Raw genomic sequence first — 60,948 nt, 5'->3', positions numbered from 1 at the left:
TTATAAATAGCCTTTTTATTTTCACTATATTCGTCACACTGATAGCTTATTGATAAAGTACACTGCTCGACATAATACCGTTTTACAATACGCGAAAAGGGCGGTAAAGAGTTTGTTCACCCTTCCCTTATTGGAAAATTCTTACTACATGTATACTATTTAAACAGAAACAGGCCATTCTAAGTGTTGAAATAATAACTGCAAAGGAATGTGGTCCGGCCATAAATGGACCTCCAGATGAGGAATCGGTGATACTAATCTGCGGTAGATCAATAAACCAATATCGCACTTATTTATCAAAGATTGCTTTGAAATTATTTTTTCTACAAGTTTTTTTATATAAAAGTAAAAAACAAACAAAATGGACATAATAATATCCTATTCTTGAACGGAAAAAAGTGCATTTGAAAATACAGTATATATATATATATATTTCCGTCATTTTCCGTACAGGTATGAAATGTAGCGTAATATACCGTTCGGAAAAAGGTAAAATGATCGTAAATTTTCGTGAGAAAATTACCAGTCAAAATATGATGCCGAATAGAACCTATACCGAAAAGTTCCAAATAAGGCTGCATAGTACCTTTAATATACCCAGGAGCAGTAGCAATCGGATAATACGAAATACGTTAAATTGATGGTTTAAAGATACCCATCAGAAAACTCCTTCTTGTTTCAATGTCGGTTATTAAGGGTCACCAAATAAAAGATTAAAGAGGACCAATTTCTTAATATCATATAAACATGATAAAAACAACATATGAAAGAAGATATATTTTCCCCATCTGACTCACAGGGGAGGGAGATAGAGATAAATTGCAAAACTAAGCCCGTTTGTATAATTTTCTACTATACATATCCATTGAAGTAAAAAAAAAAAATATGTAGCGCGAATGTGGATTCTGCACTGTCACAAAAGTTGGACTTGTAGCATTTTATGTGCGCTAATTTGACGGGTGTTTACCAAAAACTAATGCTGATACACCTATATGAACATTGAAAGCTGATAGTCATAACTGTGTGGAGGAACATCATAACTTATGGCTGTCATCCTAGGAGGCAGTGGCAGTCAGAGATGGTGATACTGTCACCTATGGCTGTCATACGTAATGTACGGCCATTCGCTTTAATAAAGAAAATAATAAGTGTTGTTTTTTTTCATTTGCTAAAAGCTTTGCTTTTACCGTCACGATTAATGCTACGATTGACCACGTGTGATGCTTGAAAGATCGTGATTTCATTGTACTAGTATTTCAAATTCAATGAGTTTTTGTTGTGCCTTCTTTTCATTCCGACGTCTGTATTTAATCTTTTTTATATTAAAGAGATACACCATTTACTAATAGTGCGCTAAATACAAAAATGGTTAAATCATGTCAATGTCACATTAGCCTATATAGTCACAAAATAGGGCTATAACTTAAACCCGGACCACTGTACCATTGTCCCGTAGTAACCACATACTCATTTTACGTTTAAGACGGACTACTTCATATATTTATTTCATGGTTTGTAAATTGCACGTTTTTTACGGATTTTTTTTATTACGAAATAAAGTGTAGCAAATGATTAGGAGCGTTAAAACTAAGATACTACAAACGGTTGGAACCCTTCTACAAGTGTTGATATATGCTCAAATATTGTCCACGATTTTGAAAAACGATTCAGCAAAAGGCTGAATCGTGATTGACAGTATCACGTAATGCTATCAATGTATTCAATAAAGGTTAAAGTCTTTTTTTTCTTCATCGTAGTACAGCCATGTGTTTATACTTAAATGGTAAATTTTGCTGCATTTTCGGTGGCAAAGAGTAAAATAATTGTAATGTTAGTGTTTAAGTTTAATCATATTGTATTGTTCATTTGTGTTAGCATCAAGAAATACAAATTAAACAACAAATGGGTTCTGCAACAAGTTATAAAAACATAAGTTTCAGCCCGTCACAGAATAATACAAGTGTTTACAGTTGAATTGATTAAAACCATGAGCGAGTCCATTCTAAGATGTTATTATGTTAAATGCCGTTTGGTTTGAATTAATTTGTTAGTAAACACATTTTCTTTTCACAATAAACCATTAATTAAGTTTAAGTAAGTGCTTTTATAGCCGAGCATTGCCTGCCGTTCACCTGTCCATTGTGACTAGTCTTACTCATGCCGTACTCATTCTGTTCTCATGCTGTACACGAAAGGTATAAAATGGATTAAACTTCTATAACATACATTACATTTGCATGTTCTATATTTATATATGAATATTTAAACATACCTCACTGGCTCCGGATCTTCAAACTCAATCATTTTTTTTTTCATTTTTTTTTTTTAAAAATAAAAAAAATATCTTATAATTCCCACCTAAATATTATAAAACCAAAAATGTGGGAAAAAATGATTTTCTTTTATGACTATGCATTTTGTAGTGTTTATTATATTAACCATCGGCCACGGTAGAGTTTGTATGCTCCATTTAAAGGCATGGCTCCTTTCATTCAAATTTACTATTGTGTTCCAAAATGAAAATATAATTTCTATAAATTCTGACAAAATAAAAAAGAACACCCAGACATTTGTTGTTTTTTTCCCATAAATTACGAAACATTTGCACAATATATATACGTATATAGAACGACGTCAAAACGTTCATAAGAGTTATTGACGTCATATTCCAAAATCTAAACAGTGTGAAGCTTTCAAATTGCCTATCTCAAATAGTTCTAATATTTTGTATTCGAAATGTCCGAATAATAAGAGATTGGGGATTGTTTGAGTGTACATATTTGACATGCGTTTTGTATCGATAAGTCATTATCACGGCTTTTCATACAGAACATATGTATAAACATATGTCAATGCTTTTTATAGGTCTGACATTTTGTAATTATTTGACCTTTATGTACATTAATTACGTCTGTTGTTTTTGTTGTTGTGTTTGTGTTATTGCTGTTGTTTGTGTTATTGTTTTTGTTTGTGTTGTTGTTGTTGATGTTTGTGTTGTTGTTGTTGTTGTTGTTGATGTTGTTGTTGTTGTTGTTGTTGTTGTTGTTTGTGTTATTGTTGTTGTTTGTGTTGTTATTGTTTGTTTGTTTGTTTATGTTGTTGTTGTTTTTGTGTGTTGTTATTGTTGTTGTTTGTGTTGTTGTTGTTTGTGCTGTTATTGTTGTTGCTTTTGTTGTCCCTATCATTGTTGTGACTGTTATTGACGTTGTTGTTGCTGTTGTTGCATTATACTACATTAGTGATGCTATTGTTGTCCCTGTTATTGTTGATACTGTTATTGTTGGTGTTGTTGTAGTTGCTGTTGTTGTTTTTGTCGTTGCATCATACTATGCACATGACTGATGCGGTATACATTTCTCATCGACATAATCTCCAAAAGCCCCACCACTGACACACTATATCGTGAACGTTGTTCACGTTAAACGTGTAATTGTACCGAGGCGTGACGTTAGCACCGGTGCCCGTCACTTTACGTCTTTCGTCGTTCCGCGCACCTATCAACGTTACACTGTCCGTCAGAAATAGTCGCTTGTCAAGTTACCTCTGCACGCACACACAGGACTAATAACTAATTATGGATAAAATATATTTTCTGTTACTCTTAGTAATTGCAGGTAAACATTTTTCATTTATTTTTGACAAATACCACACTGTCGTATTTAATTTATAATACGTGCTTTATAAATATACTTTTAAAAATCTGATAGCAGCAAATCATAGAAAACAATGCCGATTTTAAGGTCGAATTCTGATTGAAAACCAATCTTTTTTAGTCGTAGAAACGTCACCGTATGAATAATGCATACACGTTTTCCTAGTACATGTTTTAATAGAATAGTTAAATATGTTACCATTCTATTTGAATGGGACTTCTTTCGCGATTGTGCGTTTCAAATATAAAAATAAAAAGTAAGAAAATAAAAGTATACATTTATTGATATCATGCAGTTGAGAAATACCAAATGTTATGGGGAAATTTCTTTGTCATGATATTGTTATTCTTATCAAGAATACTTATTTTAATGGGACTACTTTTGCGTTTTTGTTTTTCAAATATTCAAATGATAACGAAGAAATTAAATGTATAACTGAAATCATGAAGTTGAGAAATGCTAAATGTTTATATGGCAAAATATCGTTGCCATGAGTTTGCCATTCAAACCACGAATTTGTGTTGCCCGTGTATTTTGAACCTTTAACTCTATAAATAATAAATTTGTTTAAATAACAACAGATTTGTTTATTTTTAAATATTTCATGATGGAATTAGATAAACGATGTAAAATTCCGTCAATTTAAGATGTTTGGCGACCTCATGTTATTTAAGTATTATTTGAAAGGGGTTTAAGGAGTACAGAAACAATAAGAAACAATGTTACATATTTTTTATTACGAAAACTCGTTTAATTTTGGCTTTGAAAAATTAGGTCATTTTGCGTCCAATTTCAATTTGTAAAAAAGAACACAAATAGAAACTGCAATTGTTTTATCTATAATTCCCAAAGGTGACTGTCACATATATAATGCTTGGACACAAAATGTGGCCCTTCCGTCCTTTGATATTGTTTTAAAAAATAATATAATTACATTTCAATATAATTCTTAGAGTTTTACCTAATACGTATACTGATACTTTTTTAATTAAAATTCTAAGAATTGAATTGAAATGTCATATTGTTTACTTTTAAAACATAATCAAAGGACGGAAGGGCCACATTTTAGTTACCAACTTTTATATATGGGACGATCACCTTTGCAGTGTGTGCATACCACGTGATAAATTGCGTCATAAATGCTACGTCAGAAGGCAATATTTTGCTTCGAATGAAGACTTTAAACAAAGATAACTTCACTGTTTCTTCACCATTTTAATTTTTAAATGAAACTTAGCACTGTCTATGCCGCTTACGGAGCACTGCCTTCGGTCTTTTACCAGAGTTTGATTGAGAGTTTAGTTTCTTAAAACACTTCGACAAACCTTTTCACAAAAAGGCCGTCTTACGGAGCACTTTCAAAACATTATTTTGGAAACAGGTTTGTGGAAGTGTTTGATGAAACTAATCACCATATCAAACTTCGGTAAGAAAACGCAGGCGGGGCTCTTTAAGCGGCATAGACTGCCCTTTGTTTTATTTAAATGGTGAAGTAAAAGTTATCTTTGATTGAAGTCTTCATTTTAAGCAAAATGTTGCCTTCCGACGTAGCATAAATGAAGCAATTTATCAAGTGGTATACACACACTGCTTTGATAATCTTGCTGTGTTTTTTCGATCATTAAGCATGTAAACATGTTAGTCATGAGTAAGCAATAACCTGTCATATAATACAAAACTCATGATGGGTCACCAGGTATCACGATTTACATAATCACCAATGCTTTATTGCAATGAGATATCGGATACCTTAAAAAACTCACTTGTTATGAAACGTTTTAAAGTGTTACATAAACCTTTCTGAATTGAATTGAATTTATCGCAATGCATGTATACAACGTATTTTATAAGTTTGAGATTTTAATTTGTTTTAATCAATCTGTTAAAAACTTTTTGAGATATGCAATTTTAAAGCAACACAGTCTTCTAAAAGTTGGTTAGACGACGCCATAAACGTTTTTGAAATAATTTGACGTCATTACCCATGCAGGTTAATGTGCGTAGAGTTCCGAATTCGGTGTCCTAACCGGACACTAAAAACATTCGATTTTTAAGACAACAATGATTTTTACGCTACATGTATTTATGCCATCGTAACAACTTGGCCATCCCCGGCAAACTCCGGCATAGTCAAGTCTGTTGTATAATGGCCGAGGTGTTCCGATTGGTTTCACAGATCATTCGGAACTCCTCGGCCATTTTTATCGAAAAAAACCTCGGATGTATTTGGACGGTAAACATACTCAAAAAGTGGCATGTTTAAGTCCGCTGCAAGTAGATCGCGTAGTAATTTTATTTAGCAGTTAAACTTTATGACTTTACCCGTGGGGAATCTAAATGATTTTTGCAATAATTCACTTCACTGGCAATCAATTTAAACTAAGATCATTAAATACAACTCTAAAACAATACATTTAATTAACGATATAATTCAAAATTGTACGAACTACTTCAACTGATGTACCGACGTACATCCGAGGTTGTTTTCGATAAAAATGGCCGAGGAGCTCCGAATGATCACAGAATGGACCATTACGGTCTTGTTTTTGAGTGTGGGTCTAACCTCAACAAATATAACATTATTACTATCTTAATATGTACATTGAAGTATAAAATAATTATTCAAATATATTTGTATTCCGATCATCCGTAGCCTTTCTTTTTTCTTTCGCTAATTAAAAAATCGACTAATTTATGAATATGCAAAACGTAATAAAGCAGGTTTTAATTATCAACCATGTTCTTTCATTGACAGAAACGCTGAACAAAGCCTCTTATGTTTTAACAAAATTATAAAATCCAAATCAATTATTCAGTTATTCACTTTTACGACAATATTGGCAAGAATGTACATTATGATAAGTAACTCTTATCAAATAGTTATCTGAGCGTTCAGTTTTGAATTTCCTTCGTTTTAAAAGAGACAGGTATTTTAATTTAACTGTTTAATGTAGTTAAAACATGGCTGAATCTGTCACATTTTTCTATATATAAATTCCACATAAACGTTTTCTGACAGATTAATATGCCGCTGTAGTCACGCCAAATATATCCGAATTTTATCACTCATAATTTGTCTCGCTGCAGAAACTTGAAACATTAAAACCCACACATTTTCGACCATGTACGATGCCCCTTGACAAAGACTGTTCATACAAGTCTAGTTTAGATGTTAATGCAGCTACATTTGACAGTTTTCGCTGCAAAGCTAGTTTATATTAAGGTACTTTATCCAGAACATTTTGATATGCGAACGAACATGCTAATACGAATGTAAATGCTGTAATATTTTAAAGATATCTAGTTCCTCATCCTTATGTGATTAAATTTATATTATAGTGTACTTCCATCCGTCAGTGCGCGCACAGGAGCGCCCGCGGACGGTGACTCGACGCGGCAAGCGGCCACCTGGCATGCCTTTCTCAATCCGTCGCGGAGCCGGTCGTCCCCCGCCGCCACCTCAGCCGCTATATGGACCGAATACGCGAAGAAACCCGTTCGCTGATTTCGCCCAAGTAGACAACGGGTACCTGCCCGCGCAATACCATCCTCCCATACTCACACGTGGGAATGAAGGCAGTGATATTCCAAAATCCCGGAAGTGGAAACCCACTGAACCCCCAACTGTTCCTCCAACTCCACCGCCCACTAAACCTCCTACTACTACCACTACAACAACAACAACAACAACAACAACAACAACACCACCAACAACCACGACAACAACAACAACGACAACACCTGCGCCTACCAAGCCGCCATCGATACCAATCAGAACACATACACGTAAATGGCAGCCGAATAACCAACCAGCTTATAGGCCACGTGATCCATATGAAACAAGGTTTGCATCAAATAATATTCCAACCACAACAAAGAAGCCATTACCTGTTGTTTCTATATACGACGAATACGGTGCACCTGTGCCCCAACCAGACCCACAGCCTACGATCCAATCCGCGCAGAAAGCTCAACTGCCTTCGGGCATACAATACCCACAACCAGTTCCCGCTCAGACTCAGGCCCCTGTCCCAGCCTTCAATGTACCATCACAGTCCTTCCGGCCGCCACCACCGCCCCCACTTCCTGAAACCCAGAGTCAGACCGCGTACCAAGTCTCTTCCGGTCAGGTTTCCTATTCGGTATCTGGTGGCGTCCCCGTTACATCCAACAACGTTGCTTCTTCCGCCAATCAGTATCAGTCGGGGCTTCCGGCGTCGTCCCAGGGTGCCCTTTCTTCCGCAAATCAATATCAAGCGGGTCCTTCTGCGTCCTCTCAGGGTGGGTCTAAACAACTAGCCTTTCTGCAGGATTTTAAAGAGCAGTTGGATTTATTTGCAAAGCAGCTTGGCGTCCTACCTTCGAGCAGTGGTAAAACAAAGGACATATCGGCTGGACAATCAAACCCATCCACGTACCAAGCTGGCCAGAACATTATTAGCGCTGATCGTCCGTCGTCTGTAAATGCATATCCCCAACAAAGTGTTCCACAGAATCAATGGCAATCGCAGCAGGCAAACCCTGCTTCTACACAAGTAACACAAGGCCAAGAGTACCCACTTCCGGCAAGGAATGACATTCAATACAGGACAAATACCCAACAGGTCGCTCAGAATCCAAATGACAATCGGTACATGGCGAAACCGAAGATTTCCGATATTCCATATGTTGTGGGACAAACAGAATCAAGTGCATCTATAGAATACAACCAATACAACCAACCAGGGAATGCCAATAGACAAGGCTCAAACCCATCTCGTAAGGACCCCGTTTTGTATAAGCCATCTGATGGAAACGATGTTCGCAGTGGCCCTGGTGCTTCGCAGGGCTGGCCCTTGGCTCAAGGACAAACTTCTTACATAGGACAGGTGCCAGTACCAGTGTTGAATGGCACTGTCAAAGAATATAGTTACGCGAGTGGTTCTTTAAGTAAGTCTAGAACACCTGACAGAAGTGTTTCTGGCAGTGAATATGCTAGCAAGCCTTCTTCGTACACGAATCGTTACGATCCATCTGCAATAGAAAGTAACAGTCGACCCACACAATACGACCGTGAACAAGTTGATAGCACCGTTCAGGAAAGTGTCTTAAACAATTATAATCAAAACAATGGGAATTTAAGACAAGATAGTGAACGTTTGGCACGATTACAAGCTAGAAAACAATATGATCAGTTGTCGACAACACACAACGCTAAACGACCGACAGCTGATAAAGCCGGCTGGGGGACCGTTGGAAAAGGGAATGAAAAAGGTTTGGGGCTTCCAGCTTATAGTAATTCACGAGCTGGTGTTAATATGTATCCTGATCAACCAGGAAGGACTCCATCCTTATCTTCTAGTGGTGCCAGACAAAATGTTGATAAAAGCCTCGTAAATGAGTACGGTTCTTGGAGAGAGGACCCCAGAGTTGGTTACAAATCTTCAAATGTAGGCAGTGCTGGTCGGGACTTATTCACGCAATACGCCGATGGACTTGATGCTTCGAAGGCATCTGCTAAAAGCAATACGTTTGGATCACCAAATGTAAACAAGCGGACTGGGAACAGGGATGATTTTGTAAGGTCAGAAAGCCGCTTGCTTAATGCTCAAAAAAGCTCGGACATGTACGCGATGGAAAATGGAATACCCTCGAAGGGCTCGCAAAAAGAGGGCCCATCCGTTGTGTACGATGATCAGTACAACAGAAATAACTTCGCAAGTGCACAAACCAAAGGCAATACTAGAGAAGGTCGCATTGATGTGTCTGAATCCAATAGGAGGCGAAACCGCGGAGAATATCCATCAGGTCAGCCTGAAGAGCCATCTATGGCTTACGTTGACAACGGAAGCAGGCACTCATTATCCAAACCTACATCTCAGTCATCTAGTGTTAAATCCCAAACCGCTACACACGATGGTAAGAGGACATTAACTCGTGATGAAATTATAGCCCTTCTTAAACGCCGCGGTCTTATGGTCGGGGATAATACGCCAACCACGGCCAGTCCTTCAACAAAGAAATCGCCGGGTTCAAGAGGAACTATAGGCCAGGAAACATACCGGTCAGATGTGTATTCTGCCCAGTCCGAAGGATCGTATGACAGAAAATCATCGCCGAAGTTTTCTTCAGCGTTCGACAGAGGTCTCCCGGATCCGAGATCAGGTAACGGACGCAGCGACGTGTCCCTTCCAGATTCGAAATACGGCGGTATTGATTACTCAAATACAGCAATTTCCGGTGGTCAATATGGAATGGACTCACCAGACAGCCCGAAAACCAATGGTCGCGTTGACAATTCTTTCGGCAACGTTCGAAGCCAGACAGGCAGGGACATCCCGGATGCTCTCAAATCAAATGGTCGGAATGAAATCGGGTCTGGTGGAAACGGCAGGGATAAACCGGAGTCACGGGGCGCAAACAGCCGCGGTGAATATTCGCCCAATGAGTTTGCAAGGCAATCGTCAGAAGGCTCATCATCCCAATATGGTTTGTTAGGACCGAGTTTCAATAAAGGTGAACGAATACACACAAACGTCGCAGCTAGAACTAAACCGAAGGTGACCTTCGAGGAACCAAGTGCGATGTCCGACCAGAAACGTCGAGGTTCCCCCTCCAAAGGAATTGCTTCAAGTGTAGACGTCAACGAATATGCTTCAAGTTCAAAAGCAAATGAGTATGGGAACAGCGATGTGTCCGCACCTGTGGGAAGCCTGCTTGGTGGTTCCGGCGGCCCGATACAGGAACGCTGCCCCGTCACCCCAGTCTGTGGCACGGACGGCTTCACATACATGTCCGAATGCTTCCTTTGGAAGTGAGTATCATTTATATTATGGGTTATACTAATTGTCACGTTTGTTTATACTAATTTATTCTAGCTATATTGTAATCACAGCTCATATCTAAATGACCCTCGACTCTCGCAAGCCTACGTTATCTTTTATATGAGGGGCCATGCTAATGCCTCGGGTGAGAATCGAACCCACGACCTCCTCAGTGGGACACACAACCATTAAGACATGTGGATAATAATTATTACTTATTATTAAGAGTATGCTGTATATTATTTCAAATTTATATATCAGTTAACCAACAATGCTGTTTTATATGTTGGATCTAGGATGTCGTCGTAAGTTACAGAAAATAACAAAACCAGGCAGAAAATAACAAACCGAAACAGAAAATAATACACAGAAATTAACAAAATGAGGTGAAAAATAACTAAATGAAATACTGAATAACAAAATGAGACGGAAAATGACAAACTAAGACGGAAAATAACGAAATTAAACGGAAAATAACGAAATAAGACAGAAAATAACGAAATAAGACGGAAAATAACAAAACGAGATGGAAAATAACGAGGAAGCAAATAACAAAATCAGATACAAAAATAATAAAACGAAATAGAAAATAACAAAACATGACATATATACTCTTTAATTTGATTAAGTTAAACCGTCACTGCAGGTGTAAAATTGTTCTAACGACTTACTTTTTCTTAGCACGATCATAATGCATTTTTGCAACGAAAAGACAGTTCGAACAACAGTAAGTTCTTCAAATAGCGTCATTTAAGGCTTCGATTTGATAGGCTGGTCGATGTAAAACCAAAACAAATTGTACATGTGTAGATCCTTTGCCTGTGTATGAGCCCATATTGTTACGTAAACTAATATGCTCAATTACTGACACGGACACTCGGCTTTCTGTGATTTGTGAAGTCGATTGAAAGGGTATATATTTTGCACTTGATTCGAATCATTCGGAACTCCTCGGCCATTTTTATCGAATACAACCTCGAATGTATTTGGACGGTTTACATACTCAAAAAGCGCTACGTTTAAGTCCGCTGCAAGCAGATCGCGTAGTAAATTTAATTAGCAGTTAAAATTTATGACTAAACTCTTGGGAATCTTAATTATGTTTGCAATTATACACTTCACTGACAATCAATTTAAACTAAGATCAATAAATACAACTCTAAAACACTACATTTAATTAATTATATAATTCAAAACTTTACGAACTACTTCAACTGATGTACCGGCATACATCCGAGGTTGTTTTCGATAAAAATGGCCGAGGAGCTCCGAATGGATACGAATTTCGGCGGAGTAATAGCCACAATCACGCAATGCATCAAAACATTCAAATGCTAAGTTCATTTGCAAACAGTAGTTACGGCAAATTCAATGTTAAAATTAGAAAGACTATAATATTAGACAAAACAGTGAGACTAGTGTCCTGTAATTCCTATTATTTAGGATATACAATGTTATTCATGGCGAGTTCCTAGTAGAACGTTGTCCCGTGAACTATGTTTTCAAAGATAAGTGTAGGGACACAGGGAGAAGATTTAGCCTTTAGCGTTTATTTTAAAGTCTTCAAGAAAATGGTGAAATCTTGAGAACTTTTCTTTTGGGCAACATGTAAAATAATTTGTCAGATTTTCCATCGTTTTGTGGTAAACGTAACTTGAAATTGGATTTTAGTACGTCTATTCTGCAGAACACAAATGTGTCAAATTTCTAAATTTCACTTAATACAATGTACACTTTGTTCTGCTTTATGAATACCGATGCGGACGTGCTTTATGCATACGTACAAAACGTCCGGAAATAACATGTTTACGATTAATATTCTCAAAATCCAAATGCTAATTTAACGGACTATTTATGGCTTAATATGAAAAGAATGACAGAAAAACATAAAAGTATGATGTCACATGCTGTTAAGTATGTGAAATATATAAAGTTATGCATCACAGTCGCTCAGTTTATGTTGAGAGTTATTGCGTTTTTACCAAATATCTTAAATCTGATTTATTTATATTTCGATTTTTATTTTCGGCGTTCAATATTTCTGAATTCTTTCCCGCTCAATTTGCATAAATGTCTCATTTTTTCCACTATCTGTCCACCTTATCTAAACGACATTTTGGGGGAAAATAACGAAATGCCAGCGACTAAATTGGTTAATTTTTCAATACAATATCGTTGATTGGCAACTAAGGGACATTTCCCCGCCACCGAGTTTTGTAATAGACAATCGCCGGTGACTGGACATCGGCAACGTATAAGTCAATAATGGAATGACGCTTGCAATACTGAAGTAACCATCTCAATGTTTATCAGGACTTACTACAGTTTCACAGAAGCCTCAAGTAATTTAGTCAGTGATGGAATGTCCACAGTTCGCATCCATCCATCATTTCTTGACACCGGCTGGTCAATTTTGCGTGAGCCTTCCCATACCACATTATGAAATTTATGGCTAAATAAAACCGTTGTTTAGCGTGTTCTACATGAACATTTATTGATAATTACAATGACTTGACATTGTAATTAACGAACACGTACTCACGTATTGAAAGTATCAATGAATATCCCTATTATTTTTGTTTCGAATTGGTGATGAATAACGCCATTACTCATAAGTATTAAATATGCTTGTGAAAAATAGTTCTTGGTATATAATAAATAACATTGGTGACACCGCCTTAAAGCGAAAATTAATGACAAATAAGATAAATTTGTTTAAAATCATTGGTAACAAAATCGCTAGTGAAATATATTTATTGGTAAACAATGAATAACAGACTATTGGTGACACTGCCTTAAAGCGAATAGTGTCGAAAAAAGATAAATTTGTTTAAAATCATAAACCTTTGAATATCTATTACTTTCCCTGCCATGAGGACTCATTCCGTTAGAATCACGAGGTACATACAACCTTTTACGGTAAACCTCCTCTAGCATGCCGTGGCAGATGTAATATTATTAGTTTTTTCTTTGTTATTTTTATATTTTAAAACTAATATTGCTTGTAGATGCACTTCGAATTGTTTGAAAATATTATACATTTGCCTGAATAGTTCAATATCGAACCATATGATTCTTTAAACAATCCATGTAATGCGTGATACGTTTGCAAGTTACATTTGTTGTACATTTGTACACTTAGCACATATATACATGTGATGTAAGGTATAACAAGACGAATGTTGATGCTAGGCATCAAAGACGCGGCTGAATGGGTTTTATTGAATAAAATACGTGAAAAATATCGATACCCAATTGGCTCAATTAAGTCATGTGACAATATATACAATTGTTAACATTCCGAATAAACACGGACATAGCCGAACTATGACGGTTTAATTAACTTTCTAGATCGTAGTTACTCGGTCGTCTCCGGCATGCGTAAATTATTTAGACTGGTACCTTGCATTATCAGTTATCACCGATTAAAATTATTGGTGTCGGGTCGATCCGGCCGAGATATCATTTCGGCCTGATCCTTTTCGGCCTACTTTTATTCATTAATGTTTGTTTTAAATCGTGTGAATTACGCTTTAAACTTTCATTTTATATCACTTAAATTTCAAATAGTCAATCGTGTTATGTCGTGTTTTATGTTGCTTGTTTGTGATTTTGTGTTCTATGTCTTTGGCGTTTGCCCATTGCCACTAAACCGGGTTTATGTTTAAACTTTTTGCTACTGAGCATGTTTCTGTAGCTTTTTGCATAGATATTAAGGCACTTATATTTGTTACCAAATGCATTATTTAAACTATTATTCACAATATGCCCGTAAATTCTCACATGCTTATTTACTACCACAGCGTGTATATCAATCGTTTTCACAGAAAGTAAATTTCTAAAATAACGAACTCGTATGACCGGCGACCAGTCAATACAAAAACGCAGAGAATAACTTTTTTTAATTTCCTGTTTTAAACATTAGGCTTATTCGTTTTATATGACGTTTTGGAAGTTTTACACGCATCAAAACGGTTGTTGACGACACATTTTAAGTAAAGTTGAATAAGAGTTGATATCATTAACAAATCTTCTTTTTTTCATAACTAAAATTTATCCATACACACTTCCCCATTGACAATTGCAAACACGTATTCCTATTAAAAATACTAATACTTTAATAATGAAGATGTAGGTTGATAAATAACTTTCGGACATATAAGTGAATACTCCATGGTAATAAAATATGACCCTTAAATAAGACTATAAATTAATGGCTAGATTTTCATCCCAGCCCGACCTCTCTTTTTCCGTCGCCCTTAAATGTTATTGACTTAAATACAAATGTTAAACTAGGGGCTGTTATCGAGTATCGGTCCGGTACTTTCCGGGAAAGGCGTTAACTCATACCTACGGTGTCGATTTATAACATTCACATACCAAAAAAAAGAGGAGAATTGTTACGATCATGTTCGTTGTTCGTCTAGAAACACATGTATATGGTCTTTCATACAATAAGAGAGAGCATAAACACATATTGAACGGTGAAACAGTCATCTAAGAAAAAAAGATGTAAGATATGATTAATTCTTAGTCCGGGTTGTCCTATGATTATGTTAGATATATGACAGAATAGAACAATTATTTACCAGAAGATCATAGACCCAAGTGGCTTTCTGTCATACAAAATGGCGACAAGTACAGAACATATAAGCATGCTCATTCATATATATGCAATTTCATACACTACAGACAGTATATGATAATAAGAAATCAAATATTAAACTTTTTAGTTGTTTATTTTTTTCAAAACATTTTAGTACAAAATAACAAAGACAGATACTAAGAAGAAAACAAGTTTAACCGGAACATTGATAGTGCTCAGACCTGGTACTACTTTGATTATTCAAATTCGCACTCGGAACTCCTCCGCCATGTTGAAATTCGTTGACGGACATCCAATCAAAATACAGCGTAGAGATACATTACGTCATTAACCCCTGTATTCGTCCTGAAGATGCAATTTGATCGTGTGACTACTACGAACTATGGCACAAGTGCCCCAGTCCAAAAACTCGTCGGAAACAGCGGATTTATTGGATCCCTTAAGTCTTGGTTGAGTGGTTGCTACTGGTCTTCCTCGGCCAAGGGTTTATCTGTATCGGTTAGGGACCACTTCTTCGCCCGATCCAGTTATTCGCCCGACTTGTACTTTTTATCCATTGTTTAGCAATTCCAGTATGACAGTTTTTCATGAAAATGAAAGTTTGTGTTCAAATGGAACTTCAAAACAGGAGAACTGATATTTTGCTCTGAAAATGATAAATTCAGCAGCAATATTGAAATTGCACCAGGTTGTCCGTTACAGATTATCGTTTTTCATCACCCGACAAAATAGAAATACTTCACCGAAAATGTAATTTAAACAAAGCAACATGTACAATCTTTAACAAAATAGAAATAAATTAAATACATTCTGGTAAGACATCAACATTGTTTAAAGCTGCACTCTCGCAGATTTACCGTTTTTACAACTTTTTTTATATTTTGTCTTGGTAAGAGCAAATTTTTGTGTAAATATCTGCAAACCAATGATAAAAGGTTGCTGACAAAAATCAGATCGTAGTTTTTCTTATATCAGTTCGAAAATTAAAGTTTTATGGCTTAAACAAACGGCTTAAGAAAAATGCATAAAACGACAAAGACAATTTTTTTTTGTCAAAACGGTGAATCTGTGAGAGTGCAGCTTTAAGATGATTTTCATAATTATTACCATTTCCTAAAACTGGCAAATTGTTGGTACAGAAAACTGTCACATCAATGCATTTTACTTGAGGAAATATTTCTTGTAAGACGTCAACATTGTTTTAGATGTTTTTCATAATTATTACAATTTCCTTAAATGGGCGAATTATTGGTACAGCAAACTGTCATATCAAATGCATTTTACTGATTATGTGGCATGTGCACTTGTCCTTAAATTAAGCATACATTAAATACCTTAAAACACTATGTTTTTATTCCGAACACCTCGGCCATTTTCCATCGAAAACAACATCGGATGTATACCGGTAGATCAGCAAAAGTAGTTCGTAAAATAGTATTCATTCATTGCCAGTGTAGTGTTCTATTGCATATATAATTAAAATTCCCGATAAAAAATTTTTTTTGACTTGGTATACATTATGAAATATTCTCTCTTGAAAGAGTTTTGTGGCTTGTAAAGGAAATATTATTTCAGATCAACAAGATAAAAACTACCTTTTGTTTTATGAAATCATAGTTAAGTAAGATATTTTGCTAAATGAAATAACATAATTAAGTGAGTTACGCTAATTTTTCTGAGAAATTGGACCTGTGTGATAGTTCAAAGTACATGTGCACTTTGTTCCAAAAACTTAAATAACTAAGAAATCTTAAAGTAACACTCGCCGAATGGGCCCTGCACTAGAGCGAATATAAATAAGCTCTCACACACACATTGTTTATTATAACGAATTGTGGCAACATCGAAACAGAAACTTTTACCATTTAAATGATTATGTTTGTTTACGGGATGTGGAAACATTCTTTGAACAGAAATGTCAAAAAATGTGACGGGTGTGATAAAGCATACTAAATACATTTAATAATTGTGGCGGATTTTGTCATCGCTGCAACAAAATGTGTCAAGATTCAAATATTTGTGTTTAAGGGGGCGAGGAAGCATGAAGAAAAGTTTCTTTTTTTGTGGTCGGTAGTTGGGTTATAAGAAGCATTTAGGGGGTGTAATACAGTACGCTCTTTACTTTTAATTTTGTTCTTGAATATAAATGTATATTCGGGTCATCGTATAAATGCATACTTGTAACTGTTACACGAACAATTAGAAAATACACTGGCATAAATGTGTCATGTCAAACTATGCCGAACACTAAGTAATATCACATCATTGATGCTGTCATAAAGCACAAAACAGTTTGAAAATGTCCCTGGAAAAATACTTATTGAATATCTTATTTAGTTTGAAGTTATTATATATGTCTGTGCAACATATTATGGCAAAAAAATTGAAGCGCTATATGTTACCATACCAGAAACTTGTTTACAACTTTAAGACAATTATTTTCTAAAACGGTTTGTACAATATTTTATCTTCTAATGAAAAAAACAACAGGACATGATGGCGTTACGTCAATAACATTTTAACCTACCTTCTCCGTATCTTACATAAACCACAGGCATTAACAGGCTTATAAGTAGTTTATTTCAAACACCTTAAATTAGATTTGATTAATGAAAAATGGTTTATTGTAATTATCAGTAAGATAAGTTTAAGTTTAAAAACTCAGAACGAAGCAAATATAAAGCGAATTATAGAAAAAACCCGAAAGTAGTGAGCTTAGCTCAATCTTATTTATAAAGAAGTTTCGAGAAATTGGGGTCGTCTCAGAGTTACATCTTACGGTATCTGGCCCACAATTATGTGAATTTTAAGTGCCTGGTGCCCCCATATATTTTTTGTATCTTTTGAACGGGTTTTATTTGCAGGAAAATAAATTGTAAGAAAGAGAAAAAAAATAATAAAAACAGACCAGTGCCTTGGCATTAAAATATTGCAGGTTATTTCACGTGCGATTTTAGTTGATTTACAGAGCAAAGACACAAACCATAATAACCATATGTTTTATTAAGTTTTACTAATGAGCAAATGCATGACATTTAAAATTTAAATTTCTCATACGTCATAGCCGTATACAGTAATGAGCAACATAAAAAGACAATTTTTAAGATCAGATAAAAATAGCAGTTTTTTAAGCTATTTACATGCATTCAACGCATTGAACCATCTTTTTAATGTAATATTACAGTTTTTTCTCACTGCTTGTTGACTGCAAATTATTTCCACGTTACATACATTATAGATTGGAACGTATATTGCTCGACCTTCGTCAATAGTCAAAGCACTGGCGGCACTCTGAGACGTAAATGATCAATGAAACAAAATGCTTAGTCTTCATGATACTTGCACGAATTTTAAGATTTTAACCCATATTCCTCTGTTTCAGCGGTATCAAAAAGGACTGTGAAGGATTCTGCCCGTGCCGTTCAAAGTCGGCTACGGCCGCTTCATCTGCAGCCTCCAAACCATCAGTTATCGCCGCCGCAGCAATTGTCACCACAAAGCCTACTCCTGTCTACAAACCAAAACCAGTACCAACACATGGTTCTAAAGTTTACAACCCCGAGTTCCAGCTGCCGGTTCAGGCGCCCGCATCGACAGTACGCGCGTATCCTAACGCAGCTTCTGTTGGTGCTGTTCCAGATATAAATACTGTTGTACAACCCGTTCCACAGTATATCCCTCCAGTGGCCCCACAATTAAACGTTGACAGTGTGGCTTCCAGTAAAGCATATGGCCCGTCGCCAACAGTTGTTCAATCTTCGAACAATGTTGCATTTGATGCAGTGGTCGCCGTTGATAAGAGTGTAGTACAGGGACCGCCGCCGGCCCGTGTCCAGGCTCTCCAAGCCCGACAAGTAGCAATGGCGGCCCGGGGAGCTCCACCGCCCAACAAACCACCACCTGACTGCAAGTGTCCACCCATCTACCGTCCAGTATGCGGCGTCCGAGGCGCCACCTATGATAACGACTGTTACAGACGTTGCAGGTAAGATTTGATGCTTTAGCTGCTTTTTAACGTGATCGCAATCGTAACTTATTTTACCGCTTGCTGGAAATGGATTCGCTGCATATATGGTGCAACAAGTACATAAATTCCCGTAACTGCTGCATTCAAACTCCTTTAAAATGCATGTTGCGACTATGTGCATTGTAAGCCCAGATTGCTTTGCGGTGTGTTATTGTATGTGCCTCTTTTATGTACTCAAGATAGCTCAGTTCTGTCTTATAATACATGAACCATATACATGTGTTTTGCTTTTCTATGTCAGCTATGTTGATATATGTGTACGTTTTACAGTTTTGAAGAGTTAGCTTGTAAGAATGAATGCCCGTGTACACCGGAAAGCAACACTAAAATTCGCCCCACCACCCTAGTCCCTACTGAAAGTAGAACACCTTCAACAACAACAACAACAACATCGCAGCCAATCCAAGTAAAATCTCAGACGGGAACATTCACTATAATGAAACAAGCAGGTACTAAATCGATTGACGTGCATAACGTACTTCCAGAATCCAACTTGAATAACGTGCCTTTAAGCAATTCCACACAAAGAAAAACTCTGATGAAACAGTTTCTACAAGCCTTTTCCGATACACTTACTATGGTCAAAACGAAGCTAACGCCCGGATCAACCCAGGGTACCGGTGATTCCTCGAAAATTCATTCGCCAGCAGTGAGTTCTTGGTCAGAGCAAAGCAAGCTAAATGGCGTGGCAGTGTCAGGTCCGATTACACACACCGCGCAAACAGAGCAAATTAAAAATGCAAACTGGCCGGTAAATGGTGATCTGCCCGGTGAACCTCGTTCAGTCAAGGAGCAATCGATTAGAAAGATCACATCGACGCGAAATCAAGAGTCAGCAAATGACATTGCAGGCACCGATGACTATGGAGACCTTGGCACACGAGTCTTAAAGGTTTCTGGTGCTCACAGTGTTAGACATATTGGAAATGAAAAGATTATCAGCTCAAACGCTAAACAAACAAAATTCAATGTTCAACAGAACAGCCATCCTAAGAATACAGACAGAAATATAAACCACTCAATGTTAAACATGATGGGACGAGTTGGACTTGCACCAAGTGAGAGGATACAAACAGCCAATCAGGTTGTCAACGACGCGGCGCAGTGTAGGTGCCAAGCAATTCAAGACCCGGTATGTGGGACCGATGGAATGACTTATGATAGTCCCTGCTTTATTGAGTGCTTGTAAGTCAATTTGACATCTTTTTTCCCCTTTGCTTCTGTGTATGTCTTTTAAAACTGTATTTATACTGATATCTATAGCAGAAACCCGGCCTAGACCCTATAGACGCGTAGCTTAATTCTGTTTATTTCATTTTAACAACAACAAGCGTGCATTTATATATGTGTAATAATACTTTAACAGCCTTATTGCTAATGACTTTCGCTTTTGATGTTAACATGCAAATACGTACACACGTATTTGCTTAAACATCGGTGTTTGCATATACCTCAAGTCTGTTTGCATTTGTGCTTTGCTAGAGGGGGCAAGGTTGGTTTGGCTTGCAAAGGAATGTGTCCATGTATCCAAGACAACGCTATACCTTATAACGCAATCCCCTTATACTGCGAGGAAACGTGTGGCTCTGAGTGGGCACCTGTTTGCTCCGTGCAGAATCATACATTCAAAAATGATTGTCTCCGGAAATGCAGGTATATATTAATATGTTTTGGTGACAGTTTATATCCGTCACACTTTCCATTTAGGCCAGTGGGTTGACAATTCAATGTTTTAATATACTGCAGTTCTATTCATTACTCATTTAAATATAATATTGTCTTTTTTGGAGCTTTATTGAACATTATTTGTATGCAAATGGATTTTATTTTACATATAACGGAAACTTATTATTTATAATTCAATTGTGAAAGTCATTAATGTCTTCTGTCACATTTTAAAGGATAATGAAGCAAGATTTATTAGTTAAATCGTTGTTAAAAAAATTCATTAAAGTACTTCACGTGAACTTATTAAGATTGATCAAATACATTGGACAATATTATACTTGTTTCGTAGGACAGGCCAAATGTCACAATGTGAATGACACTGGTAAAAACGATCAAAAATGCCTTTGTCGAGACAGCTTCCGTGTTAGACTCCGCATTTTAAATTGGGTTTAAGTTTCAACGCGGGTTTGTTTCATTATAATTGAATTCGTCTGGGTTTTTTTAATAAATTATAACTATTCATAGAGCAATATGCCAAAAATGTTTGTCATTCCAAGATAGTTAGTTGATATTTTATTCTTTATATTTTTTTGTTTCTTTGCTTTATTTTCTATGTCGTTCATAATTACATAGAAAAAAAGATACTTTGATAAAATATAGTTTTATTCACATAAATCGTATTTAAATCGCAAATTTAGCTTTTTAAATGCATATCCTTTATATGAACGGATACATTCTGTACAAACCTGAATTGTAATAAGACTTCCGCATTCAATTTAATTTTGTCATTGTACAACAAGTAGGCATTCTTTGGTCGGATCTGTTTTACATATTGATAACGAATAAAAATGTGCTGACTTCTTTTAAGATGTCTTTTCACGCCCTTATTTGTACCTGTTTGCAACTGTTGTTTTAAAGAATGCGTATGAAGTAAGAAAACTTAAATACTTGGTTTAACTACATTGTATTTTTTTAAACCGATAAAAACAATAACAACAACAACTGATAACTATTAAAAACAAGTAAAACAAGAACGCAAAAAGCAAGAATATGTCTCTATGTGGTTTCCATAACATAAATTTCAGAAGATAAAAATACAACATAAAAGAATCTTTGTTTGAAGTCGGATATCTGTTAACAAGAAACATTAGCTCAATGAGCTATTTCTTGAAGATAGTATGTTTATTCTGTGTACCATAAAATAAGCAAAATTGTATATTTTGTGAAATATTGTTGCATTCGTGTTTCAGTAACGAGAGAAAGGCGTGTAACGGTGAATGTCCGTGTACTGGCCAACCACATTCATTAGGCCACAATCTCAAGGTGATTTCAGTGCTTTGATTTTTACGAAAATTAAATTTGATGATTTTTGTTTTGAAAATGAGTTTATTTTCAGACTTAACTATCGTAATATATACGATTTATTCTTATAAATAGACCTTATTCAAATCTTGATTATTATTTTATTTTTATTTTTAGGGACCTGCGCAAGGAAAATAATGAACGCACAAATATAGTTACTAACATTTTAACATTGTAACATTTCCATGTTGTACCATGTCAATATATATTGAATGTTTATGTATATATTAACTGAGAAGCATCCATTAATTCATACGAGTTGAATTTGCAGGTCATAAGTACTGTAACTTTGCCCTACGAGTTTGCTCATAGAAAAATAGAATGACTAATACATGTATCTTAACTCTTTCTCAGGGATATACCATTTGTAGATAACAAAAAGTATTACATTAATACTGTATTAATATATTAATGAACGTAAAAACACAAATACGGCGCCGGGATCAGCGCATCACGGTCAAAATACGTGACCTGTTCACATGTACGTTCGCTTTCTATGTCCGGTGGACGACAGGCGGAGGTGGCAGTTCCCGCCTCGGAGCCGATAACTTCCGGAGACGGTTACCACAATCAAAACCTAAACCATGAGCGTAGCTACCAGCCGGCGCTCACGTGCGAATGCACGCGCCATGACATCGATCCCGTGTGCACGACGGATGGACAGACGGAGTGGTTTGGCTGTTTAGCCATCTGCCTGTAAGTCAAACTAATTTGAATTTTCAAAGCATGGTCATAATATCATAATCACAAGCTTTGATATTGTAGGATGATTCCATTTTAATGCTAACAGGTTGATATTCAGTTTATTCTTTAATTCACATGGTATGTAACTTAGTATCAGGGGCGGTTCCAAGGTTTGACGATCGAGGGGGCGTACCTTAGGGGGGGGGGGTAGGGCCTTTTGACTTGCGCCCTCGCGTAGAACCGAAAATTATTGTGATATAAGTTTTTGCAGGGTTGGGGATGGAAGTTAACATTTTGTAGTCCGCAATTGTGCATTTTGGGTGTACTAAATACTTTTGTTCCCTTATGTTATAATCAAAAGTGAACTTGAAGTTTAACGGGTGCGCTCCGCACCCTGGATCTGCTAGTTGATACTTATGCTTTTAAATTCTAACGAGTTTTCAAAGGAAGCGATTAGATACGACTAAATTTTGCGATTTAGATAAATACACTGTGTGACATGTTAATTCTCGAACTTGCTTTAGATTTGTTGACATATATTCGATGCTCGTTCATTGACGAACTGTTAACTTACACAAACATTTTCTTACGGTATACATTTCTTCCAAACAGATATTAATTCAAGCACCATAATTGACATTAAAACAAATTCAAATTCCATGTTACAGTCATAGCACCGAGTCGACATTCATTTCCGTCACATTTTTGTTTTAGCATAAATATATGTTATTCGGATCTGTTTAATAGTTATCATAAAATAGATAATAATAAACATTGGAACGATTTAACATTTTTTTTAAAGTTGTTAACTTTAAAATGTGAAATATTTTATTCAGTGATCATCCAACAATATAGGTTAAATAGTACAAGTACGGCTAAAACAGTTGCCTGAGATCTTGTTAAGAAGACCGTGTTAAATAAAGATTTAATTTAACAACAATGCGGTTAACAATGTCAGTGAAGTTAACAAAAGTCTAAATAGTCGGGCAATTATAAAATGTTTATCATTATTATTAAAAAAATACTGGGACCAATTACATTTTTTCAATCCCTCTCCCAGAAAAGCGTTGTTTTTTTCTTATTATGTCCTAAACTAGTTGTTCTATTTTTCAGCGGTAAGACGGTAGCGTGTTCGTCTGAATGTCCCTGTTAGGACGGAAGCTATGGCAGGTGTCCATTTTTAACGCGGCCAGTAAAGGTGCCCATTGGAGCGTTCTGCTGATTTATCGATTTTTTTTTTAATTTTAAGCAGGGCATGAATTATTTTGATTGTGAAACAGTTGATTTGTATACTTGATACGTTAATTATTGTATTTTCTAATTTATTATTTTTGTATTACTCCTGCCTTTATATGAATTTAAATGCAAACAATTACAATTTGTTTTGACTTATTGTGTGTAGCTATTGTATCAACATTTCATACGGTAGGTCTGATTGGTTGTATATTTTGTTTCTACCAAATGTGCCAACGTATCTCCTGTACATGTATATGGTGTATACGAGACTTAAAGGGACTAGACACCAGATTGACCCCAAATCGGCAAATACAGTATTCCCTCAAAACAAACTTAATATTGTCGATAGTAGGCGGTCGATAATAAATCACTTTACACGATTCAAAGAATATTTAGTCGCTGTCTCAGCTGAGTTAACTCGTTCAAAAATAGTGCATAATTGTTTCTCTTACTGGGATTTACGTGGTAGACAAACCCAGTTTAATTCGATTTGTAAATTTACACAAAAACTGCGAAAGATACATGTTTTGTAAGCGATGTGATACATCAGTAGGTCAGATTCAATGCGTTGTACACAACGCTTTCAATTTTATGTAAGTTATTGACAATTTTCTTTTTTCTCTTGCGATTGTATCTGGTGTCTAGTCCCTTTAATGTGACGAAAGTGTCTTCCTCATTTGCTGTGTATTATCTGAATGGTTATGAATTACGGTATCATACAGAACACACACATGACTTTGAGGATTTATAATAAACAAAATAAAAATTTAATTTTATAAGCAAATTAATAATATGTAAGTCAACGTTATTGGAACCTTACGCAGGCATAGTTTGTCTTATTGCGTATTTCAATATTTTTTCATGATGTATTTTCATTTTTCTCATTGTTCTTTTATGTACAAACGTTGATTTTTTTCCAAATAATCTGTAGACTATATATTGAACCCAACCTATTTTATTGCATTTTTATAACATTTATGTTGACAAATTTAGCCTTGACAAATTAATTAAGATTGAGCGAAGGTATTGACATTATTATTATCGTTCTTTCTCGCCTGGCCACAATATACATGGTACCATATAAATTACAAACCAATAGGAACGTTTATTTAATTACGCACGTGGGCGTTATATATTTTAAGACTTTATATATTGCATGATTGATGTTGAGGCACCATGGTTACTGTACATAGATGCTATTTTCGCTCAGGCGCCAATTTTCCAAAACGTCTTATAGCAAAATCTTTATAAAAGCACACTAGTTTTGTAATGGTATTCATTGTGTTATTTTCTCATGTTAATAGTCATATGACTTTTAGAAACATAAATATCATTCGGATACATATAATTATTGTAACATTAAAAATAGGATGTTTTAATATATATATGGAAATATTAAGTGTAAGTCAGTAATTTAGCTAAATGAAATATGATTCTTTATCGGGTCTAGCTTAAGATCCTTTCAGGGGTGTTATTCAATATGCACCTTCAATCAATCTTATGGTCATACATCATTGACTTCTTTTACTGTATTGGTCGGTTATTTATATCGAGCAATCCGATTAGCTACATCGTTGATACCACCAAGATCATTTTTTTGCTGAATGCTCTCTGTCTTTGAGGTTTATTTTGATATAATTGAATTGCCTCTCCTCCAAATAACTTTAACGCGTCTGTAAGTTGCTGTAGTTAAATGCTTTACAATTGCATTACAGTCCTGTACGGCCATTTGCAAATACATTTAATTTATAATCTTCCTTATTATTGTTGAAATAAACTGTAAAATAAATTGTTTAATTTCTTATTTTTTCCGAATTGCTAGTATTTTTGAATGACCCATTAAATAAGAAAAACCTGTATTAACGAATATCTATATTTAAAGAACTCAGTATAATCTGAAACTATCGAGACTATATTTCATGATGTGATTTTCAAACAACACTCTCGGAACTTTTTCCTTATGATGTCGCCAAATGTATTATGGAATCAGTTTGAGGTACCCAATGTGCAAAACGAAATCCATTTAAATTTCAATGCCTCCCAATGCTTAATTTAATCGACGTCGAGACGACTATATGGTTTTTCTCACATAACCATCGTGTTTAGTTTATACATTATAAGATCTTTTACAACGATTGTAAAGAAAGTTATGATAACTTATACTGAGTCACTCTCGTTGGCACGATGTTCCGCGAGAGTGTGGTCTTGTGTTGTGGGGGAAATCGGAGTACCTGGAGAAAAACCACTTGTCCGGCTTGGTGACCACGAACCCAACTCACGTGCGCCAAGGGTGGGAATCGAACCCGGGCCGCCTTGGTGAGAAGCGAGTGCGCTAACCACTGCGCTTACCGGATAAGCCGTCGTCTGATTGAAACATAGCCAGCACCATATGTATACCATCTAGAACAAATTTCCTGATGAATGTATGATTTTTTTTTATTTATCTATCCTTTTAAATGAATTATAGCGCAATGATTATTTATAAATGTCAGATATACTTTTGTTGTTGTCTTGAAGTTGACCATTTGTTAAGCGGTTCACATTCTCTTCCTCATCCGGAACTCCTCGACCATTTTTATCGAAAACAACCTCGAATGTATTTGGACGGTTCACATACTCAAGAAGCGGTACGTTTAAGACGGTTGCAAGTAGATCGCGTATTAATTTTGTTTAGCAGTTAAACTTTATGACTTAACTCAAGGGAATTTTAATTATGTTTGCAATAGTACACTTAACTGACAATCAATGTAAACTTAGATCAATAAATACAATTCTAAAACACTACATTTAATGAAATATATAATTCAAACATTTACGAACTACTTCAACTGATGTAGCGGCATACATCCGAGGTTGTTTTCGATAAAAATGGCCGAGGAGTTCCGAATGTCACCTCCAATGTGTGTATATCACGTGATACATTACGTCATATAAGCTAAATCGGAAGGCAACATTTTGCTTAAAATGAAGACTAAACACATAAATAACTTTTATTTTTCTACACCATTTTGAATGAAACAAAGGGCAGTCTATTCCACAACGGAGACCCATCTCCGTTTTATGACCGAAGTGACTAGTTTCTTCCTAGACTTAGACAAAATAATGTTTTAACAGTGCTACATTAGCGGCGGCTTTGCAAAAAGGTTAAGAAGAAGGCGGGTTTCTGTTAGGAGTAGACCGGCTATGTTTCATTAAAAATGCTAAATTAATTTTAAAGTTATCTTTGTTTAAAGCCTTCATTTTAAGCAAAATGTTGCTTCCCGACGTAGCATTTATGACGCAATTTATCACGTGGTATACAGACACTGACCTCTGAAGATAAAAAACCCTTACACAATAGTTTTACAATAGTATTTTATTGGCTTTCATAACTCGAGGGCTCCGTTTCAATCGATCTTAGTCGTAGATTGAAATGATCTTAATGTCATAATTTTTATTTTGTTACATAAGTGTGTGTAAATATAAAAAATATTAACTCAAAGTCGATGAAACAAACTTAAACCAATTTGTGAAGTTTATACAGAGAGCTTTAAAATATTGAAATTACGACTAAGATCCCTTAAAGGAACAGGCCGATCCAAACGAATATAGCAAATACGTCATTTGTCCATAACTGAAAGTAGATATCAACACGTTGTCCATAGAGAATGTCCATACATGGCAGCAGTGGTCAAGAGGGAAGGACATACATTTGTCCATCGAGGATTTAAAGAGACCGGGAATACGTCGTCTAGTCGGTAGGCTTGTGCCAGAAGCGTGACCCTGCAAGCCCGACCACACCCAACATAATCGTACGCAACGCCACATCGGCCCAACTGGCAAACAAAAAACATATACAGCGTTATTATTTTGAACATTCAGTTATATTCATCGTAATCAGGAAATAACTTATCTTTATAGAAAAAGATATTTGTATAAAAGCATTATTCACATTGATATATGGGTTATGCCTCTAGACAGGGTTTATTATTATTTTTTTTTTTATGAACCCTGGGCGTGTCCGTGTAGTTTTTATTGTAGTATTGAATCGATTGAATTCAATTCATGCAGGGGCATATGAGCCGCGTCGCGCGATTTTGGGCCTTCGGACATATATTTGCTATTACAATGTTTTAAGGTATTTGAATGAAATTATATTTCAGGAAGATATTCTGAAAGTTTCATGATGATATCACTTAAATTGCGTTAGATACGTGCTTACAAGTAAGACCATGTATTGCACATTTTGAATACTAAATTTGACGTCATTCAAATGACGTCGTTACGAAAGCACTTTATTCAAATGACGTGCAAAATTAACGTATTAATATCAAATTTAGCTTATAATTTAAATTCTTTTCTTATCATAGAATCTTCAATGACCATTAATTATATTATCTTCCTTTAGGTCATGTAGGCCTTCACTTTCTTTTCGAAAATGAAAAAAAGCCGAAGAATTCATATAAATTCAATTTCAAGAACCTCGGAGTAAATGAAAATACATTTCCTATTAGGAAACATACGCCAGAATATATGTCCACCAATCTAGCTGAAAAATAAATTTAGGAGATGTTCCCAAAAACCTACATATAAATCAGCCTACACCTCATTTTAGCCAAACTACGCCCCTGTAATGCAAAACACAAAGGCAAGTGCAGTAACGATCACACATTTACGTTCATGTTATCGTGTCTATACAATGATCACGATACATATACGACACAAATAATAACTACGAAGAGAGGATACCAGGTTGATTTTGTATGTCTAGTCCCACATATTACAAATAAACTTAAGTCAAATCTTAGTCTCTATCTCAACTCCGTGTACAGGGGTCATATTCAATAAACAACTTAGATCAATCTTAAATTTAAGAGTAGAATCTGAGCATTTTGATTGGACTGTTAAATAAATTGACCAATCCACTGAATGGAATCACTGAGGTTAAGGATAAGAACTATATTGAATACCACACAAGATGATTCAAAACTGTGTATGTTTTTACTACTTAAAATGTATTTCTGACAGTATGTACTGATACACTTCTTTTGTCAATATTTTAAAGAAATATAATAACACAGCATATAATGTATTTGCGCTATTGTTAAAATAAGAGTTGAACTCAAGTACACGTTTTGCTGTAGAATGTTTTTTTGTTTTTTAGGAAACTTGCCCAATGTTCTTAGCCAACATGTTCTATGAGAGAAAACACATTTAGAAAGAGCAAAAACATACACAATGTTAAATGGCGCTAAGTGGTAAAAGAGTCAAGATTGAGATTTGATTTGACAAAATAATTTTGCGATATTGGGGTTAGGCACCATTTTCACAAAAAAGAGTTAGGTAATTACTTCATAGATCATAGAATGATTCAAAATTGAATTTGTTTGTAGTCTGTTAGATTCTCGCATAGATTATTATGACATAACAAGTTGGCCATTTTAAAAAAAACGTATTTTGTAAAATAGCTAGGAAGATACTTGTGCACTAACAACTAAGTATTAAAAGCTGCGCTATACTGATGCATGTTATAATAATTAAGATAGCACACACATCTTTGGTTGAACGCGGTTATAAATACAAAGAATTGGAACATAGTTTGTCAATGAAATAATCAGATAAAAGTTCATTTAAGTTTACATTATAAACAAAATTTAAATAGTGAACTCAGTTTTGGAAATACTGGAGAATGTTCGTCAGACCGGGCCAGGTAAACAGTATGTTAGTTAAAAAAAACTTGCTGATTCTTATGTGTGATATTTACATTTTTTTAGCGAAAGGGATATAAAGGTCTAGTACCTGTTGTCAATTGCCGTCGTATAAGAGTGCCGCAATACGCTAGGCTTCATCTGAAATTAAAAAAAGAAACAAACAATCATCTTTTTCTCACTAATCTAAGGCCGCACACGAAAATAAAATAAAAAAAAAACATTTCTGTATGTATTTCTTTTTTATTCGAGTATGCGAATAATGACATTTCATGATACACTATGATGGAAGAATTTAAAATTATTAATAAGGTAATTCCACTTACTTCTTCCTGACGCCTTCTTGACATATAGCTGTTCATTTCCAGTTTTTGTCCAATGTCGACCCTCTCTCGTTTTGACCATATTGTTTCTCTGCGATTTGAAAATGTTTTCAAAGGATTCATGCTTCTCTGTAAATGCATTTGCATTCGTGTCCGTGAGAAATTGTTCCGCCGTCTGTCGTTGTTCCGCCTTCTATCGGGTGAAAATATCGCCTCCATATCATCATGTTGCCGATGAATTGAAAATATACTACCAGAGTGCTCCCTTTTCCTATTTTGTCTATGGTCCAGCTGAAAACTAGACATATCGTCCTTATACATCCCAATGTTTTTCAAATCGACGTCAATGTAACCCAGAGACGAATGTATGGTTTCCCGATATGTCGAGCGTTCGTTTCTCTGGTGTATGTTTGAAACCTCGCGTTTTAGGTCGCGACTATTTTGGTTCATTATTCGTCTTCTAGTAGTTGTATTTATGTTACTGCGAGTATTACTTGTCCTATCACCCCCTTCATTTTCCTGGTTACGCATTCCCCTAGCAGAGTTATCCGTTTCTTCTCGTCTTCTATGCATAGTCTGTGGCTGTCTTCGAATGTTTGTTTCTCTAGGTTTTGTAGACTGAATACGAATTACTGACCATTTCTTTGTTTCATCAGACCGTCTTAGTATGCTACTTGATCTCGAAAGGGTCTCTCTAATGTTATTAGAAGACTGTTTCAGAATTTCCTTTTGTTCATTATCATTAAACCCCTGTTGTTTATTTCTCATTGAATTATCACGCACTTTTACCCGTCTGTTGCTCCCGAATAATCTTACTAGATTTTCCCTCAATTCATCTCTCCCTTGTGCAAAATATCTCCTGTAATCCCCATTTTGTACATCTCCCCTCTTCATCTCTCTAACTCTGTCGTGTCTGTTTCGAGCTCCGTGTTCCTTGCCAAATCTCTGAGAATTTCTAACTTGTTTGGTATTGTCCTTTTCAAATATGCCGTAACTTCTAACTGAGTTAATATTCTCGTGACCATCTCTTCGGGAAATTCTAAATGGTTCGATATTGTTATTGGCAACTCTCCGGGATTTTCGAAATAGGTCGACATTGTCTTTGTCAACTATCCGCGAATTTCTAAGTGGGTGGATATTGTCCTTTACAACTCTCCGGGAATTTCTAACAGGGTCGATATTGTTCATGTCTACCCTCCGGAAAATTCTAACTTGGTCGCTAATGTCATTCCCAACTCTCTGGGAAGTTCTAACTTGGTTGTCAACTCTACGGGAAATTCTAACTTGGTCGCTTTTGTTCTTCCCAACTCTCTGGGAAGTTCTAATTTGGTTGTCAACTCTACGGGAAATTCTAACTTGGTCGCTAATGTCCTTCCCAACACTCTGGGAAGTTCTAACTTGGTTGTCAACTCTACGGGAAATTCTAACTTGGTCGCTAATGTCCTTCCCAACACTCTGGGAGGTTCTAACTTGGTTGTCAACTCTGCGGGAAATTCTAACTTGGTCGCTAATGTCCTTCCCAACTCTCTGGGAAGTTCTAACTTGGTTGTCAACTCTGCGGGAAATTCTACTTGAGTTGATATTCTCCTTAACATCCCTTCGGGAAACTCTTACTGGTTCGATATTGCCCTTGCCAACTCTCCGGGATTTTCTAAATAGGTCAATATTTTCTTTGCCAGCTCTCCGGGAATTTCTGACAAGGTCGATATTGTTCACGTCAACTCTCCGGAAAATTCTTACTTGGTCGATATTTGACCTGTCAACCCTCTGAGAAATTCTGACAGGGTCGATATTGTTCATGTCAACTCTCCGGGAAATTTTGACTGGGTCGATATTTGCCTTTTCAACTCTTCGGGAAATTCTGACTGGGTCGATGTTTTCCTTGCTAATTCTACGGGAAGTTCTATCTTTGCCGTTCTTTTCTGTTCTACCTCTTCGGGAAATTTTAACTGATTCCTTATTTTCTTTTCTCATTCTCCGGGAAGTTCTAATTGGGTCGATGTTTTCAGTACCATCTTTTCGGGAAATTCTAAATGGGTCAATAGTTTGCTTGCCATTTCTCCGGTAAAGTCTAATTATTTCATCACTTTCCTTGCCAACTCTCCTGGAAATTCTTACGGGGTTGATGATTCGACGAATCGAGCCGATTTTTCGACGCTGGATTCCCTTAACCACGTGGCTGTGAAAGTTGAGACTTGGCTCTGTGAGTTCTTGGCTAATAATTAAGTCAGGCACGATGGTGTCTTGACTTCCACAAAACGAAAAATCGCTTGAACTCTCTTGCGCAGCCAAAAAAGGATTAATACCGTCATTGTATTTATGGCTTCTATCAGAGCTGATTATGAAATCCGCACGGGAATTGCATATGTTCAAAGATAATTTGTGATCTGATGAAGCGTTCGAGCAAAATACTGATGGTTCTGATATAACAGCCTTCAGAAGTAAAAGAATAGTCGAAACCATCACATGGAAGTGTGTCGTTCGTCGCATTATTTTAAGTCTATATTAAGGTATCCTGAAATCAAGAAAATTGATTTGTTTTAAATATTTATGAAGAATAAATTTGATACTTTTTCATAAAACGGACAAGTACGGTAAAAAAATCAGAAACATATGACAGTGTGTTTACTTACGGAAAATATAATACGTCCAAAGTCGACTTGAAGATTCACGCCGGTGTAATTTCATGAAATAGGACCTCTGTCTTTTATATTACCAGATAATCTGTATTTGCGCTTTGTTAGTCACGAAAATTGTATTTTGATGAAGTTAGATGTCTTTCATCATCAGTTAATAGAAATGTCCAGCTTTGATTAATCCTATCCATCTCTTTGGTCTTAAACACGTAAATCACCAGCATAAAACAAATTATAGGTATCTTCAGTTTTTTATCCTCACATCTGCGTTTTATATAGTTTTATTAATAAATCCACATTGTATCCCACAAAAAGGACTAGAGTTCCCGTTCTTATTATCAGTTTTATTACATATTTTAATAGCACACTTATTGACATACAGACAAACAGAATAAAATATAATTATTGATGCTCGTAAACAACTCGTTTAATAACGGTTTTAAGATTGAAAATATTATTTTTAAACCTTTACTAGAAACTCTATTCCTAACAAGATATCAGTGTACATGTATTTAGATCTTGAAGAGCTTTTAACAAATTTGCTTGGACCATTACCTTTAGACTAAGTCTCGCCAACAAACAAGAAATGGTCATAACAAAGATACATAAATCTGAAATCGTTCCCCGCCATCAGTTGCTCATAACTAATGAATTTTGATACAATAATGGTATGTTGTGGTGTTTTGTGTGTGATTTGTCTGTGATGTTTTGTGTGGGGTATGTCAGTGGTGTTTTGTGTGGAGTATGTCTGTGGTGTTTTGTTTATGGAGTTTTGTGTGTGGTATGTTTTGTTAATGGTATTTTATGTGTGGTATGTCTGTAGTGTTTTGTGTGTTGTATGTCTGTTATGTTTTGTGTGTGGTATGTTTTTAATGGTATTTTATGTGTGTTATACCTGTAGTGTTTTGTGTGTGGTATGTCTGTGATGTTTTGTGTGAGGTGTGTCTGTAATGCTTTGTGTATGGTATGTTTTGTGAATGGTATTTTATGTGTGTGATGTCTGTAGTGTTTTGTGTGTGGTATGTCTGTGATGTTTTGTGTGTGGTGTGTCTGTATTATTTTGTGTGTGGTATAGCTGTGATGTTTTGTGTGTGGTATGTCTGTAGTGTTTTGGTTGTGGTATAGCTGTGATGTTTTGTGTTTGGTATGTCTGCAGTGTTTTGTGTGTGGTGTGTCTATAATGTTTTGTGGTTGGTATAGCTGTGATGTTTTGTGTGTGGTATGTCTGTAGTGTTTTGTGTGTGGTATAGCTGTGATGTTTTGTGTGTGGTATGTCTGTAGTGTTTTTTGTGTGGTATGTCTATAATGTTTTGTGTGTGCTATAGCTGTGATGTTTTGTGTGTGATATGTTTGTAGTGTTTTGTGTGTGGTATGTCTATAATGTTTTGTGTGTGGTATAGCTGTGATGTTTTGTGTTTGGTATGTCTGTAGCGTGTTGTACATGGTATGTCTGTAGTTTTTTGTGTGTGGTATTTTGCGGTGTTTTGTGTGTGGTATGTCTGTAGTGTTTTGTTCGTGGTATTTCATTTGTGTTTGCGTGTTGTATTTCTGTTGTGTTTTTCGTGTTGTATTTCTGTGGTGTTTTGTGTGTTTTATTTCTGTAATGTTTTGTGTGTGAAATGTCTGTAGTCGTTTGTGTGTGGTATGTCTATAATGTTTTGCGTTTGGTATGTCTGTAGTGTTTTGTATGTGGTATGTCTGTGGTGTTTAGTGTGGGGTTTGTTTGTGGGGTTTTGTGTGTTGTATGTCTGTAGTGTTTTGTGCGTTCAGTTTCTCTCGTGTAGTATCTGAATAGCATTGATGTTCTGCCTTTACACTGGGTCATCGTATACAATATGGGTACTGATAATGCCGTCTTTATTGAACATCTCAATATGACTGAGTTGTATGGACGCGTGTATTTGTTTATAGATGAATTATTTCGTCTTATTCAGGCCTTAGTCAGTTACATTGCCTGTGTTTCTGAAAAATCATCACTTCATCACATTTTCCTATGGGAATTTGCCGTTATGAACATTGTATTTCTGGCCGTTTCTTAAAGCAACAGACACACCTATACCTATTTGGTTTACATATATTTGGTTTACATAGTTTGCATTGGTTTACATTGGTTGATTTCATGTTCATAGTTTCCAACAATGAATGCATAAGATGCTCTGAATTGTGTTCCTCCGTATGCAGATAGAGTTGGGATCTCTAATCAAAGAAGTACTTGGGGTTTACCTATAAGTTTTTTTATTATTTGTTTTATTGTTAAGTTTCCTCAAGTTAATGCATACTTTGATAAGATTTACTTTTTACATTTTATCTTTATTTTGGATATTTGAGATAAGAGTGAGGTTTGTGCACTTAAACTGGTTTAAACCCCGAATAGATTTACATATTACTGACCGTTCCAAGGCGGTACCTAACAATCCTTGATAAACATACCTAGTTTTATATATATACTATGAATGCACTGTGCTGCTTATGGAGTTTTGTGCTGTTCTTCCATGCTTCTTGTTTGTGATTTTATGCTCTATGCCTTTGGCGTTTACCCAGTGCCATTAAACTGGGTTTATGTTTAAACGTTTTGCTACTGAGCGTGTTTCTGTAGCTTTTCGCATAAATATTACAGTTAAGTGATATTTATGGAGTAATTGTATACAACATATGGATGAATGAATGATTGAACGAACGAACGAACGAACGAACGAACGAACAAACGATTGGACGGACGGACGGACAAACGGACTAAATAAATAAATAAATAAATAAATAAATAAATAAATAAATAAATAAATAAATAAATAAATAAATAAATAAATAAATAAATAAATAAATAAATACTTATATTAACTAAAATATGATAATAACGCATCTCAATCAACAGCCACATACATAAAAGAGCATTAACTAAATGATTTCCTAGCCTTAGTAACAATATTTGATTTGATATCGAAACATTCTTTCACGAACGACAGCACCTATATCCGTCATTTTGTATCGGCAGAATAATATGGTCATCTCTTTCAGTCAGGTTTTCTGTCAATGTTAGATCCATGATATTCAATGATAAATGAGTACATCATTTAATACCAACCCTTGCATTTATCTGAATTTTATAACTATATTCCGAATGTGGGGCTCGAATGAAAATATAAAAACACAAATGCGAGGCGTTAACGCTCTTCGGATAGATCACTACAAACAAGCGTCGACGACTTTATACTCCTCTGGGGATAATTTGACAATTTGATTAATGTATAAGTGAGCTAATTGGGTTGTGTCAGCAACAAACAACGTGAATTAAGCAAAATGTTTGATATACGTTTAAGCCTTTGACATCTTTGAACTCAAGTGGACTTCAAATTCCAGTTTAAATTGACTGCCACTCTCTATAACTGTGATTCATATGAAAAAGGATTGTATTTAAAGGTAATATTGAATTGAAGTGTATTAAATACGATTATATTAAATTACTGTACACCAAATCTGTGATAATTAATGATAATTAATGATTTACTTGGCTATTACACACATGTGGGGGTAATAGTTCTTTGTGTTCATTGTCATAGCAGAAGTTGATACACATTTGCCTAACAGATTCCTGAAATAAAACATAGGAAATGCCCTTTGGATGACATTCTTCGTGTGGAGACTGCTCAGACGATGTACTAACAGAATCTTGCAAAATCGGCCAATACTTTTTAGTATACGGAGAAAATGAGAACAGACGACAGCTGTACCGAAATGAGTTTTGTGCCAAATGCCATATGGTTTATATGGATGCAACGTCCTGCTAAATCTACAAAGAAGATATCTCTTTACCATCGCCGACTTCGTATGATTTCAGCATCCTGGTAGACCTGAATATCAGGCAATCATTTAATCCTGGCACCCAGAGTGAACCACAGTGTAACAGCACACACGTCTATGATAAAATGTACAATACATGCAGAGATGTTCTATGTCCGCACAATTTGAAACTAAAACAAGGACAATGCGTGCATGAAAATAAATCAATCAGTACAGCAGGAACACGAGAAGAAAGTTGCACATGGTCTAAACTTCTACCAAGCGAGTATGAAATTGACGATAATCAAGTGTTGAAGGTACGTGATACAAACATGAGATTCAACTTCTCTGAGTACATCTAGAATGGAAGCGAGATATTTATATGTAAATCAAAACTTTGCACTTGAAATTGTACGAACAACAATATATTGGCATATGTCAGTGTGGAAACTTACATTACAATCGTTGGATTAATAATTTCCATAGTGTCTCTTCTGTTAACTCTGTTGATTTATGGTGCCTTTGAGACACTGCATTATACCCCTGGAAAAAAATCGTCATTTGTTTGACAGTTTCATTCATAATGGGCCAGCTAAGCTTCCTGGTTTCAATGTTTGCTGAGCATAGTTAAGGATTATGTAAAATAACAGCCGTAATCACACACTTTTCCTTTCTGGCTTCGTTTTGCTGGATGAATATTTATCGGCATTCTAGTACTGTTCAAAACGACTGACGTAGTGTTGTTTATTATCACGGCGATTTGCATTGTCCGGGCACACAAACACGGATCTGATGTGCGGAAGACGAAACAATTCAGTGCACTTTGGATAAACGCAAAAATATCCCTAGTTATCGGACTGCAATGGCTTTTCGCGTTTCTTGGAAACGCGGTTCACGATGACGTCGGAAAAAAAGTAATGTGGTACATGTTCATTATATTCAATACCATTCAGGGACTGTTCATAGGTATGACCTTTTTATGTACAGGAAAAGTTTATGGACTCCTGCATGAGAAATACGCAGTTGTTGTTTCATCTACATATACACTTCCCACTACATCATCGTTATAAATGAAATGTATTGAGAAGGGATTACCTGTTATTGACGGTTAACGGTCTTAACATGACATGCTTCACTTTACATTGCAGGTGGAAATCAATTGCATGAGAAATACGGATTGTTTAATTTATCTCATCATAATCAGTAATTAATATTTTCCATAAATTCATTATTAAGTAAGTAGTTAAAGGCTTATCAGTCATAATTTATGTTTGGTATAAATGTGTGTGTGTTGTTTAAGAATATTGTTGGAACACAATTCTGAAATATCTTATATGTAATTGGATATGTAGAATACTTTGTTAGCTGCGCGTTTTACAGGTGTTATTAGAGATTGGATTAAGATATTAAAACTATTGAGGTACGCTATAAAAGTATAATAATTAAGACAATAGAACACATTTCAAATCATAAGTTTATTCAAATAACACTTGCTTCTAACCTTTGAATTTTATCATAAGTGGATGTGTGGGTATGGTAGATGTTAGTTTATGTTTTCAGTAAAACAATGGATATTTTTGTGCAAATCTGTTAAAAGGTGTCAAATGAATCTACTAGAGTCAGAACAAAGATTCCGTTCGCATATTCTTTTTACATATCTTAATTAGTGAAATATAGACATGCCTCGTCGAAACACAGAGTATCTGCTCGTAGTTTAGATGAATAAGCCGTAAATAACAAACCAATTGATAAACCACAGTATTATACTCAACTCAATTATACAAAGGCAATTAGGAAAGAAGAAAAAATGTACTGCTGTTTTGTTGACTTGCGTAAGGCATATAATTGCATTGATAGGGGGCGTCTCTGGTATAAGTTAATCAAACTTGGTTTGTGTCCCTGTTGCGTTCGATGTATAACGAGGTGAAAATTTGCATAAAACACTTTGGGTCTTTGTCTGAATTCTTTGAAAGTAACATTGACGGGGAAATAAACCCCCGATTTGGTTCTCTCTCTTCCCCAATGCAATTATATCGAACTTTATTTACAACAAAGCTTAAATACAGGACTCACAGTCAATGAGATCTCAATATATTTATTGCTATTTGGAGATGATGCGGCTATTCTGTCAGAGACGAGAGAGGGGTTACACGAATCTTCGAATAACTTAAGTATTTATGGTAGCATATGGAATTTGACGGTCAATGTGGAAAAAAACGAAGAAAAAGGTATTTAGAAAAGGAGAGCATATAGGAAAAACTGATAAGTGGACTCCTAATGATATTGTCAATTCATTTAACTACCTCGGTATTGTATTTTCCAGTGGTGGATCTTTCATGCAGGCAGCTAGCACGCTGGCGGGCAATGCATTGCTCTCTATGAATGAACTTAAGGCTCTGATCAAGCATAATCGGGTCGCTATGATATTACGTTTAATCTATTTGATGCATTTGTTTTGAATAAGATTGTGAAGTATGGGGCTATATCCAGACAGAGGTAATTGAAAGAGTAAAAAGAAAATTTTGCAAGTGGGTCTTAAATGTCAAATGCTCTACAAATACCTTGTCACTTTATGGAGAGTTAGGCAGATTTTCATTATTTATTGAGCGACGTATTCGTTTTATTAAGTAATTTCTCAAGTTATTGATTTAGAAACAAGAATACTGTATTAGGGCAATTATTACAGAATAATACCGGGAACTTCATGTTAGCCCACAAAGTCTAATATGAGTCGACAGAGTTAAAACTATCCTCCAGTTATGCGGATTTGCGGATCCTTGGCAATTTCCAGTGTCTGTAAATGTATGTACACATGTTCCCATGCTCAGAGACAGATTACGAGATATGTATTTAACCGGTTGGCGTGCTACCATGGAAACACATTCATCATTGTATTTGTTTAAGGAAATCAAGGAAACGTTTAAAATATCAACTTACAGTGTTTTACTGGAAAATTTCAAACATAGAAATATTTTTGCTAGGCTCCGATTATCCTCCCATAATCTAAACATTGAACTTGGGAGACATAGCAATATTCAAATATACAAAATAGGAAATGCACACAGTGTAATTTGAACGATATTTAAGATGAATTTCATTTTGTGATAGTTTGTCCTATGTATATTTATATAGGGCAGAATCATATTCCTATATATTATGTCAGATATCCTAGTATGGTAAACTTTATATCATTACTCAATTCTGACAATAAATCTCTTTTGAAATAAGAGACTTGAATGTTTAATTGACCCCTGAAGACCTTCTTACATTCATTGCTGCTAAATTAGTATTTTTAAGATTTTTCTCTCTCATGGTATTGTATAACTTAATTGTAAATAATATAATGCAAAATTATTCATTCTGTTCTTTCATGGAAGCAATATTGATTTGAATATGAAGATTGAATTGATTAGGTGTATTTATTTTTGTGTTTATAACGATGAGCTGAATATGTTTAAGCTAAATAAACATTCTGTTATGTTCTGTTCTGTTATAGAAAATGTACTTCATTTAGCGTATTAGAAAATTAATTCCATTTTATTTTAGAAAAGTAATTGTATGAAAAAATGAGAAAACAGTATTTGTTGAAATATCCCCGTACTGATACTTCTACGAGGAGTGTTCGAAAAGATTGTTGACAGGAGCAAATTCATTACACAAGATATTTATGTAAACAATATGACATATGCGACATGTCGGGCTATATATTATGAAGAAGGATTATATATTTTATTAAAAAAAACAACATGTTAGGCTGTTCTATATGCAGTTTTTAACATCCACCCCTTCGGCACGTTGACACGTAATGGAGTCATGTATCAAACATTCAAAATACAATTGATTTTAAAGGCTGTTTTCTGCCCATGTCCTTTCTATGCTGTATCTTACTGACTGGGTGTTTTTACAATCATTTTATTTTACGAAACTATAAAGTTATGTTTTTTTTTGTAAATCTCGAGTTTTGAGTTTGTTTTCCTTTCGTTCCTCATGTTTTATGATATAAGGTTAATTGTGGTGCACACTGTTCATGGAAAATCTCTAAAGCGATTTTAGAAACAGTTACAAGGTCTGTAATTCGTTTTTAAGCAAGAATTCTAAGGGTTTAGTATCTAGCTCCGACACACTACCTTAAATTAAACTACAAGTCTATTCTCGGACTGCATTGTCCCAAAAATTAAATATGAAATCAATAATATATACACGCGATTGACAATGATTGCTTACGAAACCAAATGCTTGGAAATAATTATTATGGTTCAAGAATCAATGTTCAATTATCCAAAAACTAAGAACGCACAAACAGAAACACTACAACACCTATGCTATAACTCCGCAGAACCAGCATTAAAATCGCTTATAAACCAATCTCACAACATATCAGTGAAACCCGCAGTCCTAATTGTAGAGCGTTCGGGGAATCAAACAAATGACCCTGCTCAGTCTGTATCGCAATGATCCAGGCTTACTAAGAGGCCAAAAAGAAACCCCACGGATGTCCAAACCTGGAAACTAGAAACTGTAGCGCAATGCTTCACTTTAATTCTCCTAGCCTCCAATAGTTCAGAACACGCCCTAAACAGTACAAAAAGACACTTCAAAGCTTCCCTATATATTAACGTGATGTTCTCACATCGGCGTCGAGAAACGAACTAACCATTTCTATGTCTAACATCGAGTGACCAAAATTGAATGGTCCATTTTAACACACCCTGTGGGCGAAAGCATTATAGATAACTTACATTACAGAGTAGGGGTGTCATGTTTATCATTCTTTAGAAAAAGTAGAAAACTGTTAAGAATATAACTTCTTTCGTATCAATCATATACTAAAACCATAGCATTAATATTAAATACACAAAGCATCGTAAAGAAGTAATAAGAAAACAGCGGAACTTGTAAAAAATACAATCAAATACTTTATAAATTTCACTTAAACAGGAATGTTTATTTTCCGGGCTCTGGACTACATGATTCCAGGAACATTACATTATTACGACGGAAATGGGAAGTCGAGTGTGCACAACCCAAGGCTACGCGTGAATTACAGCTTTCTTAACAAGCATTAACAGTGCGGGGAAGTTGAAGACACATACAACTTTTATCTCTGCCAACTTCACCTATATTCAAGGGTCAGCCTACTTGACAAGACACATACTTACAGGCTGATCACGCTTCAACTCCTTCTCTTTGGCTCAAAAGAGGCAAACGTGTCCACATATTTATCAAATATACCAACATAATTAAATCCTGCATTAACATAATTTGAACGGACTTCTACCAACTTTTTCCTGACATGATATGTAATATTTTTCCACTTGAATCACTTGTACTCTATTTACTTTTCATACCCCTGATTCACTTATGTTCTCCGATATTAACTCAATATTATATCCCCGTTACACTTATCTTCTGCAATATTTAGTCAATTTCATACACAGGTTAAATTGCATACGCCTTCAACACGTATATTCTCCGATATATACTCAATTACATACCCCTGTTACACTTATATTCTCCGATGTTCACTCATATTTAAACCCCTGTTACACTTATATTATCCGATATTTACTCATTTTTATAACCCGTTACACGTACATTCTCCAATATTTACTCAATGGCATTTTCCCGTTACACGCATATTCTCCGATATTTACTCAATTTCATACCCCAATACACGTTTATTCTTCGATATTCACTCCATTTCATACCGCCGTTACACGCATATACTCCGATGTTTACTCAATTTCATACCCATGTTACACGCATATTCTCCGATATTAACTCCATTTCATACCGCGGTTACACGCATATTCTCCGATATTCACTCCATTTCATACCGCGGTTACACACATATTCTCCGATATTTACTCTATTTCATACCGCGGTTACATACATATTCTCCGATATTCACTCCATTTCATACCGCGGTTACACGCATATTCTCCGATATTTACTCCATTTCATACCGCGGTTACACACATATTCTCCGATATTTACTCCATTTCATACCGCGGTTACACACATATTCTCCGATATTTACTCCATTTCATACCGCGGTTACACACATATTCTCCGATATTCACTCCATTTCATACCGCGGTTACACGCATATTCTCCGATATTTACTCCATTTCATAACGCGGTTACACGCATATTCTCCGATATTTACTCAATTTCATACACACTTTACAAACATATTCTCCGATATTTGCTCAATTTCCTACCCCAATACACGTACATTCTCCGATATTTACTCAATTTTATACACACGTTAGACGTACATTCTCCGATATTTACTCAATTGCATGCCAACGTTACACGCATATTCCCCGATATTTGCTCAATTTTATACACACGTTAGACGTATATTCTCCGATATTTACTTAATTTTATATCTATATTACAATTTGCAAGATTCATAATCACGTACACTCTCCAATATTGTTACTACAATTGACTTAGTTTACACCAACCATTTTACATTTTACATCAGCTTGTAAGAACGACAGAAACTATGCATTGCATAAGCTTTATGCTTTCATTCCAATTCTTTCAATATATATTGACCAATATTATGTAGTATCCATCTAATTGAGCTTGTGCTTTCACTTGTGCTGGTTTTAATATCCTTAATATTTGTATACCTAAGCTTGTATTGTTTATTTGAATAAATACTATTTGAATTAAACTAAGCTTAATTCAGCATTTGAATTTTTGAAAACAACATCCAAATAGTGAGTAAACAGTTATAAAGTACACACAAGATATTTTTCTCCATTTGGACCGAAAACTAATGATTGGACAAAGAAGGTCTTCATTAAGATAAAAGCACAGTAGTGGTATAAAATAGTGTCAAACAGTGCTATACAATAAGGCATTAAGCCAAAGTCAATGCTCACCCATCAAACTAAATGGGCTGTTTCCTGAAAGCTATACCCTCACATTGACTGTTTACTTTCATAATGACGAATGAAACTTGGAAAACTGCCTGCAGTAATTGACGATGATTTGTATTACTTTTGCGGGGAAAGACTTGGATACACAGTGGATAAATAGTATTCTATTATGTGTGAGTTATAAAATAAAACTTAATAATCATAATAATAATAATAATAATAATAATAATAATAATAATAATAATAATAATAATAATAATAATAAATTATTTTAATAATCTAAATAGTGCTAATAATAACAATAATAATAATCATAATAAAAATAATAATAAAACAAATTATAATAATAATAAAAATAGTGCTAATAATAATAATAATAATAATAATAATAATAATAATAATAATAATAATAATGATAATAATAATAATCTTAATAGTGCTAATAATAATAATAATAATAATAATAATAATAATAATAATAATAATAATAATAATAATAATAATAATAATAACAGTAATACTGAATTGCTATTGACGTTTAATGGGTTTGGTATTTTATTTTTGTCAGAAACATTTCATGCTGTAATTAACTAATAATACACATACAGGCCATGCAAAACATTTTCAAAAAATATCTAGTGCCTAAGCCCCAGATAATCCTTCAAGCAAATGAACAATTTAGATTACAAGCTATGAAAGTAAGATAGCGTGTTGGACAGGAACAACTTTCTCGTCCATCAAAATAAAAGGTTAAAACACGAATAACTTCTCAACAATGATCAATTTTGAAGAGTTCCATGTGTCGAGGCGCCCGATGAATGATCCACGACAGGAGTGTTTGAGAAACTTGGAAATATCTCACATTTTACCTCAACTTGTCTACCTTATTCAAAGTTTTGTTTATGCCCACAAAGTAGCAGAGGAATAACTTGAAAGCATTTTCTCTGGTCTTGAGATAGGAACATTTGGAGACTGCATAGAGGTCTAGGGCATTGTTTAGATAGCGGCAATAACGAACTACTCGGAACAATTATTAATGTAAACGAGCAAAATTTCTTTAGATCGTTACGGAGTTATATTGTTGATTATCATGAAAGAACTTGCTGATTTCAGAGAAGCAGGAATTTCGGATTACCTGGAATATTCATTTCCAGAAAAAGATCGGATGTAGGCTGACCAATTTACAGGTAATGAGTTTTCCTATTTCTGATATAAAAATAATGAATTTGCGTCTTTTTCTGATTGGAAATACAAAAAAAAATACAGTTTTGTTTGGGAACAATCAAACTTAAAATAATAGTTATACAAACGCACATTAAATTGACATTTGAGTTTATTATGTTGGGGTTGTCTGTGTTATTTGTACGTCGTGTCGAATTTTATGGTTAGTGCCTTTTAGGCCCCGGCCTTGTGTCTTTAAACAGGTTCCTTGTAACTGTTGTTGCTACTTTACAATATTCCGTTGTGTTTTTTCAATGATAAAGGTAAAACGCTTCTTCCAATTAAGAGATATATTCATCATTTTTATTTTTGCAAAACATAAAGCAAGACTAATACAGTTGTACAATTGCAACGAAGACATATAACACAAAATCACAAACAAGAAACATAGAAGAACAGCACAAAACTCCACAAACAGCACAGTGCATACATACTCCATATAAAAAATAGGTATGTTTATCAAGAATAGTTAAGTACAGCTTTGGAACGGTCAGTAAAACGTGGGGGGTTAAACCAGTTTATGTTTACAAACCTCACTCTTATCCCAATAATCCTTAATAAAAATAAAACACAAAAGGTAACTCTTATCAAAGTATGCATTAACTTGAGGAAATTTATCAATAAAACAATTAATAAAAAACATATAGGTAAACCCCCAAGTACTTCTATGAGATCCCAACTCTATCTGCAGACGGAGGGAAACAATTCAGAGCACATAATGCAAAAACTTTTCAAAGTTACGATGCAGTCATTGCTAGAAACTATAAACATCCCACAAAGTCTGCCTTATAAAATAAAATGTTTATAACTGTGTGATCATAGTGTTTCATAATCAAAGCATAATTGTACTAAAACTGGTAACAAATAAGGAAAACATTATTAAAAATAAAACCATGTATTCGCTAATCTTTCCTTCCAAATGATTTGAAAATGTAAAACATTTGAAGAAAATGAAGTCACATGCCATAACACTTCGAGTCAGACGTCATATGTTTGACGTCTAAAACCAAACACGTTCACGACGCTTACAACACTTTCTCGCCCCTTTTTAGTGTATGAATGTGCAATTAGAATAATTCTCATAAATATTCACAAAACGTTTGATGTTATATATTTTCAGGCGCTTAGTAAAAGCACAATGTGTCCTGATGGATTGACGCTGGTAGCTACTCTCATTCTTTTTCCATCATCGTTTGTGGTACTTTCGCAGACGGCTCCCCCGCCTCCATGGCAAGACTACCCGACATGGGACGACTACGATCCCTTCAGTATCCTCAAATACGATTCCTACATGTGCGCGGACCGGCGGACGTGTGGAAGGGACCTCACATATCCGGACAAAAACTGTCATTGTGACAATCTCTGTGTGTTAATAAACGATTGTTGCGATGGTTTTATAACACAACAACAATTCGACAGTATTCCTCTTGTACTTAATGCAGACCAGTTCTCATGCGAGAGGGTGTACGGACTTATCAAGAACGTTAACTCTTATGGCGTTTTGCTAGTTTCTAAGTGTTCACCAAACTGGTCTGAAGCACAAACAAAATCCCTATGCGAAAGTGACTTTCATTTTGAGGAAAATCTAATGAAGAAAACGCCTGTTTCGGACGGCTCTTATTTGCAAATTATGTACAAAAATATGTACTGTGCGTACTGCAACTTTGAATATGATATTTTATTTTGGTCACCTCAATATGAATGTTATGATAATATTACCAATGTCCGCCGGATACCAGACAGTCCAGATTGTCAGCTTTCGTTCATTGCACCGATGTTCAACTCCACGTTTAGAAAATGTGGGCTGTTGCCACCGATTTCTACCTGTGCAAATAACTCTGAAGTAGAGCTTATTGGCTTTTGTGAACAAGGATACTATTACATTGTGTTTGATGAATATGGTACCATGTACAGAAACGAGCATTGTGCGCAGTGTAATGGCGTAGACATGAGCAAACTATATTGCGAAAATCTTGAACCGGATATTGGGCCCATTCCTACGGAGATGCCCTTGGGACGTAAGGCAAGTATTCGGCTTCTTGTGGACCTTAATCTCAATACAGCTTACAAAGATGGAGAAATCATCAATTCAAGGCAATGCAGCAATGATGAAATATACGACATAGTGCACGACAAATGTCGGGAGGTGTTTTGCCCATCAACTACATTTCCACGAAAAGGTCGCTGCATCCCACGAACATTAAACGTACCTTTTTACGAGAAAGACTACATGCAACAATATTCCGACCTAAACAATTGTACCTGGGCGAAACTAGACCCAGCTGAATATATATTTACAAACGATTCTAAACTGTTTATTTTATCGGCACAAGAAACCTTCAACGAGTCTCAATTCCACCAGAATGGCACAGATGTTTATATCTGCCACAGTGTAAATAATACCTGTGTCCAGTGTGATTCGGTCCACGTTAGGTTCAACTTTGATGAGTCAGAGGAGTACTTGTCAACGATCGGACTTGTAATTTCAATCCTTTCTCTTCTTTTAACTGTGATAATTTATCTCACTTTTCCGCAGCTTCTCAATACTCCAGGAAAGATCCTTATATGTTTGGTGGTATCTCTTTTGCTAGCGCAATTGTTGTTCTTACTTTCTTCAGAAGTGTCTTCTTATCCTTTAGTATGCAAAATACTGGCAATATGCGATCATTATTTCTTTTTGGCAGCCTTTTGTTGGATGAACGTAATTGCATTTGATTTGTGGAAAACTTTCTCAAGTAAGTTTACCGCTTCCAGTTCAAGCGAAAGTGCAAAGAAAAAGTTGTTCTTTTACAGTATCTATGGCTGGATAATTCCAATGATAATTGTTGCCGTGGCTTTGATCTTAGAGTTTGGGGAATTTGAGAGTATAGATACAAGCATGAAACCATACTATGGTCGAAAGATATGTTGGATCAGTTCGCGCAATAGTCTTATCATATTTTTTCTTGGTCCCCTTGCTCTTTTTAAGCTCTTTGACATAACTTCTTTCATCTTTACCGCCGTGCACATTGCTCGGGCAAGGAAGGAAGGAGCCGCTGCTAGGAGAAAGAAGAACACATGTTCGTTGCTAATCAACATCAAGCTCTCCCTAGTCATGGGTCTAACCTGGGTGTTTGCCTTTGTTGCAAATGTGGCCAACTTGCAGTTTATGTGGTACTTGTTTATAATATTCAACACACTCCAGGGCCTCTTCATCGCCATCAGTTTCCTATGCACGAGGAAAGTTGGCCGTCTGGTGCACGAGAAATATGAGGATTTATCCAGCATATTGAATTCTCGGCAGTCATCCGCAGACACACAGACGACGTCTGCCTCGAAATCCACATCACAGGCTAAATGAAATAACTTGAACAGAGCTGATATACAAATGTCTATACAAAAAAGTGCTATACTATTTAACTTTAACAGACTTGAATATCGGCGGTGCAATTTTTCCTCCGGTAGAATATAATTTTACATTTCATAACATGCCGTTTTGTTGAACTTTTAGATATTTCTAAAAATAACCAAAAATTGCGCAAAATGCTAACGTCATGGATATTTCTTCATTTTTGGATGTAATTACGTTTGGCAGGCCAGTTTATTATTTAGTAATTTGAAGTGTACATTTTATGATACTGTAAGGATTTGTAGATCGTGTTTAGATATGCTTACACACAGGCTTGGTTATAGCTACTTTGTGTAATAACAATATATAAATAAATTTGGTGTAACGGACCTTTAAGTCTGCATTCGGTAGGCCAGTATTAGATTTGGTCATATTGAAATGTACATTGTATGATAAATACTGTTATTGATGTGTTTTTGTATTGTTTTCAGATGCTTACGCTCTGCTTTGTCTTGTTTTAGCTACTTAACAATATATCATTAAATTGCTATTATTGGTGGTTATTTTTATCGGTAATTAGTTTTTGATATGATTGAACATTGTATTGTGTAGATAATGCTGGTTTGTCGTTCCTATATAAACTGTTAGAAGGCTGCATTGCAGCTTATGTACATAAATAGATGGCAGCAGTGTCATTGTGCCCTTGTTTACCGCAGCATAATTCGCACCATCCATTGTTATTGGTTAAAATTAGTTTAAAAGGATGTTTTTTCAATGAAGCTACACGTTATAGCTATTGTTAATTTTAGTATATGAACTTGATTCACAATAATTTCTCGGAAGAAACAACATGGCAAGGTAAATAAATCCTGAGGGTAGAAATTTTCGGAAAATAAATACAGACGTCTACCGTTTATTGCATACAATTGATCACGTTTCGAAAAATACATGCTTTTGTTGGTTTATTGTAATCACTATATTGATTAAAGTTAACAAGAACAATGGTTAAGGAGATTTTATTAGTAAAAAGAGTTATATGTGTATATTGAACACTATTTCGTATGCGCTACTCGAAGTTTTGTGTTAGGGTAATGATTTATTCTAATAACTTCGTATGTTGAAGAAAAATAAATTGATAAATTTCCCGCCCATTCCAACCCTATATATTTTTTTTAAAACACTAAATTTTTAATTACATGTTTACTGTACAAAATCCGAATAACACGTGGTATTAAAGTGTCCACCATCAGTATATAATGAAGAAAACATGCAATAGAGATTATGATCAAAGGGAAGTAATGCAATTTAACTCATTATCTAGTGTGGTGTTTGGGTATTTTAGATAATACAACATCTATTTCTTCTAGAATTAAAATGAAGGAATCCATTTTGATAAAATTTCACTGAAATCGAATTTACTTTCTGACATAAGCTATTGAGATATTTATTTCAATCAGCAAAATTACTTAAGGAAATACCTAGCATTGTCTTACAGCAGTGATAACAATACGTGATAAAATGTTAATGTGTTCGTCCCGGTAATTGGTCAAGGTAACTCCATATGTTGTTGTTCTGAATAATTATGTCTGACACTTTATTTTTCACCCCCAAGTTTATCACATTGGGTTCAATTAAAGCTCTTTATCACTTGAAACATTAGATCAAATGTTAATTGTTTTAGTTCGTAAACGCCTGATAAATCATCAAGCAAATAAACGATATCTAGATTACAAGCTATGAACGTTTAGCATTGAGGTGCTGCATATAATTTTTGAGTTTAGTTTGGATAACACCAATTACGACATACTTGAATTAATTATTCATTTTAACAAGCGAAATTCTTATGAATGTTACAGAGGAATATTGTTGATCATTTTGAATAAAAACACACAGCATTGTTGATTAAAGAGAAGCTATAATTTCGGATATTCTAGAATATTCTAGAACATTTATTTCCAAAGAAAATTTGTATGTCGGATGACTAACAGGTAATAAGTTTTGCCTTAATGATGATATAAAAAAGTTTCGTTTTTGTACAAATAACCGTATTTTTGCTATAAATCAAGCTTTAAATGAATATTTAACGAAGTTTATTAAATTGAAAGATAAGTTTATTATATGTAGGTTGTCTGTTAAATTTGTAGGTTGTGTGTTTATTGTTCAAGACATGTCAAGCCTCAGCCTAGTGCTTTTAAACAGGTTCTTTGTTCAGTGCCTGTTAGGTCTTTTCTTTTTGCTTTAAACAGGGGTTTTGTGTAGTACATATAAAGCATCATCATGGGGCGTCTTAACAGGATCTTTGTTAAGTGCCTGTTAGATATTATCTTTGTGTCTTTAAACAAGATGTTAGTCCAGTACATGTAAAGCATTATCATGGTGCCTTAAACATGGTATTTGTTTATTGCCTTTTAGGCATTGGCCTTGTGTCTTTAAACAGGCTCTTTGCTCTCTACCTGTTAAGCATTAGCCAGGTGCTTTTAAACTGGGTTTTTGCTCTCTACATGTAAAGCCATAACATAGTGCCTATAAACAAGGTCTTTGCTCTATGCCTGTTAGGCCTTACCTCTGTACCTTTAATCAGGGTTATTGTCTAGTACATGTAAAACATTATTATAGTAACTCCAAACAGGGCCTTTGTTCAATACCTGTAAGGCCTAAGCATGTTGCCTTTAAACAGGGTTTTTGTTAATTGCCTGTAAGGCCTTAGCCTTGAGACATAAACTGGGTCTTTGCGCCCCGCCTGTTAAGCACTAGCCGGAAGCTATTAAACAGTATCTTTGTTCAGTGCCTGTTAGGTCATATCTATTTGCCTTGAACCAGGGGTTTGGTCCATTACATGTAAATCATTATCATGGCGGCTCTTAACAGGGTCTTTGTTCAATGCCTGTTAGGTCTAAGTACGGTGCCTCTAAATAGGCTCACTGTCTGTTAGGTCTTAAGTATGGTGACTCTAAATAGGCTCACTGCCTGAAAGGTCTTAAGTATGGTACCTCTAAATAGGCTCACTGCCTGTGAGGTCTTAAGTATGGTGACTCTAAACAGGGTCTTTACAATTTTATTTCGTTTTTTCGATTTTTAGATAAGTCAAATCAGACGAAAAATGATCACTTTGTATTGGCCTAATCTTGTCAAGCATAAGCCGGATGCTTTTATACAGGGTCTTTGTTCAGTGCCTGTAAGGTCTTTTCTCCCACCTCAGATAAGTAGATCCATTAATTTAACCATGCTAAAAATTCTTATCTTGCCCACGGGCGAAGATAAAATGCCCGTATGGAACTTCTTTTTAATGGTCGCCGCATTGTAATTACCTCCTTTGTTGAAGACTGTCGTCTCTAGCATCATGGAAACCTTTTCTTGCGGCAATATTGAGAACGCTAGTTTTTTATTTCTCGCTTCAAATGTCACCAGAAAATAGTTTTCACGCACCTTTCAAGAAATAATGCTTCACTCTTGTTAGAACTATTTAAAGACCGATCAGAACGTATACATACTCTGAAACACTGTGCGCATATCCATGACAGCAACGAATTATCGCATATCCGTACGCAATTATTTTCACTAAGCACAAAAGAATTCCAGCAAAATAATACATTGTTACTAAATATTGTTTAACTGAGGTGGGACAAAAAGCATCGACCATAATCGCTCGTGTAAGATAGCTTCATTCCGACCCTCGCGCAGGGTGTTTTGCGGAAACTCGGTAAACCTCGTTTCCGCAAAACACCCTACGCTCGGGTTGGGATGAACCTATCTTACACTCTCGGCCATGGAATATATTTATAATCTTTTTGCTTTAAACAGTGGGTTTTGCCTAGTACAAAGCATCTGAACAGGATCTTTGTTCAGTGCCTGTAATGTCTTATCTTTTTGCTTTAAACAGTGGTTTTTGTCATGTACATGTAAAGCATCATCATGGGGCATCTTAACAGGATCTTTGTTCAGTGCCTGTAATGTCTTATCTTTTTGCTTTAAACAGTGGTTTTTGTCATGTACATGTAAAGCATCATCATGGGTCGTCTTAACAGGATCTTTGTTCAGTGCCTGTAATGTCTTATCTTTTTGCTTTAAACAGTGGTTTTTGTCCAGTACATGTAAAGCATCATCATGGGGCGTCTTAACAGGATCTTAGTTTAGTGCCCGTTAGGTCTTATCTTGTTGCTTAAAACAGTGTTTTTTGTCTAGTACATGTAAAGCATCATCATGGGTCGTCTTAACAGGGTCTTTGTTCAGTTCCTGTAATGTCTTATCTTTTTGCTTTAAACAGTGGTTTTTGTCATGTACATGTAAAGCATCATCATGGGGCATCTTAACAGGATCTTTGTTCAGTGCCTGTAATGTCTTATCTGTTTGCTTTAAACAGTGGTTTTTGTCATGTACATGTAAAACATCATCATGGGGCATCTTAACAGGATCTTTGTTCAGTGCCTGTAATGTCTTATCTTTTTGCTTTAAACAGTGGTTTTTGTCCAGTACATGTAAAGCATCATCATGGGGTATCTGAACAGGATCTTTGTTCATTGCCTGTTAGGTCTTATCTTTTTGCTTTAAACAGTGGTTTTTGTCATGTACATGTAAAGCATCATCATGGGTCGTCTTAACAGGATCTTTGTTCAGTGCCTGTAATGTCTTATCTTTTTGCTTTAAACAAAGTTTTTGTCATGTACATGTAAAGCATCATCATGGGGCATCTTAACAGGGTCTTTGTTCAGTGCCCGTTAGGTCTTATCTTTTTGCTTTAAACAGTGGTTTTTGTCTAGTACATGTAAAGCATCATCATGGGTCGTCTTAACTGGGAATTTGTTAAGTGCATGTTAGGTCTTATCTTTTTGCTCTAAACAAGGTTTTTGTCATGTACATGTAAAGGATCATGATGGGGCGTCTTAACTAGGTATTTGTTAGGTGCTTTTTAGGTCTTATCTTTGTGTCTTTTAACAAGATGTTTGTCCAGTACATGTAAAGCAAATCATGGTGCCTTAAAACATGGTATTTGTCAATTACCTTTAAGGCCTTGAACTTGAGTCTTAAAACAGGGTCTTTGCTCTGCCTTTTATGCCTTACCATGGTGCCTTTCATCTGGGTCTACTAGTATGTTAAGTGCCTTTTAGGTCTTATCTGAATGCCTTTAAACAGGGTTATTGTCCAGTGTTTGTAAATCATTATCATGGCGCCTTAAAACAAGGTCTTTGTTAATTGCCTGTTAGGCCTTAGCCTTGAGACTTAAACTGGGTCTTTGCTCCCTGCCTGTTAAGCAATAGCCGAAAGCTTTTAAACAGGGTCTTTGTTCAGTGCCTGTTAGGTCATATCTATATGCCTTAAAACAAGGGTTCTGTCCATTAGTAAATCATTATCATGGTGCTTCTATACAGGGTCTTTGTTCAATGCCTGTTAGGTCTAAGCATGGTACCTTTAAACTGGGACTTTGTTCAGTGACTGTCAGGCCTTATCTTTGTGCCTTTCAAAAGGGTATTGTCCAGTACATGTAAAGCTTTATCATAGTGCCTCTAAACAGGGCCTTTGCACTCTGCCTGTTAGGCATAATCTTCGTGCCTTTAAACAGGGTTATTGTCCAATACATGTAAAGAACTATCATGGTGTCTCTAACCAGGGTCTTTGTTCAGTGCCTGTTAGGCCTTAACATGGTGCTTTTTTACATGGTATGGCCTTAGCCTTGTGATTTAATCATGGTTTCTGCTCTGCGCCTGTTAGGTATTATCGTGAGTATTTTAACAGATCCTGTAAGGCTTAAGCCGTGTGCCTTTTAACATGTATTTTTCAATGCCTATTAAGGCTTAGCATGGTGCCTTTAAACATACTCTTTGTTCAGAACATGTAAAGCCGGTGCCTCGTAGCTTCAATCAGAGTCTTTTTTTTCAGTGCCTACTAGGCATTAGCCTTGTGCCTCTTAACAGAGGCTTTTTTTTTTCTTTCGCTACTAGTAAGTTTTCGCTGTACTGTTGAAACTGATAAAGGGCGAAACTAGACCCAGCTGAATATATATTTACGAACGATTCCGAACTGTTTATTCTTTCGACACAGGAAACCTACAACGAGTCTCAATTCCACCAGAATGGCACAGATGTTTTTATCTGTCATAGTGAAAACACTACCTGTGTTCAGTGTGATTCGGTCCACGTTACGTTTAAATTCGATGAGTCAGAGGTGTTTTTGTCAACGATCGGACTTGTTATTTCAATCCTTTCTCTTTTTTTGACAGTCATCATTTATCTCATTTTCCCACAGCTTCTAAATACTCCAGGAAAGATCCTTATGTGTTTGGTGGTATCTCTTTTGTTAGCGCAATTGGTTTTCTTAATTTCTTCACAAATATCTTCTTATCCTTTTGTATGCAAAATACTGGCAATATGCGATCATTATTTCTTTTTAGCAACTTTTTGTTGGATGAACGTAATCGCATTCGATTTGTGGAAAACTTTCTCAAGAAAGTTTACTGCTTCAAATTCAAGCGAAAGTGCGAGAAAAAGTTGTGCTTTTACAGTTTCTATGGCTGGGTTATCCCATTGTTAATTGTTGGGATGGCTTTGATCTTAGAGTTTGGGGAAATTGAGAGAATAGATACAAGTATGAAACCATACTATGGTCGAAACATATATTGGATCAGTTCGCGCAATAGTCTGATCTTATTTATTCTGGCTCCTCTTGCTTTTTTCAAGCTCTTCGACATAACTTCTTTTATCTTTACGTTCGTGCACATTGCTCGAGCAAGCAAGCAAGGAACCGCTGCTAGGAGAAAAAAGAACACAAGCTCGTTGCTGATCAACATCAAGCTCTCCCTAGTCATGGGTCTTACATGGGTGTTTGCCTTTGTTGCAAATGTGGCAAACTTGCAATTTATGTGGTACTTGTTCATAATATTTAACACACTACAGGGCCTCTTCATCGCCATCAGTTTCCTATGCACGAGGAAAGTGGGCCACCAGTGGGCTGGTACACGAAAAATATGAGGTACTCTTCAGCACATTAACTTTCCGCCAGTCCATCGCAGACACACAGACAACTTCGGTCTCGAAAACCACCTCACAGGCTTTATGAATTTATGTGAACAGTTCAGATATACATATATCTAAGACAAAAAAGTGATAAACAATGTAACTAAAACATACTTGATTAACATCGGTGAGATGTTGCATTTGCCATAATTTTATAGTACATTTCATAACATCGAATTCTGTTTAAATTTAAAATATATAAAACAAAACACAGATAGCAAAAGACCTTTGCACGAAATGCTTACGACATTGATATTTCTTATTGGCACTTGGTTGGCCAGTATTTTGTTTAGTGATATTGAAGTGTATATTTTATGATACTGTTGGGATTTTAAGATAATGTTTAGATATGCTTACGTCATGTTTGGTTTTAGATATTTTTTATAACGATATATACATATTGTGCAAATAAATGAAATCAAATGTTGATATAACCGTCGGTGTAGCGGAGATGATACTCTGCATAGGGTAGGTATATATTTTATTTGGTGATATTGAAGTGAACATGCATATTGTCTAAATTGTTTTGATTTTCAGCGACTTACGTTCTGCTACATCTTGTGTTAAGCTTCTTAGAAATAACAATATATACCTGAATTGCGACAATAGTTTCGATAAAATTGAAATACTTTTATCGGTGTTGGTTTTTTATCGGTAACAAGCAGCTGATATAATAAGTTTTGGGCTAAGTATGTGACCCGATATGAGATAAACGGGACGCAGAAAACCATATTCGGCGTCCATCTTCGCTCTTACCTGATATGGTTTCCTGGTCCCCGCATATTCATGATCATGTGCTTTCAATGATTATTTTACATATACGGAGTGAATGGGACATTCTATTTCAGCTTATAGTTTTTACTTAAAAGTTGTCATGAAATAGCTACTTCAATATGTTGCAGATAACACCACCTTATTCGATCAACCCTTTAGACAGTATTTAATATACTTTATTTGAAAGCAGAAACTGTTTAGGAAAAATGTTATTATAACAAAAAGTGTTGTTGTTTACAAAGAAAATATGTCACGAGAATTGATGTGTTTTGGAAATACTTAATATGATCATCATAAATATTTCGCAAGTTCGAAGTAAATATGGGAAGACTTGTTGCAGAGGGGAGCAAACAACAGATTGAATTCTCAACCAAGTTCAAATCATTTATAAATAATTCTTTTTTATTTTATTACAACCAGAGCTGTCTAGGGGCACTCTGCCATTCTGCTTTTCGTCAAAGTTTTATATAGAAATGAAATAAAATATTTCAAGTTTAAAAAAATCGCAGAATTCATATTTAATTGAACAAAGACTAAATATATGATGCCAATAAGCGTTAACATAGATTTCGGCGATTAAATTAATGTAATATATAACTAAGCTTTATTTCTATTTTTTAAAACATGTAATAGTTATAATGTTAAATAACCAACTTATTCATCAAACCGAAGCTTATAAAACTGTTTTCCTATCTCCGGTGCTAGAAATTGCTTCAGATGAATTAAATATATTGCTACATCAATACATTACTTTTTGTAATTAGCTCATAAACGTATATATTCTGTGTTGAACTAGTTGAATAATGTGAAGAATGGGGTTAACATGATAGCATTTAGAATGGAAAGAGTTCATTTGAATTTTAGTCAACAAATATTTGGTGTTTAAATTCAAAACATTTATGTTTATGGAGAACGTTTTCCAATGAACACTATAATGGTCGTAATTATTTTGTATACTTAAGTTTATGCATACTTTGATAAGATTTACCTTTTACATTTTTAGTTTAATTAGGATTGTTGGGAAAAGAGTGAGGTTTGTTCACGTAAGCTGGTTAAAATCCCCAGTAAATTTACATTTTCCTGACCGTTCCAAGTCGGTACCAAAAAATTATTGATAAACATAGTAGTTTATATAGTATATATGCACTGTGTTGTTTATGGAGTTTTGTGCTGTTGTTCCATGTTTCTTGTTTGTGATTTTTTGTTTTTGTGTTCTTTATCTTTAGTGTTTACCTTCTGCCATTAAACGGGATGTATGTTTAAATTCAATGTAATGATAAAAATATGTTCGAACAGTTTCTATAATCAACGAAAATAGGAAATCATTGGAGGATTAAGAAAATTTGTGAGCAGGTCCTGGATAACGAAACAAAATACAAACAGTCAAACGACATGGCACAATAAGTCAAGGTTATAAGACTCCTTTGGGTTAATTCTATGTTACCGAAACTAAAAAACGCTTGGAGTTATTCGGACTAACTCCAGTTTGTTCTTTTCTCTCGGTAGTGTAACGTTTAAGATGTTATTCATCGATGCTAATCAGCTATAACCCATGTAAGATGACGCACGCGCAACAACGCGCCACTTTTTATTTCATTCATTGTACCTCACTAACTACACAATTTCTGTCCGGATGATGCGGGGTTTAAGCAGTAGAAGTAGTAGTAGTAGTAGTAGTAGTAGTAGTAGTAGTAGTAGTAGTAGTAGTAGTAGTAGTAGTAGTAGTAGTAGTAGTAGTAGCGGCAGCGGCGGCGGCGGCGGCGGCGGTGGCAGCAGCAGCAGCAGTAGCAGTAGCAGTAGCAGTCGCAGTCGCCGTAGTCGTAGTCGTAGTAGTCGTAGTCGTAGTCGCAGTCGTAGTCGTAGTAGTAGTAGTAGTAGTAGTAGTAGTAGTAGTAGTAGTAGTAGTAGTAGTAGTAGTAGTAGCAGTAGCAGTAGCAGTAGCAGCAGCAGCAGCAGCAGCAGCAGTAGTAGTAGTAGTAGTAGTAGTGGTGATAGTAGTTGTGTTATTTACACTACTTAAACACTCCAATTGACAATGAATTAAATTGCATTACTTCTCTTTAGTCATAAACTATATTGCATGTATTGTTTATTATAAACTGACACTTCCATAGCACTTGTAAATTAGACTTCACACAGTTAACCTGTAACCAAAACCATGTGTCTTTGTACATCTCATACCCATCCCAAGGAATATAACAGAAGTAGTAGGAAATGGGATACCTATTTATTATACTATTTGCATCCATTAACGTTTATTGAAATCAAAACGCGTAGTATGTATGTACTTTTGTCAATATTTAAAACAAATGCAATAACATATACATATACATATAATTAACTTACTTCTCCTGCAAAAGAACAGATTGATTGTATATTGTCGCTGTTAATTGTGCTGAAAATGTTTGCGTTTTTTATGCACTGAGCACATTCAGAAAACAGCTTGTAAGGCCACGGTTTGTTGATTTTATGTTTTGATTCACTGTTCCTCCAACAATGTTTGTCAACATGGTAAAACAAACTTATCTCTGGTATTTTCTCCAGTCACACCGCACAAGTTATTTCTCTAATTGTAAAGTATATTTCATTCAATTTACAGTCGAGACGAAAAATGTAAAATCATTATTTGTTCACAGTCATTCCTAAGTTTTGGTGTCAAGCCCATATTGGTTAATTCTAATCGGACATTAACTTTGAGAAGACATTAACAAAGGTCTAATTGTAGTTTGGTAGTCGATTGGATGACCCTCAGTAAACATATTTAATGCGTTGTTTATTCTGTCGTTTGTTTAGATAAACCGTTTCCACGATTTTTTTTATTGAAATTGCTGAATAATTTATTTGGATACCAGAAGCAGTTTGGATGTATTTGTTTTCCACAAGATTGAACGCATGTACCTTATATTGTTTCAAATCGATATAAATGGCTTCAATTAATATTAAATGAATTGCATTTGAAGTTCTTAGGGTTTGGTGAAATTTCCGTCAGAAACATAAACACAGCAATTTACAAGTAATAGACATGCCAACATTTTCTAAAAATATTTAGTTCGTAAACGCCTTATAAACCATTAAGCAAATAAATGATCTCTACATTACAAGCTATGAACGTATAGCCTTGAGGCGCTGCATATAATTTAAGAGATAAGTATGGATAGGAGCAATAAGGAAATACTTGATAAATTAATTATTCATTTTTATTCATTTTAACAAGCGAAGTTTCTTAGGATTGTTACAGATGAATATTGTTGATCATTTTGAATTAAAACACACAACATTGTTTATTTAATAAAGAGAATCTGTAATTTCGGATATCCTAGAATATTCTAGAACAATAATTTCCAAAGAGAATTCGTATGTAGGATTACTAACAGGTAATTCGTTTTGCCTTCATGATGATATAAAAAAAGTTGCGTTTTTGTACAAATAACGGTATTTTTTGCTATAAATCAAGCTTTAAATGAATATTTAACAAAGTTTATTAAATTAAAAGATGAGTTTATTATATGTAGGTTGTCTGTAAAATTTGTAGGCTGTGTGTTTATTGGTCAAGACATGTAAATCCTTAGCCGGGTGCTTTTAAACAGGGTATTTGTGCGGTGCCTATTAGGTCTTATTTTATGTGCATTTAAACAGGGTTTTTGTCTAGTACATGAAAATCATCAGTATGGGACTTCCTAGCTGAGTCTTTGTTCAGTGCCTGTTAGGGCTTAGTATGGTGCCTTGAAACAGGGTTTTTTGTCCAGTACATGTACAACATCATCATGGGGCTTCCTAGCTGGGTCTTTGTTCAGTGCCTGTTAGGGCTTAGTATGGTGCCTTTAAACAGGGGTATTTGTCCAGTACATGTACAACATCATCATTGGGCTTCTTAGCTGGGTCTTTCTTCAGTGCCTGTTATGGCTTAGTATGGTGTATTTAAACAGGGGTTTCTGTCCAGTACATGTAAAGTATCATCATGGGACTTCCTAGCTGGGTCTTTGTTCAGTGCCTGTCAGGGCTAAGCATGGTGCCTTTAAACAGGGGTTTCTGTCCAGTACATCTAAAACATCATCATGGGGCTTCCTAGCTGGGTCTTTGTTCAGTGCCTATTAGGTCTTATTTATGTGCTTAGGATGGTGCTTTTAAACAGGGGTTTTGTCCAGTATATGTAAATAATTAGTATGGTGCCTTTAAACAGGGTCTTTGCTCTCTGCCTGTTAGGTCTTATCTTTGTGTCTTTATTCAGTTTTTTGTCCAGTACATGTAAAGCATTATCATTGTGCCTTAGAACATAGTATTTGTAAGGCCTGTTAGGCCTTGGCCTTGAGTCTTTAAACAGGGTCTTTGCTCTCTGTCTGTTAGGCCTTAGCATGGTGCCTTTAATCTGGGTCTTTGTTAAGTGCCTGTTAAGTCTTATCTATGTGCCTTTAAACGTGGGTTTGTCCATTATATGCAAAGCATTATCATGGTGCCTCTAAACAGGGTCTTTGTTCAGTGCTTGTTAGGGCTTAGTATGGTGCATTTTTACTACGGCATTTATTGTGTAAATATTCATATTTGTTATTTTCATATAATCTGTTTTTTATTTAGTTTTGTGTGAATTAGACAAACTGTGGAAACTGTGCCATGGATTTGTAATAACATTAAACACATGTGTTCATTTAACATTTAATCTAATGTTTCAAATGAAAAACAGCTCCAATTTAACCTAGTATGTTGATAAATTTAACGGGTGAAAAATGAAGTGTCAAGCACAATTATCAAGATCTACGACCTATGGAGAAAATTAAACCAATAACCGGGACAGTTATCTACCAGGGAAAACCCAGAAACTGTTCCTCTCCAAGCACACCTAATATTTTATCAATTGTTATCACTGTGATTCAATCCTAGGTATTTCATACAGAAAATGTGCTGGTTGAAATAACAGTTTTCCTTTTGTATACTGCAGAACTTTAATTTGCTTTCTAAAGGGAAATTGTATGAAAACTGATTCCTTCAATTAAATTCATGAATAAACACTCCAATAGACAATGAGTTAAATTGCATTACTTCCCTTTAATCATAAAGTCTATTGCATGTATTGTTTATTATAAACTGATGTTGTACACTTTCATAGCTCTTGTCAATCGGACTTAACACAGTAAACATGTAACCAAAACCTTGTGTCTTTCTACACCCAGCCCAAGGAAAAGAACAGTTGAAGTAGTAGAAGCAGAAGTAGTAATAGTAGTAGTAGAAGTAATAGTAGTGGTAGTGGTAGTGGTAGTGGTAGTGG

At 35.3% G+C, this 60,948-nt stretch overlaps 3 protein-coding genes across 4 annotated transcripts in view; 2 read left to right on the top strand and 1 right to left on the bottom strand.

Annotated features, from left to right (window-relative positions):
* Positions 1–3,460: 3,460 nt before the first annotated feature.
* On the top strand, positions 3,461–25,822 carry LOC128239429 (mucin-19-like). Of its 2 annotated transcripts, XM_052956053.1 has the most exons (6): positions 3,463–3,614; positions 6,993–10,446; positions 18,445–19,047; positions 22,008–22,080; positions 22,634–22,815; positions 23,917–25,822. In XM_052956053.1, the coding sequence occupies exons 1-6, from the start codon at positions 3,575–3,577 to the stop codon at positions 23,954–23,956; spliced, it is 4,392 nt and encodes a 1,463-aa protein (XP_052812013.1). In that variant the 5' UTR covers positions 3,463–3,574; the 3' UTR covers positions 23,957–25,822. The 2 variants fall into 2 exon arrangements, with proteins under 2 accessions (XP_052812014.1, XP_052812013.1); XM_052956054.1 differs by lacking the exons at positions 22,634–22,815; positions 23,917–25,822 and adding an exon at positions 22,237–22,616 and having other exon boundaries at positions 3,461–3,614.
* A 1,947-nt stretch (positions 25,823–27,769) lies between these two features.
* On the bottom strand, positions 27,770–32,023 carry LOC128237711 (uncharacterized). The gene is made up of 3 exons (XM_052953293.1): positions 30,053–32,023; positions 29,818–29,867; positions 27,770–27,854 (listed from the first exon to the last, which is right to left on the bottom strand). Exons 1-3 carry the CDS (start codon positions 32,021–32,023, stop codon positions 27,770–27,772), a joined length of 2,106 nt encoding a protein of 701 aa, XP_052809253.1.
* A 26,919-nt stretch (positions 32,024–58,942) lies between these two features.
* The window catches only part of LOC128238945 (adhesion G protein-coupled receptor E1-like), an 8,676-nt gene continuing 6,670 nt past the window's right edge, over positions 58,943–60,948 (top strand). Inside the window, exon 1 of the mRNA XM_052955287.1 lies at positions 58,943–59,062. The gene's annotated coding sequence lies outside the window, so the exon portion shown is untranslated. The remainder of the gene's footprint in view (positions 59,063–60,948) is intronic.

Source organism: Mya arenaria, chromosome 6, assembly GCF_026914265.1.
Source record: "Mya arenaria isolate MELC-2E11 chromosome 6, ASM2691426v1".
Lineage (NCBI taxonomy): Eukaryota > Metazoa > Mollusca > Bivalvia > Myida > Myidae > Mya > Mya arenaria.
The sequence above is the reverse complement of the archived record's forward strand: the minus strand, read 5'-3'. Positions and strand labels throughout refer to the sequence as shown.

Bases quoted from the DNA above. Each gene is read 5' to 3' on its own strand.
- LOC128239429 (XM_052956053.1), top strand. From the start codon at position 3,575: ATGGATAAAATATATTTTCTGTTACTCTTAGTAATTGCAG. The intron at 19,048-22,007 runs GTAAGATTTGAT...TTCGTGTTTCAG, and splicing joins GACTGTTACAGACGTTGCAG to TAACGAGAGAAAGGCGTGTA. The intron at 22,816-23,916 runs GTAAGTCAAACT...TCTATTTTTCAG, and splicing joins GGCTGTTTAGCCATCTGCCT to CGGTAAGACGGTAGCGTGTT.
- LOC128237711 (XM_052953293.1), bottom strand. From the start codon at position 32,023: ATGAGAAAAGAAAATAAGGAATCAGTTAAAATTTCCCGAAGAGGTAGA. The intron at 29,868-30,052 runs GTAAGTGGAATT...TTTTAATTTCAG, and splicing joins CAAGAAGGCGTCAGGAAGAA to ATGAAGCCTAGCGTATTGCG. The intron at 27,855-29,817 runs GTACTAGACCTT...TTTGTTTGCCAG, and splicing joins ACGACGGCAATTGACAACAG to TTGGGCCGATGTGGCGTTGC.